The 72,089-nt window shown below is 43.3% G+C and overlaps 1 protein-coding gene and 1 pseudogene across 1 annotated transcript; both read right to left on the minus strand.

Annotated features, from left to right (window-relative positions):
• Window positions 1-32,770: 32,770 nt before the first annotated feature.
• On the minus strand, window positions 32,771-57,757 carry LOC135513996 (leucyl-cystinyl aminopeptidase-like). The gene is made up of 22 exons (XM_064937083.1): window positions 57,441-57,757; window positions 50,128-50,222; window positions 49,814-50,007; window positions 49,561-49,672; window positions 45,784-46,041; window positions 45,302-45,492; window positions 44,994-45,132; window positions 44,681-44,815; window positions 44,411-44,531; window positions 43,945-44,096; window positions 43,667-43,780; window positions 43,441-43,578; window positions 43,194-43,325; window positions 42,752-42,912; window positions 42,127-42,215; window positions 39,828-40,011; window positions 39,262-39,418; window positions 38,946-39,130; window positions 38,615-38,776; window positions 37,935-38,075; window positions 36,301-36,382; window positions 32,771-36,196 (listed from the first exon to the last, which is right to left on the minus strand). Exons 1-22 carry the CDS (start codon window positions 57,460-57,462, stop codon window positions 36,065-36,067), a joined length of 3,096 nt encoding a protein of 1,031 aa, XP_064793155.1. The 5' UTR covers window positions 57,463-57,757; the 3' UTR covers window positions 32,771-36,064.
• A 13,564-nt stretch (window positions 57,758-71,321) lies between these two features.
• Window positions 71,322-72,089, minus strand: part of LOC135513610 (endoplasmic reticulum aminopeptidase 2-like) — a 10,171-nt pseudogene continuing 9,403 nt past the window's right edge.

Consider the following 72,089-nt stretch of genomic DNA (forward strand, 5'->3'; position numbering starts at 1 on the left):
TTCGCTAGCAGGACGGAAGGCAAAGGCAGATTAGCGACTCGTCACCTGATCCTCACAAGGCCCCCTGATCTTTTTCCGTAAAATCTCTGTTTCCATCTCCAGCGAATGACGGGGATCTGGACCTGGTCGGGTGTCTGTAGTAGTATATCCCCCCCGTCCGACTCATTGAAGGAAATAACTTAGTCTAGTCTGAGGTGAGTAACCGTAGTTCTGATGTCCAGGAGCTCTTTTCAGTCATAAGAGACAGTAGCAGCAACATTATGTATAAAATAAGTTACAAACAAGGCAAAAAAATAACACGGTTGGTTAAGAGCCAATAAGACGGCAGGCATCACAAAAAATCTCTGCCAGGATGGACCGCTTGTGAAGTTGTAGTTCTGATGTGAGACTGTGAGGACTGGTTGCTCACACACTGACTGCTCATTACAAGCCCTGTGAGTGTGTGTGTGTGTGTGTGTGTGTGTGTGTGTGTGTGTGTGTGTGTGTGTGTGTGTGTGTGTGTGTGTGTGTGTGTGTGTGCGGAGAGAGAAATTCAAAGAAACGATTGCATAACATTGTTTTCCATCTCTCTGTTCGACAAGAGCAGAGTAGAAAAAATATTGTTCTTAACATGGCAATGTTAATGAAAAGAACCTCAAACTTTGCTCCATCTTTCATTTTTCTTTCTGCTTCACTAATGACATTTTTTTTTTACCCCTCTCTGAAAACTGCACCTCGGTGTATGTGCATTTGTGGATGTGTGCTTGCTTGCGTGTGTCCCTCGAAGTGTAGCAGTATTATTGTAAACATATAATTTGATGGGCAGAGAGAGAGAGAGGGAAAGAAAGAAGGAAAGAAAGAAAGAAAGAAAGAATGAAAGAAAGAAAGAAAGAAAGAAAGAAAGAGAGAAAGAGAGAAAGAAAGAAAGAGAGACAGAGAAAGAAAGAAAGAAAGAAAGAAAGAAAGAGAGAAAGAAAGAGAGGGACAGAGAAATATATATATATATATAGAGAGAGATAGAAAGAGAGAGAGAGAGGTTCAGGTTTTTGGCCGACTGCCCTGTCTTCATCTGGAGCAGAGGACTGCTGCCAACATCTGGACTATGTGAACGCACAGCACCAGTGTCTGTGTGTGTGTGTGTGTGTGTGTGTGTGTGTGTGTGTGTGTGTGTGTGTGTGTGTGTGTGCGTGTGCGTGTGTGTGTTTGCACATTGGGGTCCCTGGCTCCTTAACTGTCAGCCAGTGGAGGGGGAACAGATTGTCTTAGATGAATGTAAGGTGTAGCGTTAATGATGGACCCCCTACTCTGCAATGCCCCCAGGCAGCCAAGTCCTGGTGGGCGGGGTCAGAGAGCAACTCTGCATTCCTATTGGATGACCTGCTACAGTCACTCTCTCTTTCTCTTTCTCTCTTTCTCTTTCTCTCTTTCCCCCTTTCTCTTTCTCTCTTTCTCTCTTTCTCTCTTTCTCGCTCTGTGTATGTGACAGAGAAAGAGAGAGAGGAAGACAGGGGTTGTGTGTGCAGAGTTATACTATATATCAACCACAACTCCATCACTAGGAGCTTCCACTCTTATTGGTAAGACTATGATTTCTTTCTCTGGCCTGTGGTGAAATAACTACACACACATACATATACACATACACATACATATATATGTAAATATATCCAAGTAGTCATTTCAGTAGTAGTGAGGGCTTTTTTGGATTGCTGATGAGTGTTTAGGCTCACGGACGGGTGCTGGAGAGAGCGTGCGTGTGTTAGCTAGTTCTGTCGACTCCACAGGGGTGCTTGGTAATCTGCTACAGCCCCCTAACAGCCTTAATTAGTGTTTCAGGGGCGAATCTTGTTAAGCTCATTAGCTAACGAAGAGCCATTAGAAGGTTAAACACAGGTCTGATTAACGAGTAGCTCATTCATTACTATATATATGAGAACATGATCATAGTCTACAGCTACACATTGAATGTCATTACTGTGCTTAATAACATAATTATATTGTTGAACTCATACATTAGTGTACATAACTGCTGTGTGACTCTCATAACTGCTCACATTACTGTACCTGAGAATTTGAATTAATTTAGATTTCATCATCGGAGGAGATGCTACCTGAACTTGACGTTTTTGTTGGTAGTTTCCTACAGCTAAGGACAGGTCCCAGGTGTAGATACCTGACTCACAGTTGGATACATGGAGCACACTATGCTGACCCAGGGTGTTGTAAATGGTACATGGTGTTGTGAAGGTGCAGGGTGTTGTGAAAGGTACAAGGTGTTGTGAAGGTGCATGGTGTTGTGAAAGGTACAGGGTGTTGTGAAGGTGCAGGGTGTTGTGAAAGGTACAGGGTGTTGTGAAGGTGCAGGGTGTTGTGAAAGGTACAAGGTGTTGTGAAGGTGCACAGTGTTGTGAAAGGTACAGGGTGTTGTGAAAGGTACAGGGTGTTGTGAAAGGTACATGGTGTTGTGAAAGGTACAGGGTGTTGTGAAAGGTACAGGGTGTTGTAAGGGTGTTGTGAAAGGTACATGGTGTTGTGAAAGGTACAGGGTGTTGTGAAAGGTACAGGGTGTTGGGAAAGGTACATGGTGTTGTGAAAGGTACAGGGTGTTGTGAAAGGTACAGGGTGTTGTGAAAGGTACAGGGTGTTGTAAGGGTGTTGTGAAAGGTACAGGGTCTTCAAGGAATGTTGGATAAGATACAGGGTGTTGTGAAAGGTACACCCCCCTTAATGGTGTTTAGATGCATGGTGTTGTGAAAGTGGGTGTTCCACTGGATGTCAGAAGGGGTGAAGGGTGTTGTGAAAGGTACAGGGTGTTGTAAGGGTGTTGTGAAAGGTACAGGGTGTTGTGAAAGGTACATGGTGTTGTGAAAGGTACAGGGTGTTGTGAAAGGTACATGGTGTTGTGAAAGGTACAGGGTGTTGTAAGGGTGTTGTGAAAGGTACAGGGTGTTGTGAAAGGTACAGGGTGTTGTGAAAGGTACAGGGTGTTGTGAAAGGTACAGGGTGTTGTGAAAGGTACATGGTGTTGTGAAAGGTACAAGGTGTTGTGAAAGGTACATGGTGTTGTGAAAGGTACATGGTGTTGTGAAAGGTACAGGGTGTTGTGAAAGGTACATGGTGTTGTGAAAGGTACAGGGTGTTGTGAAAGGTGCACGGTGTTGTGAAAGGTACAGGATGTTGTGAAAGGTACAGGGTGTTGTGAAAGGTACATGGTGTTGTGAAAGGTACAAGGTGTTGTAAGGGTGTTGTGAAAGGTACATGGTGTTGTGAAAGGTACATGGTGTTGTGAAAGGTACAGGGTGTTGTGAAAGGTACATGGTGTTGTGAAAGGTACAGGGTGTTGTGAAAGGTACAGGGTGTTGTGAAAGGTACATGGTGTTGTGAAAGGTACATGGTGTTGTGAAAGTACATGGTGTTGTGAAAGGTACATGGTGTTGTGAAAGGTACATGGTGTTGTGAAAGGTACAGGGTGTTGTGAAAGGTGCACGGTGTTGTAAGGGTGTTGTGAAAGGTACAGGGTGTTGTGAAAGGTACAGGGTGTTGTGAAAGGTACATGGTGTTGTGAAAGGTACAGGATGTTGTGAAAGGTACGGTGTTGTAAGGGTGTTGTGAAAGGTACATGGTGTTGTGAAAGGTACAGGGTGTTGTGAAAGGTGCAGGGTGTTGTGAAAGGTACAGGGTGTTGTGAAAGGTACAGGGTGTTGTGAAAGGTACAGGGTGTTGTGAAAGGTACAGGATGTTGTGAAAGGTACAGGGTGTTGTGAAAGGTACAGGGTGTTGTGAAAGGTACATGGTGTGTGTACAAGGTGTGAAAGGTACAGGGTGTTGTGAAAGGTACATGGGGTGAACAGGGTGTTGTGAGCCGAGGGACATGGTGTTGTGAAAACTCGGTGTTGTGCGGACCTGGCATGTTTGAAAGGTACATGGTGTTGTGACATTTTCCTCCTCTGTCTCATGGTGTTGTGAAAGCCACGGTTTCTAAGGGTCTCTAAATTACATGGTGTTGTGAAAACCAGTGTTGAAGGTGTTTGAAAGGTACTGGTGTCCTGAATCCTACCCCCTCCCCCCTAAGGGTCTCTGCAGAAATGACAGGGTGTTGTCAAGGGTTTTGTGAAAGAAGGTGTTGACATCCGATCCACGTTTGCTAAGTCAAACGACACCGCTGGTTCTGCTCACACTGGCCTACCCTGTGCTCTGACCTTTTCTCCCTTCATCTCCAGATGAAATCTCGCTTCTTGTGACGATACACTTTCGCCCAAACCTCTGGGGATGAAGTGACCCTATCCTCCTATCCGATCTCCAGAATCTTCTCGGAGACCTTCTCCCTGACAGCATCCTTGTCCTCATCAACTCATCCCTGACCGCTCTAAATCTTTTCCGTCTTCCAGAAAGGGAAAAGCACTTTGAAAAAAACTTAAAAATGCGATCTGCCTCCGATGTCAACAAAACTCCAGACCAGGATCTTGTGTCAATTTTCTCTCCAAAACTAGAGTTGAACGAAATAGAGGGAGAGAGAAATCCTTGGCCAGCTCTCCCGCTATCTCTCTCAGAATGACCTTCTTGATCCAAATCAGTCAGGTTTCAAGACTAGTCATTCAAATAGCAGACAGATTAGTAATTCTTGTTTATCACGGAGTCCTCCGCACTGTTAGGCATCTTGAAATTATTATCATGATCTTTCAACTCTGCTTTCATCTTTTCTAGACCTTTATTATTCTGCTGCCTTCGATACTGTGAACCATCAGATACAATAATATTTTTATTTTTCCACCCTCTCCGAGTTGGGCACAACCCGGCCAAGCCCACGCTTGGATTGCGCATCCTACCTGACAGGCCGCTCCTACCATGTGGCGGGCGAGAATCTGTCTCCTCACCACGCGCTCTCACCACTGCGTGCCCCCACAGGGCTCTGTTCTAGGCCCTCTCCTATTCTCGCTATACACCAAGTCACTTGGCTCTGTCATAACCTCACATGGTCCTCCTATCATTGCTATGCAGACGACACAACCCAGGGTCTTCTCCTTTCCCCCTTCTGATGACCAGGTACCCTAAACCACTCTGCATGTCTGGCAGCCCCATACAATGTGGATGTCGGATCACCACCTCAAGCTGAACCTCGGCAAGACGGAGCTGCTCTTCCTCCCGGGGAAGGACTGCCTCTCCATGATCTCGCCATCACGGTTGACAACTCCATTGTGTCCTCCTCCCAGAGCGCTAAGAACCTTGGCGTGATGTTGGACAACACCCTGTCTGTTCTTAAACATCAGAGATTGATGGTGGTGTGTCGTGTAGGTTCATGCTCTACAACATGTGACAAAGTATGACCCTGCCTCACACAGGAAGCGGCGCAGGTCCTAATCCAGGCACTTGTCATCTCCCGTCTGATTACTGCAAGCGTTGGTGGGTCCCTGCCTGTGCCAAAACCCCTACAACTCATCCAGAACACACAGACAGCCCGTTTCTGGTGTTCAACCTTCCCAAGTTCTGTCACGTCACCCGCTCCTCCGCTCTCTCCACTGGCTTCCAGTTGAAGCTCGCATCCGCTACAAGACCATGGTGCTTGCGTGCGTGAGCTGTGCGTGGGAACGTGCGTGTGTGTACCTCCAGGCTCTGATCAGGCCCTACACCCAAACAAGGGCACTGCGTTCATCCACCTCTGGCCTTCATCATTCCCCCTCCCTTTCCCTACCACTGTATCTATCTCTTCTTCTCTCAGTACAGTTCCGCTTCCAATCAGCCCTTTCAAACTGTTCCTGCTCTCTTCCCCCCTATGGTGGAACAAACTCTTCCCTCACGACCTCAGGACAGCGGATGTCCTGTTGTCTCCACCTTCCGGAGACACCTGAAACCCCACCTCATATTAAGGAATACTTAGGATAGGTCTTATTTCAGTCCCCCTTAAATGATTTAGATGCACTATTGTAAAGTTGTTCCACTGGATGTCAGAAGGTATTCTCTAGTCTTGTTGTCTCTGGATAAGAGTTTTGTCTCTAATGACTTAAATGTAATGTAATGTAAATGTTGTGAAAGGTACAGGATGTTGTGAAAGGTGCAGGGTGTTGTGAAAGGTGCAGGGTGTTGTGAAAGGTACATGGTGTTGTGAAAGGAACCAGGTTGTAATCCAACCAGTTGAAAATATGCAGGGTGTTGTGAAAGGTACATGGTGTTGTGAAAGGTACAGGGTGTTGTGAAAGGTACAGGGTGTTGTGAAAGGTACAGGGTGTTGTAAGGGTGTTGTGAAAGGTACAGGGTGTTGTAAGGGTGTTGTGAAAGGTACAGGGTGTTGTAAGGGTGTTGTGAAAGGTACAGGGTGTTGTAAGGGTGTTGTGAAAGATACAGGGTGTTGTAAGGGTTTGTGAAAGGTACAGGGTGTTGTGAAAGGTACAGGGTGTTGTGAAAGGTACAGGGTGTTTGAAAGGTACATGGTGTTGTGAAAGGTACATGGTGTTGTGAAAGGTACATGGTGTTGTGAAAGGTACATGGTGTTGTGAAAGGTACACGGTGTTGTAAGGGTGTTGTGAAAGGTACATGGTGTTGTAAAAGGTACACGGTGTTGTAAGGGTGTTGTGAAAGGTACAGAGTTTGTCAGGGTGTTCCAGTGAAAGGTACAGGGTGTTGTGATCAAAGGTACAGGGTGTATTAAGGGTGTTGTGAAAGGTACACGGTGTTGTGAAAGGTACATGGTGTTGTGAAAGGTACATGGTGTTGTGAAAGGTACACGGTGTTGTAAGGGTGTTGTGAAAGGTACATGTGTTGTGAAAGGTACACGGTGTTGTAAGGGTGTTTTGAAAGGTACAGGGTGTTGTAAGGGTGTTTGAAAGGTAACACGGTGTTGTAAGGGTTTGTGAAAGGTACATGGGAGTACTTCAGTACTTCAATGGCCTCACAATCTCTTAATTAATACTTTCATACAACACAGAGAACCTTTGACTTTGTCTGTTAGATACACTTTCCCCAATGCTCTGGGGATCAAGTGGGAAGGAACCAAACATCATAAGTCGCACTGCATCCGATCTACAGAATCTTCTCGTCATTAGTGTGTTCTTCCACAGCATCCTTGTCCTGGTCAGGGACACATGAGTGATAGCTCTAAATCTTTTCACCACGAGCCAGAAAGGGAAAAGCACTTTGAAAGAGGAACTTAAAAATGCTATTCTGCCTGCCAATGTTTTCCTCTTATTAAACAAAACCTCCAGGCAACCAGGATCTTGTGTAAATGAGAGAGCCTCCTCAACCCTCTCTTCCCTCTTCCTTTGACCTCTTTCTGCATCCTTTCGGGAGAGAGCTAGAGTGAAAGCCTCCAAGAGAAATAGAGGGAGAGAGAAATAGCTCCGGGAGAGAGAAATATTGGGAGCTCACAGAAATAGAGGGAAAGAAAGAGAAAGAAAGTGGAAATGAAAGAAAGAGCAGGAGAGAGAGGGGGAGCGGACCTGGAGATATATAGAATGTCAAATAGCAGACAGATTAGTAATGTCTTGTTTATGCAGTCCTCAGCGACTTTTAGGCATCTTGAAATTATTATCATGATCTTTCAACTGTAGCTCTTTTTCTCCTTTCAGACCTTTATTATTCTGTGAAGTCGGGAATAATAGTGAAACATTATATGTTAATACAATAATATTTTATTTTTGAATACGACCCCTTTTCCTCCTGCACAACCCTGTGCCAAGCCGCACTCCCCTTCTCTAACACAGATGCATCCAACCCGGAAGCCAGCCGCACCAATGTGTCGGAGGAAACACTGTGCACCTGGCGACCATTTGAGACCTTCTCCCGCACTGCGCCCGGCCCGCCACAGGAGTCGCTGGTGCACAATGAGACAAGGATATCCCTACCGGCCAAGCCCTCCCTAACGATGCTCAATGTCAACAACTACAGACCGTATCCCCACGGACCTCCCAGTCACAGCCGGCTGCTGCAGAGCTCTCCCGCTATCGAACTCAGGGTCTCTGGTCCAAACAGCAGGTTTCAAGACTATGCATTCACCCTAGACCACTGCGCCACCTGGGAGGCCCCATTACAATAATTATTTTTCTCTCCTCTGCTCTCACTTCTAGACCTCTCCCCTTTCTTTTTCTCTGAACCATCTCCCCTCTCCCCCTCTCCCTGACAGTTGGAGACGTGTGACAGGGCCATCCTATCCATTTATGCCTGATTCATGCATGTGATTGTTGAGGAGGCTATGAAGCTTCTGTCTGTTGTTAAACACAGAGATTTATGTGTGTGTGTGTGCGTGTGTATGTGTTGACATTGTGACAAACATGGTTTTGCTATCATTGCTATGAGAAACACAATTTACTACACAGCACATCTGTCCCACTTGTGTGATCTCATGCATGTCTGGAGGTGTCAGTAAATCCATGACAAAGTCACACTCCAACACTGAGCTCACTCTGAACACACAGACAGACACTGTTTCAATGATCACGGTTGACAACTCCATTGTGTCCTCCTCCCAGAGCGCTAAGAACCTTGGCGTGATGTGGTGTGTTCTCAACCAACATGTGTGCGTGTGTGTGTGTAGGTTCATGCTGTGTGTATGTGTGTGTGACCCAGATTCCAATGGTCTATAGAGGCCTTTCCATCTTTTCACTTTTCATCATTCCCCTCCTATCTTTCACCCTCCACCATCTCCTCAAATGTATCTATCTCTTCTCATCTAATGTATCTATCTCTTCCTTTCTTCCAATCATCTCCTTTCTCTTCTTCCTTCTCTCTCTTCCTCCTCCATTATTTCCATTTCTCTTCCTCTCCTCTAAAAAGTGTATATACCTCTTAGTGCCCTCTGGATGTCCTGTTGTACTCTCTCTGTCTCTCTCTGATCAGGCCTCTCTCTCTCATATTCATTCATCTTATTTCAGTCTTATTTCAGTCTGGCCTGTTGGATCTTTATTTCAGACTAGTCTCTAGTCTGATATTGTCTCTAGTAGCAGCCTATTCTCTAGTCTAGTGTTGTCTCTAGTAGCAGTTTTGTCTCTAGTAACAACCTAGAGTCATGAAACGTTGGCCTGATGAGGAATTTATGATAGGATAAATAACCCCCCCCCCCCCCAAGATGATTTGAAAAGCCCTTTGTCAGCATAGAGATTCTGGGGACATCAAAAGGGAAACGGAACCATATTTCAGTAATCCAACCAGTTGAAAATATGCATTGGTACTTAATGACTATGATGTCAGATCAGTTTGCGTCTGAGACATGATGACTGATGATAGGACAATATAAACTGTGTCTTGGAAAATCTACACATTCTAGTTATCAGATGGAATTGTTGTGCAATTTTAAATGTTTAAATATGAAACTATTTGTGAAAAGATTAAATGTAATTTTTTGCTTCTTAATGAGACAACGGTTTGTCATAAGAACACCACTCTGTTTACTCAGAGGCCCCGCCCAAGTGAACAGACATGGGTTGTAAAACTATGAAACAAGCCCTTCTTTTCACCACTATATAAACCTGTTTACCAAAAATTCAACTTCCTGTTTCAAGGACTTGAGGACTTGCGGTCCCCACATTGAAAGGACAAAGACCACCTACAGAACTAACCTCAGCGTGATCTCTGGTTGAACGACAGGAACCTAACTAAGTTAGCATCGAATCTCAACGTGAAGGTGACGACCTACACGCCGGAAGGATGAATTTTGACTATACCAGCCAGAATATAGCATGAGCACATAGCAGAGCAACTTCGTATGAACTTTTAACTCTTATTCACTAAAGAAGTGAAACCGCACTAAACGTGGGCTAGGAGAGGACAGACAGAGTATCCATTCTACCACGCTCCAGTTCACCACTAGACATTCTTCAGAGGACCAGAGATCCATGCTGGACCACCCCGCCTTCTATCTACGACCAATCTACTGAAGCGCAGCTCAGAGTAAATATTTATTGCATTTTCCTTTTTCAAATGGGCGGTTATTGAGAATGCATAAGATACTGTATTTACGATAGCATAGCTACGTACGGCCCAATAGAGACACAACATATTTTTGTTCCTCAGTCTTCCCACTCTTTCATTCAAAACCCAACCCCCTTTCTTTGTGTTACCAGCCGTCATATCTGTTCCGTCCGCTAGGGACCTTTTCCTTTATGACATTTTTTGTAATCAATGTATGATCCATTCTGTGTAGATGTAATTCTGTGTGATTATTTAGGTATTTAGTAAATAAATAATTAAACCAAATTTTGTATTGCTGATTCAACTTGTAGGCCAGGGTTCGTGAAGATAACCAAGAATTTACAACTTTCAGATGAGACTGAATAAAGTGACGATTAAATATTGACTGCTACTGATGTAAAAGATTACTAGGTCTTTAAGAGTTTATTCGAAAGATAACAGCTCTATAAACGTTCTTTCGTGTTGCCCCGACTTTCTAGTTAATTACATTTACACGATTAGCTTAATCAGGTAATATTAATTACAGAGAAATTATTTTATAGAACAGCATAGCCAAAGACAGCATAGCCAAAGACACTAGTCTCCAGTCTAGTCTCTAGTAGCAGCCTAGTCTAGTCTCTAGTAGCAGCCGAGTATCTAGTGTAGTCTATTGTCTCTAGTAGCAGCTTAGTCTCTAGTCTGGTCTCTAGTAGCAGCCTAGTCTCCAGTGTAGTCTCGAGTAGCAGCCTAGTATCTAGTCTAGTATTGTCTCTAGTAGCAGCCTAGTATCTAGTCTAGTCTCTAGTAGCAGCCTAGTGTCTAGTCTCTAGTAGCAGCCTAGTGTCTAGTATCTAGTAGCAGCCTAGTATCGAGTCTAGTCTCTAGTAGCAGCCTAGTATCTTGTATAGTCTAGTCTCTAGTAGCAGCCTAGTCTCTAGTCTAGTATTGTCTCTAGTAGCAGCCTACTCTCTAGTCTAGTCTCTAGTAACAGCCTGGTTTCTAGTCTATTCTAGTCTCTAGTAGCAGCCTAGTATCTAGTCTAGTCTCTAGTAGCAGCCTAGTATCTAGTCTAGTCTCTAGCAGCAGCCTAGTCTCTCGTTTTGTCTAGTCTCAAGTAGAAGCCTAGTCTCTATCTTAGTCTCTAGTAGTAGCCTAGTCTCTAGTCTAGTCTCTAGTAGCAGCCTAGTCTCTAGTCTAGTCTCTAGTAGCAGCCTAATTTCTAGTCTAGTCTCTAGTAGCAGCCTAGCTTCTAGTCTAGTATTGTCTCTAGTAGCAGCCTAGTCTATATTCTAGTATTGTCTCTAGTAGCAGCCTAGTCTCTAGTCTTCAGTAGCAGCCTAGTCTCTAGTCTCTAGTAGCCGCCGAGTATCTATTCTCGTCTCGAGTAACAGCCTAGTCTCTCGTCTAGTCTTGAGAGGCAGCCTAGTCTCTCGTCTAGTATTGTCTCTAGTATTAGCCTAGTATCTAGTCTAGTCTCTAGTAGCAGCCTAGTCTCTAGTTTTGTCTAGTCTCAAGTAGAAGCCAAGTCTCTTGCTTCGTCTCTAGTAGTAGCCTAGTCTCTAGTCTAGTCTATAGTAGCAGCCTAGTCTCTAGTCTAGTCTCTAGTAGCAGCCTAGTTTCTAGTCTAGTCTCTAGTAGCATCCTTGTCTCTATTCTAGTATTGTCTCTACTAGCAGCCTAGTCTCCAGTCTTCAGTAGCAGCCTAGTCTCTAGTCTAGTCTCTAGTAGCAGCCTAGCATCTAGCCTAGTATTGTCTCTAGTAGCAACCTAGTCTCTAGTCTAGTCTCTAGTAGCATCCTTGTCTCTATTCTAGTATTGTCTCTACTAGCAGCCTAGTCTCTAGTCTTCAGTAGCAGCCTAGTCTCTAGTCTAGTCTCTAGTAGCAGCCTAGTATCTAGTCTAGTCTCGAGTAACAGCCTCGTCTCTCATCTAGTCTCGAGAGGCAGCCTAGTCTCTTGTCTAGTATTGTGTCAAGTAGCAGCCTAGTATCTAGTCTTGTCTCTAGTAGCAGCCTAGTCTCTAGTTTTGTCTTGTCTCAAGTAGAAACCTAGTCTCTAGCTTAGTCTCTAGTTGTAGCCTAGTCTCTAGTCTAGTCTCTCGTAGAAGCCTAGTCTCTAGTCTAGTCTCTAGTAGCAGCCTAATTTCTAGTCTAGTCTCTAGTAGCAGCCTAGTTTCTAGTCTAGTCTCTAGTAGCAGTCTAATTTCTAGTCTAGTCTCTAGACGCAGCCTAGTATCTAGTCAAGTCTCTAGTAGCAGCCTAGCATCTAGTCTAGTATTGTCTCTAGTAGCAACCTAGTCTCTAGTCTAGTATCTAGTAGCAGCCTAGTCTCTATTCTAGTATTGTCTCTAGTAGCAGCCTAGTCTCTAGTCTAGTCTCTAGTAGCAGCCCAGTACCTAGTCTAGTCTCGAGTAACAGCCTAGTCTCTAGTCTAGTATTGTCTCTAGTAGCAGCCTAGTATCTAGTTTTGTCTTGTCTCAATTAGAAGCCTAGTCTCTAGTCTAGTCTCTAGTAGCTGCCTAGTCTCTAGTTTTGTCTTGTCTCAATTAGAAGCCTAGTCTCTAGTCTAGTCTCTAGTAGCTGCCTAGTCTTGAGCCTAGTAAAATAATACATAATTAATGCAACTGATGACCAGGTTTGATAGGTGGTTGCATGAATCATAGATCAGTCTTGTCCCAAAAGTGTGGTGTCTTTATACTACAGTCTGAGAGCCAATTTTTCCAATCACAAAGACTATTTGTCATGCTGGACAGCATAATGTGTTATTATTGCCAACGTATGTTATTATTATCACTGCTATTGGTGTGTGTGTGTGTGTGTGTGTGTGTGTGTGTGTGTGTGTGTGTGTGTGTGTGTGTGTGTGTGTGTGTGTGTGTGTGTGTGTGTGTGTGTGTGTGTGTGTGTGTGTGTGTGTGTGTGTGTGTGTTATAGCACAAAGTGTTCTATGCCTAGGAGAGTTAGTCTGGCTGTAGTCCATGCAGCTGGAAGCCATCATAGAGCCAATTATTGTGTGTGTGAATTCTATGGACACATATATATCACACACACACAGATACATGTCCGTCTCCCCTCCACCCTAATTACCCTTATTCTGCACTTCTGCCCTTTATGTCTCTCCCCCTTCCATCCTCCCTGGATCCTTCCCACCTCAGTAGAAAGTAAGAGAGGAGAGGAGACTTACTCATCTCATTCTTAGCAAATAGCGACTCACATAGACAGATTGTAAACAGCACTAACACAAGCATACACACCAGGCTGGAGTTTCTGCGAAGTCCAGTGTATTACATCTCTGTGTGCGTGTGCGTGCATACACATTGACCTGAGGTTTACAGTGTAAACATGTGAAGGGTGTAATGATGACAAAGTAACACTGTGAACAAGTCAGCCATTGTGTTCCTTCCTACCCGAGGTTGAACACATACATATAGTATATACACATATTCACGCTCACACATATATGCACACACACACAGATCCAGACACGCACACAAACGCATACAAACACACATCCACACGCAAATGAACACAAGCTACCAGGCTGGAGTGTCTGCGAAGTCCAGTTTATTAAATGAAATCTTTTGCTCCTCGCTCTTTGCTCTCAGTTCAATTCAAAGGGCTTCATTGGCATGGGAAACATATTTACATTGCCAAAGCAAGGGAAATACATAATAAGCTAAAGTGAACAATAAAATATAAAATGAACAGTAAACATTACACTCACAAAAGTTACAAAGGACTAGACATTTCAGATGGCATATTATTGCTATATAGTGTTGTAACGATGTGCAAATAGTTCAAGTAGAAAAGGGAAAATTAATAAACATAAATATGGGTTGTATTTACAATGGTGTTTGTTCTAGTGGTTGCCATTTTCTTGTGGCAGCACATCACAAATCTTGCTGCTGTGATGGCACACTGTGGTATTTCACCTAGTAGATACATGTATGTGAGTTTATCAAAATGTAATTTGTTTTCTGTATATTTATGGGTCTGTGTAATCTGAGGAAAATGTGTGTCTCTTATATGGTCATACATTTGGCAGTAGGTTAGGAAGTAAAGCTCAGTTTGTGGGCAGTGAGCACATAACCTATCTTCTCTTGAGAGCCAGGTCTGCTAACGGTGGCCTTTCTCAATAACAAGGCTATATTCACTGAATCTGTACATAGTCAAAGCTTTCCTTAGTTTTGGGTCAGTCACAGTAGTTAGGTATTCTGCCACCATGTACACTCTGTTTTAAGGGCCAAATAGCATTCCAGTTTGCTCTGTTTTTTTTGTTAATTCTTTCCAACGTGTAAAGTAATAATCTTTTTGTTTTCTCATGGTTGGGTCTAACTGTGTTGCTATCCTGGGCCTTTGTTTGTGTGTGTGAACAGAGCCCCAGGACCAGCTTGCTTAGGGAACTCTTCTCCAGGTTCATCTCTCTGTAGGTAATGGCTTTGTTATGGAAGGTTTGGGAATCGCTTCTTTTTAGGTGATTGTAGAATTTAACGTCTCTTTTCCGGAATTTGATCGTTAGCGGGTATCGGCCTAATTCTGCTCTGTGTGTATTATTTGGTGTTTTCCGTTGTACACTGAGGATATTTTTTTTTGCAGAATTCTGCATTCAATATGGTGTTCTTTGCATTTTGGGAATTCTTGGTTTTTGATGGTGTAGAAGGCCCTTCTTGCCGTGTCTCACAGATTGTTCACAGCTTTGTGGAAGTTACCTGTAGCGCTGATGTTTAGGCCAAGGTACGTATAGTTTTTTGTGTGCTCTAGGGCAATGGTGTCTAGATGGAATTTGTATTTGTGGTCCTGGTAACTTGACCATTTTTGGAACACTATTGTTTTAACTGTCAGGGCCCAGGTCTGACAGAATCTGTGCAAAATATCTAGGTGCTGCTGTAGGCCCTGCTTGGTTGGGGACAGAAGCACCAGATCAACAGCAAACAGTGGACATTTGACTTCAGATTCTAGTAGGGTGAGGCCGGGTGCTGCAGACTGTTCCAGTGCCCTCACCAATTCATTGAAATAAGTCAGAAGTTTATATAAACCTTAGCCAAATACATTTAAACTCAGTTTTCACGATTCCTGACATTTAATCCGAGTAAGAATTCCTTGTGTTGGGTTAGTTAGGATCACCGCTTTATTTTAAGAATGTGAAATGTCAGAATAATAGTTGATAGAATTATTTATTTCAGCTTTTATTTCTTTCATCACATTCCCAGTGGGTCAGAAGTTTACATACACTCAATTAGCATTGCCTTAAACAATTTACACTTGGGTCAAATGTTTCGGGTAGCCTTCCGCAAGCTTCCCACAATAAGTTGGGTAATTGTTGGCCCATTCCTCCTGAACGAGCTTGAGTGTTACTGAGTCAGGTTTGTAGGCCTCCTTGCTCGCACACGGTTTTTCAGTTCTGCTCACAAATTCTCTATGGGATTGAGGTCAGGGCTTTGTGATGGCCACTCCAATACCTTGACTTTGTTGTCCATAATCCATTTTGCCACAACTTTGGAAGAATGCTTGGGGTCATTGTTCATTTGAAAGACCCATTTGTGACTAAGCTTTAACTTCCTGTCTGATGTCTTGAGATGTTGCTTCAATATATCCACATAATTTTCCTCCCTCATAATGCCATCTATTTTGTGAAGTGCACCTGTCCTTCCTGTAGCAAAGCACCCCTACAACATGATGCTGCCACCCCCATGCTTCACGGTTGGGATGATGTTCTTCAGCTTCAAGCCTCCCCCTTTTTCCTCCTAACATAACGATGTTCATTATGGCCAAACAGTTCTATTTCTGTTTCATCAGACCAGATGACATTTCTCCAAAAAGTATGATATTTGTCCCCATGTGCAGTTGCAAACCGTAGTCTGGCTTTTTATGGTGGTTTTGGAGCAATGGCTTCTTCCTTGCTGAGCGGCCTTTCAGGTTATGTCGATATAGGACTCGTTTTTACTGTGAATATAGATACTTTTGTACCTGTTTCCTCCAGCATCTTCACAAGGTCCTTTGCTGTTGTTCTGGGATTGATTTGCACCTTTCGCACCAAAGTACGTTCATCTCTAGGAGACAGAACGCGTCTCCTTCCTGAGCGGTATGACGGCTGCATGTTTCCATGGTGTTTATACTTGCGTAATATTGTTTGTACAGATGAACGTGGTATCTTCAGGCATTTGGAAATTGCTCCCAAGGATGAACCAGACTTGTCTCCAATTTTCTTCTGAGGTTTTGGTTGATTTCTTTTGATTTTCCCATGATGTCAAGCAAAGAGGCACTGAGTTTGAAGGTAGGCTTTGAAATACATCAACAGGTACACCTCAAATTGACTCAAATTATGTCAATTAGCCTATCAGAAGCTTCTAAAGCCATGACGTTATTTTCTGGAATTATACAAGCTGTTTAACGGCACAGTCAACTTAGTGTATGTAAACTTCTGACCCACAGGAATTGTGATACAGTGAATTATAAGTGAAATAATCTGTCTGTAAACAATTGTTGGAAAATTTGTTTCATGCACAAAGTAGATGTCCTAACCGATTTACCAAAACTATAGTTTTTTAACAAGAAATTTGTGTTGTGGTTGAAAAACGACTCCAACCTAAGTGTATGTAAACTTCAGACTTCAACTGTGTGTTGAACAGGGTGGGGCTCAATTTGCATCCCTGTCTCACCACACAGCCTTTCAGAAAGGAATGTGTGTTTTTCCACCCAATATTCTGCCAATGTTTGTGTACATATATTCCATAATGTTGTGTTTTTTCCCCAACTCCACTATTCATCAATTTGTATACCAGACCCTCTTGCCAAATTGAGTCAAAAGCTTTTTTGAAATCAATAAAGCATAAGAAGACTTTGCCTTTGTTTTGGTTTGGCTACTCGTCAATTAGGGTGAGCAGGGTGAATACATGGTCGGTCGTATGGTAATTTGGTAAAGAGCCAGTACATTGTTTTCACTGAAGAAATGTATGAGTCTGCTGCTAATGATAATACAGAGGTGTTTCCCATGGTTGCTGTTGACACATATCCCACGTTAGTTATTGGGATCAAATTTGTCCTTGGGGTCAAATCAGTCCTTGGTTTTTATTTTTTGTATTTAACCTTTATTTTTTGTATTTAACCTTTATTTAACTAGGCAAACCAGTTAAGAACAAATTCTTGGTTACAATGACGGAAGATGCCAGGGCTGAGGATAATGTTAAAACGTTTAAGTATAGCCAATTTGTGGTCTGTATATTTTATAATTTCATTTAGGATACCATTAACACCACAGGCCTTTTTGGGTTGGAGTGTTTGTGTTTTGTGCTGTATTTCATTCAATGTAATTGGAGAATCCAGTGCGTTCTGGTAGTCTTTAATAGTTGATTCTAAGATTTGGATTTGATCATGTTTAAGTTTTTGTTCTTTGTTATAGAGCCAAAAAGATTGAAGAGGTGGTTTATCCATACATCTTCATTTTGGATATATAACTCTTCGTGTTGTTGTTTGTTTAGTGTGTTCAAATCTAACCCAGAAGGGTTAGAATCTAACCCAGAAGTGGTTAGATTCTATGGTTAGAATCTAACCCAGAAGTGGTTAGATTCTATGGATTATTCAATTACATTGAGCTGATTTCTGACGTGCTGTTCCTTCTTTTTCCGTAGTGTATTTCTGTATTGTTTTAGTGATTCACCATAGTGAAGGCTCAGGTTCTCGCACTCTCTCTCTCTCTCTCTTTCTCTGGTCATTAGTTTATATCAATGCTCTGTCTGTAGTTGTGTTTGTGTGCATAAATGTTTTGCCCAAATGACAAAATACTACATTATACTATGGTATAAATACTATAGTATTCACAGTACTGTTTTTGTGGACTTTACTGTAGTATTCACTGTTTTGTTTTTTAGTGTGAGGACTAATGACTGCAAAAGCACTACAGTGAATACAGTAGTATTTACTATAGTGTTGCGGACATTACTATAGTATAGTATTTGCAGTTTACTATAGTATTAATTATGTTGTAAAGAAAACTGTAGTATATACTAGGTATTTATGTTTTATTACCTTTGACTTAGAAGTGGGAGCTTTTTCCTTGAGGAAACCTACTAGACATATACTAAAAGAGCAAATGTCCATAACCTGTAGGTAGGACGGCGGTCTAAACAGAAAGTTCAGAGCTTCTACTCTTTTCTAGAGAACACACTATGTGGTCTATACTTGGCTTGTAGATTTCTCACTTATGAGTGGCACAAAATGGGATATGGGTGAGGGGAATGGGCAGGGTATATGCAAATTAAATACTGCAGTATTACTATGGTAAAAAAACATTGTGTTTTTGCAGACATGTAGTGTTTTTGCAGTCTGTAGTATACTGTTGAATTTACCCTAGTATTCTAAGGTATACTACAAAATTTGATAGTAAGTTCTTCACATGATTGAGGGATACTACAGTGTGTATGTAGTATAGAATTATACAGTATACTACAGCTTACTACATAACTACATAGTAAGTACTGTAGTATTCTATAGTAAACTGTAGTATTCTATCAAGTGTTTCCAGTTAAAACAATTTTGACACACACACACACACACACACACACACACACACACACACACACACACAGGGATGTGATTGGGCGTCAGGAAAAGAGTCTCTCTCCAAGAGAAGGAAAGTCACATTCCTGTGATCGGAAGTCATGAAGTATCAGGTTCCATAGACTGTTGCGGAACTCCCAGATAAACACACACACACATTTTTGGGTGCTTTCTTCTGTGGTACCCATTGCTCTATATCTGTGTGTGTGTGTGTGTGTGTGAATCTGTGAATGGGCTTTTTTTTTAGTTTACAGGCTGCTCCTGTGTCAGTGCCTGCAATAGAGAGAGATGAGTTGTGGAGGATTGTACAACAGGACAGAGAGCACAGGAGAAGACAACTGGTAGTGTTGAGTAACACGCCAGTCACATGTCAGTACAGCAGAGGGCAGCATCACTCCTACCCAGACTACACTAGACTGTAGTGGACAAAACATGCATCTAACATTAACCCCAAATATTCCCACTCTCACCTGGATATCTCCACATTTGAATTCCATACTGTCACTGTCCCTTGTCCACTAAAGCTTAACATCGTTGTCATTCATCGCCCACCAGAGTACATCAATTGAGCTTGACACCTTGACACCACTCCTTGCCTCTTTTGAGCTCACCCTTTCCCAGTCCCCTCCCATTCACAAGGCAGGCAATACGCTTGACCTCATCTTTACTAGAGGCTGTTCGACTACTAATCTCACTGCAACCCCACTCCAGGTCTCTGATCACTACTTTGTTTCCTTTTCTGTCTCCATTTCCTCCAACCCTGGCCACTCAGCCCCTGCCCAGATGGTCATACAACCGTTGCAATCTTCGCTCTCTCTCTCCCACTACTCTCTTCTCTTCTATCTCATCATCTCTCCCTTCTGCTAAATCGTTCTCCTTCTTGTCTCCTGATTCTGCCTCTTCAACCCGAGTCTTCTCCCTTTCCGCATCCTATCACTCGCACTGTCCTCTTTTCTCCCAACCGGCTCGGCCCTCCCCTCCTGCTCCGTGGCTCTGACTCTTTGCGAGCTTACAGAGCGGGGCTGCGGGTAGCTGACTGAAAATGGAGGAAAACTAAACTTCCTGAGGACCGATCATCCTTCCGCTCCCTCCTCTCTACCTTCTGTTCCTCTTTATCTGCTGCTGAAGCCACTTTCTATCACTCTAAATTCCAAGCTTCTGCCTGTAACCCTGGGAAACTCTTTCCCATCTTCTCATCCCTCCTTTATCTTCCACCTCCTCCCACCTCCCTCTCTGCAGACCAATTTGTCAACAACTTTGAAAAGGAGACTGACAACATCCACGTCTGTCTGTCCGTCCGTCCGTGCGTTCGTTCGTTCCTGGGTATTTATTGAGCTTGGGAGGATGGTCAGTCTGAAAAATAGACAACGGAGAGAGCCATAACATACCGTACACACACTGCTCTAGCCACATTCCATTCAGGCCATTCCTTATAAATTAATACAATCAAACATTATACAGCTGTGCAGTTGAAGTATTTTATTCAAACAAAAGTAAAATCTAGAATAAAATACAATAGCAACAATAATTAAAAATGACTTAAAGAGATGTTAAAAACAACATAGACACTACTGAATTCTGGCTAAAATAAAATACTATAAAAGGAGCTGCTCACTGAATCTTCTTCAAATATTGTAGTTCAACAGCTGAAGTCAAATGGACGCTCTCAGCAGCCCTCAGTGTGTGTGTGAGAGATACATGGGCCAAGGTCAATCTCCGTGTAACACTGTGATAGGTGGAAGACAACGTCATAAGAAGAGAATTGCGTCAGAATAGAATCGAACAAAGACTATTTGGTGGGACAGCAGATGTATGACACTAGAACCTGCATCACAGATCATGACATCTCTATTCACCTCCTGTCATTGATACGGTGAACAGGAGATTATTTTCCCCTGTCATCCCATCATCTGTGAAAGTGGGGTAGAGAAGGTAGAAAGTGATGTCATTTGGACCAGATGATGATCTTAATGTGTAGATAGTGCCACCAGATACCCCGTCAGATGACCTGATATCCACCCTCTCATGTGGTTTTGGATGTAAATTCAAATCAAATTGTATTTGTCACATACACATGGTTAGCAGATGTTAATGCGAATATAGCAAAATGCTTGTGCTTCTAGTTCCGACAATGCAGTAATAACCAACAAGTAATCTAACTAACAATTCCTAAACTACTGTCTTATACACAGTGTAAGGGGATAAAGAATATGTACATAAGGATATATGAATGAGTGATGGTACAGAGCAGCATAGGCAAGATACAGTAGATGGTATCGAGTACAGTATATACATATGAGATGAGTATGTAAACAAAGTGGCATAGTTAAAGTGGCTAGTGATACATGTATTACATAAGGATGCAGTCGATGATATAGAGTACAGTATATACGTATGCATATGAGATGAATAATGTAGGGTAAGTAACATTATATAAGGTAGCATTGTTTAAAGTGGCTAGTGATATATTTACATCATTTCCCATCAATTCCCATTATTAAAGTGGCTGGAGTTGAGTCAGTGTCAGTGTGTTGGCAGCAGCCACTCAATGTTAGTGGTGGCTGTTTAACAGTCTGATGGCCTTGAGATAGAAGCTGTTTTTCAGTCTCTCGGTCCCAGCTTTGATGCACCTGTACTGACCTCGCCTTCTGGATGATAGCGGGGTGAACAGGCAGTGGCTCGGGTGGTTGATGTCCTTGATGATCTTTATGGCCTTCCTGTAACATCGGGTGGTGTAGGTGTCCTGGAGGGCAGGTAGTTTGCCCCCGGTGATGCGTTGTGCAGACCTCACTACTCTCTGGAGAGACTTACGGTTGAGGGCGGAGCAGTTGCCGTACCAGGCGGTGATGCAGCCCGCCAGGATGCTCTCGATTGTGCATCTGTAGAAGTTTGTGAGTGCTTTTGGTGACAAGCCGAATTTCTTCAGCCTCCTGAGGTTGAAGAGGCGCTGCTGCGCCTTCTTCACGATGCTGTCTGTGTGAGTGGACCAATTCAGTTTGTCTGTGATGTGTATGCCGAGGAACTTAAAACTTGCTACTCTCTCCACTACTGTTCCATCAATGTGGATAGGGGGGTGTTCCCTCTGCTGTTTCCTGAAGTCCACAATCATCTCTTAGTTCTGTTGACGTTGAGTGTGAGGTTATTTTCCTGACAACACACTCCGAGGGCCCTCACCTCCTCCCTGTAGGCCGTCTCGTCGTTGTTGGTAATCAAGCCTACCACTGTTGTGTCGTTTGCAAACTTGATGATTGAGTTGGAGGTGTGCGTGGCCACGCAGTCGTGGGTGAACAGGGAGTACAGGAGAGGGCTCAGAACGCACCCTTGTGGGGCCCCAGTGTTGAGGATCAGCGGGGAGGAGATGTTGTTACCTACCCTAACCACCTGGGGGCGGCCCGTCAGGAAGTCCAGTACCCAGTTGCACAGGGCGGGGTCGAGACCCAGGGTCTCGAGCTTGATGACGAGCTTGGAGGGTACTATGGTGTTTAATGCCGAGCTGTAGTCGATGAACAGCATTCTCACATAGGTATTCCTCTTGTCCAGATGGGTTAGGGCAGTGTGCAGTGTGGTTGAGATTGCATCGTCTGTGGACCTATTTGGGCGGTAAGCAAATTGGAGTGGGTCTAGGGTGTCAGGTAGGGTGGAGGTGATATGTTCCTTGACTAGTCTCTCAAAGCACTTCATGATGACGGAAGTGAGTGCTACGGGGCGGTAGTCGTTTAGCTCAGTTACCTTAGCTTTCTTGGGAACAGGAACAATGGTGGCCCTCTTGAAGCATGTGGGAACAGCAGACTGGTATAGGGATTGATTGAATATGTCCGTAAACACACCAGCCAGCTGATCTGCGCATGCTCTGAGGGCGCGGCTGGGGATGCCGTCTGGGCCTGCAGCCTTGCGAGGGTTAACACGTTTAAATGTTTTACTCACCTCGGCTGCAGTGAAGGAGAGACCGCATGTTTCCGTTGTAGGCCGTGTCAGTGGCACTGTATTGTCCTCAAAGCGGGCAAAAAAGTTATTTAGTCTGCCTGGGAGCAAGACATCCTGGTCCGTGACTGGGCTGGATTTCTTCCTGTAGTCCGTGATTGACTGTAGACCCTGCCACATGCCTCTTGTGTCTTGTGTCCGTTGAATTGAGATTCTACTTTGTCTCTGTACTGACGCTTAGCTTGTTTGATTGCCTTGCGGAGGGAATAGCTGCACTGTTTGTACTCGGTCATGTTACCAGACACCTTGCCCTGATTAAAAGCAGTGGTTCGCGCATTCAGTTTCACGCGAATGCTGCCATCAATCCACGGTTTCTGGTTAGGGAATGTTTTAATCGTTGCTATGGGAACGACATCTTCAACGCACGTTCTAATGAACTCGCACACCGAATCAGCGTATTCGTCAATGTTGTCATCTGACGCAATACGAAACATGTCCCAGTCCACGTGATGGAAGCAGTCTTGGAGTGTGGAGTCAGCTTGGTCGGACCAGCGTTGGACAGACCTCAGCGTGGGAGCTTCTTGTTTTAGTTTTTGTCTGTAGGCAGGTATCAGCAAAATGGAGTCGTGGTCAGCTTTTCCGAAAGGGGGCCGGGGCAGGGCCTTATATGCGTCGCGGAAGTTAGAGTAACAGTGATCCAAGGTTTTTCCACCCCTGGTTGCGCAATCGATATGCTGATAAAATTTAGGGAGTCTTGTTTTCAGATTAGCCTTGTTAAAATCCCCAGCAACAATGAATGCAGCCTCCGGATAAATGGTTTCCAGTTTGCAAAGAGTTAAATAAAGTTTGTTCAGAGCCATCGATGTGTCTGCTTGGGGGGGATATATACGGCTGTGATTATAATCGAAGAGAATTCTCTTGGTAGATAATGCGGTCTACATTTGATTGTGAGGAATTCTAAATCAGGTGAACAGAAGGATTTGAGTTCCTGTATGTTTCTTTCATCGCACCATGTCTCGTTAGCCATAAGGCATACGCCCCCACCCCTCTTCTTACCAGAAAGGTGTTTGTTTCTGTCGGCGCGATGCGTGGAGAAACCCGTTGGCTGCACCGCTTCGGATAGCGTCTCTCCAGTGAGCCATGTTTCCGTGAAGCACAGAACGTTACAGTCTCTGATGTCCCTCTGGAATGCTACCCTTGCTCGGATTTCATCAACCTTGTTGTCAAGAGACTGGACATTGGCAAGAAGAATGCTAGGGAGTGGTGCACGGTGTGCCCGTCTCCGGAGTCTGACCAGAAGACCGCCTCGTTTCCCTCTTTTTCGGGGTCGTTTTTTTGGGTCGCTGAATGCGATCCAGTCTGTTGTCCTGTTTGTAAGGCAGAACACAGGATCCGCGTCGCGAAAAACATATTCTTGGTCGTACTGATGGTGAGTTGACGCTGATCTTATATACAGTAGTTCTTCTCGACTGTATGTAATGAAACCTAAGATGACCTGGGGTACTAATGTAAGAAATAACACGTAAAAAAAAACAAAAAAACTGCATAGTTTCCTAGGAACGCGAAGCGAGGTGGCCATCTCTGTCGGCGCCGGAAGTTGTCCGAGAGCATTAGAAGAAGGCCCTCTTTTCATTATCAGGAAAAGGTGGCTCTTTGGCCCACTTGGATCGTTATCTGGTCAAAGGGACTTTTATCTCATCATTGTGTACAAATTACATACTATTATGCTTGTCTCTATTGTGTCTAGCTCTATTTACTGTCTGCCACTATCACATCATCGGGTCATAATTACATGAATTACTTTCTACCTTGTCACTTCCATAATAACAGGATGACAGGGCGAAAGGAGGAACATATCTGATCAGACAGACACAGATCTTGCATGAACGTCCCAGCTATGACAATGCTTACACTTGACATATGATTTGAGATAAGAATGAGAACATAATCAAATCAAATTGTAGTTGTCACATGCGCCGAATACAACAGGTGTAGTAGACCTTACAGTGAAATGCTTACTTATAAGCCCTTAAGCCATGGATCATAATGAGCAAAAAAGTAATTTCTGTCTCTGAAAACTCTCTCCCTTCTAAAAGCACAGTTTTCAATGTCTTCCAATAATGCAAGAACAGCCATGGTTCATTTTTTCAAATTTTACACACTATTTATAGAACATCGCATCCTGTTTTTAATTCAAAACACCTTGCGTCTGGCAATTAATTCCTCACACCTTTAATTGATCATTCCTAACCAATTGTTCATAAAGCTAATGCTAAATTCACCACAGGCTTGGATGCAAATGCTTCCCAAACTGCAATACCCCTACATAACCAGCAGGAAAGTCACTTACATCAAGTTAAGACTGCAAATAAGTTACGAATAAGCTTAAGATCAAAACTGATTGTAAGTATGTTTTATAAATGAGGCCCCTGGGGCAGCAGCAAGAACAACTCTCCCAAATATCAGAGACCCTCCCGGCACTTACCGACTCCCTCCAACCACAGTCCAACCTCAACCCAGGAGGAGCCGATGTCCAAGTCTCATCGCCCAGTTCTACAGGCGTCGTCGTAGTTCCTCCAGGGAACCTGCACCGGGAACCCAAGATTCCAGCCCCCGAGCGATATGACGGCCACCTGGGAGGATGCAAGGGGTTCCTCACTCAGTTGTCTCTGGTGTTCGAACTACAGTCCTCTTCGTTCCACATGGATCAGGCCATGATCGCCTACATCATCTCTCTCAGTAATAAATTCATGAACTTCTTTGAAGAAAAAATCATTAGAAAGCAAATTACGGACGCCTCTTTAAATCTGCGTATTCCTCCAAAGCTCAGTTGTCCTGAGTCTGCACAACTCTGCCAGGATCTAGGATCAAGGGAGACACTCAAGTGTTTTAGTGCAATATCTCTTGACACAATGATGAAAATAATCATGGCCTCTAAACCTTCAATCTGCATACTGGACCCTATTCCAACTAAACTACTGAAAGAGCTGCTTCCTGTGCTTGGCCCTCCTATGTTGAACATAATAAATGGCTCTCTATTCACCGGATGTGTACCAAACTCACTAAACGTGGCAGTAATAAAGCCTCCCTTGAAAAAGCCAAACCTTGACCCAGAAAATATAAAAAACAAATCAGCATATATCAAATCTTCCATTCCTTTCTAAAAATGTTGAAAAAGCTGTTGCGCAGCAACTTACTGCCTCCCTGAAGACAAACAATGTATACAAAATGCTTCAGTCTGGTTTTAGACCCCATCATAGCACTGAGACTGCACTTGTGAAGGTGGTAAATTACCTTTTAATGGCGTCAGACCGAGGCTCTGCATCCGTCCTCGTGCTCTTAGACCTTAGTGCTGCTTTTGTATTTATGTGTTTCAAGTATATTTTTTTACAGATAGACTTCTTCTCATTAACCACATTTGATATTAGCCATGTAAAGGATACCTTGATTGACCAAGGCATCTTCTCAGCCAATGTTAACATGCTATTTACCCAGCAGTTGTAGCGGCTATTTAAAAGTAAAATTTGTGAACGATTGGCATTTCACACTTTTGTTGTTCACAATAAATACAGTGATAAATTAACATGTAAATAAAAGCAGAACATAATTTGGTTTGAATAAGCTAAATATGAGGAACAATATTATAAATCAAAACTTCAGCTGCAGAAAAGGATGCATCTTCAAGCTCTATCAAGATGTTGGGGATCATGGCTAGACAGCCATTTTCAAGTCTTGCCAAAGATATTCATGCAGATTTCAGTCAAAACTGTAACTTGGCCACTCGGGAACATTCACTGTCTTCTTGGTAAGCAACCAGTGTAGATTTGGCCTTGTGTTGTAGGTTATTGTCCTGCTGAAAGGGGAATTCCTCTCCCAGTGTCTGGTGTAAAGCAGACTGAAGCAGGATCTCCTCTGGGATTTGGCCTTCCTCTGGGATTTGGCCTTAATGTTGTAGGTTATTGTCCTGCTGAAAGGGGAAAGTGTCTGGTGTAAAGTAGACTGAAGCAGGATCTCCTCTGGGATTTGGCCTTGTGTTGTAGGTTATTGTCCTGCTGAAAGGGGAATTCCTCTCCCAGTGTCTGGTGTAAAGCAGACTGAAGCAGGATCTCCTCTGGGATTTGGCCTTGTGTTGTAGGTTATTGTCCTGCTGAAAGGGGAATTCCTCTCCCAGTGTCTGGTGTAAAGTAGACTGAAGCAGGATCTCCTCTGGGATTTGGCCTTGTGTTGTAGGTTATTGTCCTGCTGAAAGGGGAATTCCTCTCCCAGTGTCTGGTGTAAAGCAGACTGAAGAGGATCTCCTCTGGGATTTGGCCTTGTGTTGTAGGTTATTGTCCTGCTGAAAGGGGAATTCCTCTCCCAGTGTCTGGTGTAAAGCAGACTGAAGCAGGATCTCCTCTGGGATTTGGCCTTGTGTTGTAGGTTATTGTCCTGCTGAAAGGGGAATTCCTCTCCCAGTGTCTGGTGTAAAGCAGACTGAAGCAGGATCTCCTCTGGGATTTGGCCTTGTGTTGTAGGTTATTGTCCTGCTGAAAGGGGAATTCCTCTCCCAGTGTCTGGTGTAAAGCAGACTGAAGCAGGATCTCCTCTGGGATTTGGCCTTGTGTTGTAGGTTATTGTCCTGCTGAAAAGGGAATTCCTCTCCCAGTGTCTGGTGGAAAGTAGACTGAAGCAGGTTTTTCTCTAGGATTTTGCCTGTGCTTACAGTAGCTCCATCTCATTTCTTTATACGGTTTGGCCTACAAACTATTACGACCCCTCTATGGAAATATGAGAGTCATGAACACGATGGTGTTCTCCGTTTTGCTCTACAACTGGATCTGCCAACTTGTGTCTGTGCTGTCTGAACTGTTTGGGCTACATACTAATATGACCTCTGGAGAGGTGAGACGCTAACGAAACACATACATGTTTTGCTCACAGGCCTCACAAGACTCCTCTGAAGGTCTTCCGGTACCAGGTGAGAAAATGTATGGAAGTATACAGTGGGGCAAAAAAGTATTTAGTTAGCCACCAATTGTGCAAGTTCTCCCACTTAAAAAGATGAGAGGCCTGTAATTTTCACCATAGGTACACTTCAACTATGACAGACAAAATGAGGGGAAAAAATCCGGAAAATCACATTGTACGATGTTTTTTATGAATTTATTTGCAAATTATGGGGGTAAATAAGTATTTTGTCACCTACACACAAGCAAGATTTCTGGCTCTCACAGACCTGTAACTTCTTCTTTAAGAGGCTCCTCTGTCCTCCACTCGTTACCTGTATTAATGGCACCTGTTTGAACTCGTTATCAGTATAAAAGACACCTGTCCACAACGTCAAACAGTCACACTCCAAACTCCACTATGGCCAAGACCAAAGAGCTGTCAAAGGACACCAGAAACAAAATTGTAGACCTGCACCAGGCTGGGAAGACTGAATCTGCAATAGGTAAGCAGCTTGGTTTGAAGAAATCAACTGTGGGAGCAATTATTAGGAAATGGAAGACATACAAGACCACATGACAGCCCGCTTGGAGGCACCAAAGGACTCAGACCACGAGAAACAAGATGTTCTGGTCTGATAAAGTATACAAAGGAATATATTAAAATATATCATTTTTTAACTTGGGCTGCTATACAGAGGATATTACCACAGTTGTGTACTTTTGTATTAGCTTGGTTTATATTCTGCTAAAATTATATATTTTTAAAAAAAGCTCAGAGTTGTTGCTCTTTGAAAAATCCACCATCATGTCTCCACCAAACTAGTCCTCATACACATTTACATTACATTTAAGTCATTTAGCAGACGCTCTTATCCAGAGCGACTTACAAATACACCATTGTCCCTGTTCCTAAGAACTCAAAGGTAACCTGCCTAAACAACATGGTTATGGCACACACAAACACCATCAACCTAGACACCCTGGACCCAAACAGATTTGCATACCGCCCCAATAGATTTACATACCGCCTCAACAGATCCACAGATGCTGAAATCTCTATTTCACTACATACTGCTCTCTCCCACCTGGACAAGAGGAATACCCACCATATGTGAGAATGCTGTTGTTGCTGACTACAGCTCAGTATTCAACACCATAGTCCTCGCCAAGCGCGGGACCCTGGGCCTGAACTCCTATTATTCACATGGAAAAGTCCACAGACCCACTCAAAAAGGCTTTCGGAGCCATCATCGACTCAGTGGGTTTTGTCCAACATGTCTCTGGACCCACTCACTGTCACAGTCATACTCTGGACCTAGTTTTGTCCCATGGAATAAATGGTGTGGATCTTAATGTTCTTAATCAGTTAACCACCTAACTGAGGGACTCAATTTAACCTTGCGCAATACCCTAGATGCAGTTGCACCCCTAAACACTAAAAACATTTCTCATAAGAAACTAGCTCCCTGGTACACAGAAAATACCCGAGCTCTGAAGCAAGCTTCCAGAAAATTGGAACGGAAATGGCGCCACACCAAACTGGAAGTCTTCCGACTAGCTTCTAAAGTGTAACGACGTTCTTCGTTTGCCGAAAGAGAGTCGGACCGAAATGCAGCGTGTTGGTTACTCACGTTTATTAATAGAACAAACGACGATACATGAAAAAAACAAAAAAACAACAAACGGAACGTGAAAAACCTATACAGCCTGTCTGGTGAACACTAACACAGAGACAGGAACAATCACCCACGAAATACAAAGTGAAACCCAGGCTACCTAAATACGGTTCCCAATCAGAGACAACGAGAATCACCTGACTCTGATTGAGAACCGCCTCAGGCAGCCAAACCTATATAACACACACCCCTAATCAGCTACAATCCGAATAACTAAAAAACCCCACTAAGAATTACAACAAACAATAAACCCATGTCACACCCTGGCCTGACCAACTAATAAACTAAAACACAAAATACTAAGACCAAGGCGTGACAGAAAGACAGTACCGTGCAGTACCGAAGAGCCCTTACTGCTGCTCGATCATCCTATTTTTCTAACTTAATTCAGGAAAATAAGAACAATCCAAAATTCCTTTTTGATACTGTCGCAAAGCTAACTAAAAAGCAGCATTCCCCAAGAGAGGATGACTTTCACTTCAGCAGTGATAAATTCATGAACTTCTTTGAGGAAAAGATTATGATTATTAGAAAGCAAATTACAGACTCCTCTTTTAAATCTGCGTATTCCTTCAAAGCTCAGTTGTCCTGAGTCTGCACAATTCTGCCAGGACCTAGGATCGAGAGAGACGCTCAAGTGTTTTAGTACTACAGCGCCTTGCAAAAGTATTCGGCCCCCTTGAACTTTGCGACCTTTTGCCACATTTCAGGCTTCAAACATAAAGATATAAAACTGTATTTTTTTGTGAAGAATCAACAACAAGTGGGACACAATCATGAAGTGGAACGACATTTATTGGATATTTCAAACGGTTCCCCTCTTTCCACTGGGATTCTCTGCCTCTAACCCTATTACAGGGGCTGAGTCACTGGCTTACTGGGGCTCTCTCATGCCGTCCCTGGAAGGGGTGCGTCACCTGAGTGGGTTGATTCACTGATGTGGTCATCCTGTCTGGGTTGGCGCCCCCCCTTGGGTTGTGCCATGGCGGAGATCTTTGTGGGCTATACTCAGCCTTGTCTCAGGATGGTAAGTTGGTGGTTGAAGATATCCCTCCAGTGGTGTGGGGGCTGTGCTTTGGCAAAGTGGGTGGGGTTATATCCTTCCTGTTTGGCCCTGTCCGGGGGTGTCCTTGGATGGGTCCACAGTGTCTCCTGACCCCTCCTGTCTCAGTCTCCAGTATTTATGCTGCAGTAGTTTATGTGTAGGGGGGCTAGGGTCAGTTTGTTATATCTGGAGTACTTCTCCTGTCCTATTCGGTGTCCTGTGTGAATCTAAGTGTGCGTTCTCTAATTCTCTCCTTCTCTCTTTCTTTCTCTCTCTCGGAGGACCTGAGCCCTAGGACCATGCCCCAGGACTACTTGACATGATGACTCCTTGCTGTCCCCAGTCCACCTGGCCGTGCTGCTGCTCCAGTTTCAACTGTTCTGCCTTATTATTATTCGACCATGCTGGTCATTTATGAAAATTTGAACATCTTGGCCATGTTCTGTTATAATCTCCACCCGGCACAGCCAGAAGAGGACTGGCCACCCCACATAGCCTGGTTCCTCTCTAGGTTTCTTCCTAGGTTTTGGCCTTTCAAGGGAGTTTTTCCTTGCCACCGTGCTTCTACACCTGCATTGCTTGCTGTTTGGGGTTTTAGGCTGGGTTTCTGTGCAGCACTTTGAGATATCAGCTGATGTACGAAGGGCTATATAAATAAATTTGATTATTTGAACTCCTCCCTCTGCAACTGGATCCTGGACTGTCTGGCGGGCCGCCACCAAGTGGTGAGGGTAGATAACACATCTGCCACACTGACCTTCAACACAGTGGGCCCTCAGGGGTGCGTGCTTAGTCCCCTCCTATACCTGTTCACCAGCAACTGCATGGCCATGCACGACACCAACACCATCATCAAGTTTGCTGACGACACGATGGCGATAGGCCTGATCATTGACGAAGATGAGACAGCTTACAGGGAGGTCGTCAGAGACCAACAAAACAAAGGAGCTGATTGTGGACTACAGGAAAAGGAGGGGCAGGCACATCCCCATCCACATGGACAGGGCTGTAGTGGAGAGTCAAGAGCTTCAAGTTCCTCGTTGCCCACATCACCAGGGACTTAACATGGTCCTCTTACACTAGCACAGTTGTGAAGAAAGCGCTAGAGCGCCTCTTTCCCCTCAGGAGGTTGAAAAGATTTGGCATGGTAGGGGTATGGATCAGAAAACCAGTCAGTATCTGGTGTGACCATCATTTACATAATGCAGCGTGACATTTCCTTTGCAAAGAGTTGATCAGGCCATGCATTATCATGCTGAAACATGAGGTGATGGCGGTGGATGAATGGCACTACAATGGGCCTCAGGATCGCGTTACGGTATCTCTGTGCATTCAAATTGCCATAGATAAAATACAATTGTGTTCATTGTCCGTAACTTATGCCTACCCATATTATAACCCCACCGTCGCCACAGGGCACTCTGTTCACAACGTTGACATCAGCGAACCACTCGCCCACACAACGCCATACACCTGGTCTGCAGTTGTGAGATCAGTTGGACGTACTACAAAATTTTCTGGCAACAGCTCTGGTGGACATTCCTGCAGTCAGAATGCCAATTGCACGCTTCCTCAAAACTTGAGACATCTGTGGCATTGTGTTGTGTGACAAATCTGCATATTTGAAGAGTGGCCTTTTATTGTCCCCAGCACAAGGGGCACCTGTGTAATGATCATGCTTTTTAATCAGCTGTTTGATATGCCATACCTGTCAGGTGGATGGATTATCATGACAAATAAATGCTCACTATAAGGAATGTAAACATATGTGCACAACATTTGAGAGAAATTAGCTTTTTGTGCATACTGATAATATCTGGGATCTTTTATTTCAGCTCATGAAACACGGGACCAACACTTTACATGTTGCGTTTATTGTTTTGGTTCAGTGTATACAGTCCCATAGCCAGTGTACGACAGGAGTTGATTGGTGCAAAAACATGAAAGAAATAGTTTAAGGTTGTGTTTTTATTCAATATATCTATGTTGTATTAAAATGTGCCCTCATTCATAGATATGAGGAACAAGGCTGAGGACAGCAAGGCCTCACTGGGAGAGGGAAAGAGCATCCTCTGGTGGTCTAGTTGTGCAATTAACCATACACAATCCAATAACAGAACACCAGCTCCAAAAAATTATGTATAACTAAGATAGACCACAGCCTGTCATTACCAATGGGACAAATGAGTCATAGTGGGCAGAACAAGCAAGATGGTTATAGCCAAGCATGAGCTAGCGAGATCATTTTGGCGCATTCTAGCATATATTTGCATTTTTCCGTTAGGGAACGCCTACTCTGTGATGTGCGAGTGTGCAATAACTAAATTCGTATTTGCACTCCTAAACAACACATTTTTTAATCAACTTTGGCAAAGGGTAAAGTCTACAAATCTTTATCCACTCTGTTCTGCACAGATGTTAGTTTTGGGAGCAGAAAACCATATTGAGATAATGTTTCATTGATGACAAAATTTGGTAGTGAGTGGGAAACCCCGCACGGACGCTTCTGTTAAACGTCCAGTGAAATATCTGTCTCATTGTCATATCTGTGCTCTGTATATTCTACATTACCTTGATATCAATCAAATGTATTTATAAAGCCCTTCTTACATCAGCTGATGTCAGTGCTGTTCAGAAACCCAGCCTAAAACCCCAAACAGCAAGCAATGCAGGTGTAGAAGCACGGTGGCTAGGAAAAACTCCCTAGAAAGGCAGTACATTTGGGTAAGCCTCAAGCAAACACTAACTGCTGAACACAGACCACGCTTAGCACACAAAGAGAAAACAGCGAAAGTCCAGAAAACATTTTATTCGTCTTTTTTTCATGACATGAAGAGCCTGACAATATTCAGCATCATTCAACCCCAGTGCAAAACAGTTTAAAATGATGAGCAACAATCGAGGTGGACTTGGCATAGGAATACACTGACAATTCTGCACCCAAGATAGATTTCATAATAGACATATAACGGCCAATACGACCTAGCTGTTCCAATGTTTTCAACATGACATCACAGCACTGAGTGAGAAGTAAACCCTCATTCAGACTGAGACAGTACCAAACAGGAGACATAGCTACAGACCTCTGAGGCTTTAGATTAGAAGAGAAGCTACATTAGAAGCTCAGATATTCATTTGTCATGTTGTTATGTAATAGAAGAGCTCCTTGAGGACATTCAGTGGTTGCCAACATCTGAGCCAATGCTGCTGCAGCAGAGAGGAGGTAGTTACCTCTAGACCAGTGGAGGCTGCTGAGGAGAGGACGGCTCAAAATAATGGTTGGTACGGAGGAATTGGAATGGCATCAAAACACATGGAAGCGGTGTTCGATACATTTGATACCATTATTCTGGTCCAGCCATTACCAGAAGCCCGTCCTCCTCATTTAACTGTGCCCTAGACACTGATCCAAGGTCAGTTTTATATTTGATTAAGGTCTGAATTGTTGTGTAACTGATCATAGATCTGTTCCTACAGGGAACTTCTACCCAGAGTCAGATGGGAGGCTGATACAATCATCTTCCACACAGAGTCGAAAACAACAGGGCTACAATAGACAACGGAGTACCATAGAGCTCGCACATAGTGAGATAACGTAACCTAGCCCATTATGCCAGGCTAACCAATGACAGAAGACTGTTGGACTACAGACACAGCTAAAACTGCACTACCCAGGTCTACAGACGCAACACTGTTAGGTCACTCACTAAACTCCTTAAATGGAAAAGACAGAAACAATCAGGCAACCCTGTACTTTAAAAACTTACATTATTATTTAAAGTTGTTGATTTCATTATTACCACCACTTAAATTGAAAAGAACCATGGTGCAGCCACCCAACCCTAATATGGATCTAGTTAGCTGTGTTTCATACAAGATCCTGAGCCCTTGAAGTGACCTCACATTCATCAGTACACTTTGTTCTTTAGTAAAAACAAAACCATTAAAAGCATTTGACCAGGACTCATACGTCCGAGGCATCACACTACATACCATATATACAACCAAAACCAAACATCAAAAACTAAAGAAAAAATCTGCACGCATAGAAAACATGATCAAAAAACATCATAAGGATAGTAGTAGCATTACATCTTCACAAGCATTGTGAGAGTGAAATATTCTGGACACAGATTGCCTCGTACGCAAAGGAAAAGCGGAAAGCGGTCTTAACTATACTCCTTCAATCTGAATAAAGCTAGACAGCAGGCCAGTTACTGAAACCATTGTTAGATAAACATGAATGTATGACATTAACTGTCAAAATATAACAATGAAAATTACGTCAACAGAAGTGCCGGGGTGTTTAGTTCACCCAACGTTTACACCAGGGGGGCTCAAACTCTTGGGCTTGGTGTACCAAAATATAATCTGAGTGATGAGCTGCAGCCCATTAAAAGAAATCATTTATTTAGAAATATAAAAAAAAGGTAAACAATAGCTTTCTAGGGTCTTGAAACATGAATCAAATCGTAGCCGTATAACTTGACACCTAACAACACATTCAGATTTTCAGCAATTCAACATGACTAATTTCATGTGATGGATACATTTTTCCATGGGATGGTGAGACATTTTGCCACATTTAATGCTAATTCCCTGCAGTTCTACACAGTTTGCTATGGCTTATGCCATGTTCCTATGATATCAGTGAGAGTGAATAACAAAATGAAATGAGGGGCCCCCTGGAGGTCAGGGCCCCTGGGCATGTGCCTTGGATGCCTAGTCAGTAATACGGCTATGATTATTACAAGGTTTAGATAGCTGGCTAGACTAACTTACCTAGCAATCGATGTTAGCTGACATGGGCTAGTTGATTGACTGTCAGTGACTGACATAACAAGAGGAAAACTGCTGAGGCAATACCAAATTTTGAAATGACACGTTATGTATTCTACTATGGTATCTCGTAACAGTAAGTTGTGAACCTGACTGACTTCCTAAAAAAGGAAGTCAGTCAGGGGCCCCCTAGTGGTCCTTGCGGGCCAAACCAAACGTTGTCCCCTGGTTTATACCAACAGACCAAAACACTTCTTGAGGTCTAACTAACAGACCGACAGTGGTAGAATTGTGGTAGAGTTTCACTTTGGGAGCATTTAAACCAGGTGTCTCAAACTCATTTTACCCTGAGGGCCGCATTCGCTCTTTAAAAACAAATATTTAAAAAGTGCCAGAATCTGCAAAAAAAAAATTGTCCTCTATCCATCATTTTGAGAATTTTCGATGCTCCCCGACTGTCTACTTTTCATTTCAGTTATTATTAGTGAGCTGGACAGTCAATAAACACTATAAAAATAGCGCCATTAGCATTTTTACAGTTTCAATTTGGTTTTAGTCATTTTTAGTCCCACATTTTTGGGGACCACTGATCTAAACAGTAAGGTATTTTCCTTCAACATATACACGTTCTGGCTGTAGCCTGCTGAGCGTGTCTACTGTACACGGTCACCTAACCCCTTTGTATTGTGTGCCAGCTCTGTAGCCTTACTCTGGCCTTCAACAGACATTCTCCCCCTCCTCCCCCAGACAGTAGGACAGTCATGTGGAGGCTGGAGTCAGGGCCAGGGCCTGAGAGAGCACAATTAGTCACTGAGCCATGAGAGTTTCACCGGTAACACATACTGATGACATGTTGCCAGCACTGATTACACAGCATGTTCTCTTCCTGTATTCCTTGTCCTTCTTTCTCAGGTGGATGCTGGAATGGGTGAGTTTCCTCCATACAATGTGAAGCACGTTGAGTTTGAAAGATAGACACTCTGTTGTGTGTCCAGGCATGCTGTTGTGATGAAAGCGGTGTGAAGGTTTGGTCGACAGCATAGAGAGAGAGGAGTTCGAGTCTGATTGATACGGGGTCAGATACACAATCTCTAGAGCAACCCTGAGCTGGCTACTACAACTCATAGGACACCCTGTTCCCTATATAGTGAACTAGTCTTGATCATAGTGAAAAAATAAAGTAGCCACTATATGGGGAATATGATGTCATTTGAGACACAAGCCCTACTATAGTGCAAACACTGCTGTTGCCATGGCAATATGGCCCTCGGAGCAGGTTGCCGGGAGCGACAGTTGCCAAGCAGCCATGTTAGAGCCATATTCTGAGTGTTGGGAGGTTCCTGTCCATCCAGAGCTGGTTCAGTCTGATGGTCTCTAAAGCCTCCTGGACGCTACGCATCTGAGACCCCCGCTCCTTCAGACTGGAGAAGAAACCCTGGACCTACACACACACACAGTTGACATGAGAGAAGACCAACATGCACTAGGCATCTGATACACAGACACATGATATAGAGTCGGCATGGTTCTGAGGTGTAAGCTCACCTCCTCCAGGTGTGTCTGAGTGGAGAACTGGGAGGTGGTGGACCTGATTATGCTTTGGATGGGATAGGACCCCACTGGGAACCTACACACACAGCCAATCAAAAACAGGCCATTACTTCACAACAGCCAATAGAAACTAACCACTTCTCCACAAGAGCCAATTGAAACAGGTCCACTGATATCGATTGGGAAACTATTGTTTTTGGGCCCATTGTTCTGTCGGTTGATGCTGTAAGTATATAAATGTGCACTGACTATACCAAACATTAGGAACACCTTCCTAATATTGAGTTACCCCCCCCCCCCTTTTGCCCCCAGAACAGCCTCCATACATCAGGGCATGGACTCTACAAGGTGGCGAAAGCGTTCCACAGGGATGCTGGCCAATGTTGACTCCAATGCTTCCCATAGTTGTGTCAACTTGGCTGGATGTCCTTGGGGTGGTGGACCATTCTTGATACACACAGGAAGCTGTTGAGCATACTCTGTCCCAGATGCATATTATTATTAGTATTGGATAGAAAACACTCTGAAGTTTCTAAAACTGGCAGGCAAAAACCTGAGAAAAATCCAACCAGGAAGTGGGAAATCTAAGGTTTGTAGTTTTTCAACTCATTCCCCATTGAAGATACAGGGTGATATTAGTTATGTTTCACTTCCCAAGGCTTCCACTAGATGTCAACAGTATTTACAAACTGTTTTGAGGATTCTACTCTAAAGGAGGGGCTCATAAGAGCTCTTTGAGTGAGTGGTCTGTCAGAGTGTCACAACCTCGGTCTGGAGCGCTCACGTGAAAGGTAGCTACGTTCCACTTAATTTGTACAAACATTAATGAAGTTTTATGTTAAAAACATCCTAAAGATTAATTCCACACTTAGGTTGGCATGTTTCTACGGGCTGTAACGGAACTTTTTAAACTTTTCGTCCGATGTTTGGCGCGACCTGAATGTGCTTTTGGATTTGTTTACAAAGCGCCCGAACAAAAGAAGATATTTTGACATAACTGATGGACATTATCGAACAAATAAAACATTTATGGTGTAACTGGGATTCCTGGGAGTGCATTCTGATGAAGATCAAAGGTAAGTGTATATTTAAAATGCTATTTCTGAGTAATGTTGACTAGCCAATATGGCGGGTATCTTTTTGGCTGCTTTGTTGTCTAAAGGCTGTACTCAGATTATTGCATGGTTTGCTTTCTCCGTAAAGTTTTTTTGAAATCTGACACAGCGATTGCATTAAGGAGAAGTTTATCTAAAGTTCCATGTATAGTCGTATCTTTATCAATGTTTATTATGAGTATTTCTGTAAATTGTATTCTATCTTTAAAATGGTGTAAAATACTTGTATGCTTGAGGAATTTTAATTAAGAGATTGTCATTTTGAATTTGGCGCCCTGCACTTTCACTGGCTGTTGCGGGGGAGGGGTGGGGTGGGGTGGTGGTGTTCCGCTAGTCCTAGACAGGTTAACCGGTCTCCTCCCCTTCATCAACACGTATTGAAGTGGATTTAACAAGTGACATTAAAAAGGGATCATAGCTTTCACCTGGTCAGTCTGTCATGGAACGAGCAGGTGTTCTTAATGTTTTGTACACTCAGTGTATAATTGATCTTATGAATAAGGTGGCACTCACTTCTCTATGATCCTGTCCCAGTTCTCTTTGACAAAGTCCCAGACGAGCAAGTGGCCAGCGAAGCTGTCACTCATGGTGCTGATGACCAATGGCAGCTCCTGGGTCTGGATAATCCCTCCCTCGAGCCCCGTGCTCAGAATCCTGAAGGATGAGGTGTTTAGAGTGATGCAGAGACACACACCATAGGCCGCTACAAACATATCTGGGCACAGCTTAGGCACATTTTACATTTTAGTTATTTAGCAGACACTCTTATCCAGATCGACATAGTTAGTCCATTCATCCTAAGATATGTGGTTGTCCCACCTACCTATCTCAGTCATAGTAAGTGCACTTTTTCCCCAATAAAGTAGCTTTCAATAAAGTCAGATCTAGTAAGGGAGCAAAAAGTGAAGTGCGAATGTTAGTTCACGAAAGCCTCGGGCATGAGGAGGGAATGCGAGGAGGGGCTGCGAGAAGAGGGGAGAGGGTATTTAAAATACTCCTTGAAGAGGTAGGGTTTCAGATGTTTTCAGAAAGATGGGAAGGGACTCTTCTGTCCTAGCTTCAGGGGGAAGATCAGCTTGAGTACAGCTGTATGTCTCTCTGCACAAACTCTGGGTAGAGAATTTAGTTGGCCAGTTAATGTCTGTAAATTGATTCATTAAGTACCGTGGACCCACACTCACTCTCCCCCTTACCATACAATGCTTTGTGGGTCCTGTGTGGAGGCCAGGGCCTGCAGTATCTTGCGTTTCTCAGAGTCATATGTGGTGGAACCGTATGCCTCCATGAGAGAAAGCCATCTGAGGTCAGACTGGGCCGCTGTAGAGAACACCACTCGCTGCAAATCACCTGGGATCCTGGAGGAGACAACAGAGCACCACAACATCACTATAGAATAGATATCTAGCTTTACTACGGATGAAGACCATGGCGGCCAAAAAATCTAAAAGTATATATATTTTTTAAACCAGCAAAAGTATATATTCTTATATATAAACTCTAAAGTCAATTGGTGTGTGTACCTACTGTTTGGTTTGGTTGGAGTTGGTCCACTGGTCGTAGAGGGCCGTGGCCTGGTCAGTACAGTTCTGCCGTCCCAGACTACAGGCCATCTCTAGCAGGACTGACCTCAGCTCCTGTCTGGACACACTCTCCTCCTCTCCCCAGTCCTGACTGTCCATCAGCTGGCCAAAATGACCCCAAATGTACACCTGAAACACACATTACAAAGTGAAAGCACAGTCAGTGTGTCCCAAATGGTGAGACTAAAAAACAAGGTACCTGACAATCTAGTGTGTGTGTGTGTGTGTGTGTGTGTGTGTGTGTGTGTGTGTGTATTTACCTTCATGCGGGCCACCAGTCTTTGCTCCTGTCTCTTGTCCAGTAGTCTGTAGACAGAGCTGAGCTGTGAAAGGGCCTCTGTCAGAGGAGCAGTCTCAGTCTCATTGGTGGCATAGTCCAACAGATTTAAAACTTGACGGAAGGACACACGACCCAGTCTGATGAAGGGAAGAGAAAAAATAGACAATAGATCTGAATGAATTCTGTCTATTTGTGTCTGTTGTCTGTGGAACTAAAATGCAGACATTCACGCAATCGTACAAGTCCAGGCAGAGTATTAAGACAGGCCTCCAATTATGACTTTTTTTTTTTAAAGTAGTCATTGCTGTTAAAATAATGTGTTTTCATTCATCCTTCCTGGTAAAATGAGGTTAAAAATAGATGAATCTATGTATAATCTATTTATGACCTTATTTTACCAGGTAGGTTGACTGAGAAGATAATATTTTACAGCATTGACCACATAAAGAAAAATGAATCGAGTCTTTCTGAGAGACAGACATCCATCTCCCAGCTACTATGATCATTGAGCGTACCATGTCACAGTACAAACACACACACACTGACCTGGACAGGGCAAAGATGTTGTGTATGAGTGAAGCGCGGTCGTGGGGTGTGAGTGTGTTGATATCAGTCTTAAGAGCATCTATGAGAGTGGCCCAGCCCTCGTCTCCATAGTGAACTATATAGAAGCCCGTGTTCATGTAGTTGAACTTCAGCCACTTCACACTGTCCGACACATTCAGAGTCGCTAATTGGAAACACATAATAATGCACTTAGACACATGGTCATGCTTTTACCTAGAACCTCAGCGCATACAACCAGCAGGCTACTGTATACAGTGCATTTGGAAAGTATTCAGACCCCTTGACTTTTTACACATTTTCTTACTTTACAGCCTTATTCTAAAATGGATTATTACATGTTTTATTAAATCCTCAGCAATCTACACACAATACCCCATAATGAGAAAGTGAAAACAGGATCAAGACATTTTAGCAAATGTATTAAAAATAAAAAAAACAGTAATACCTTATTTACATAAGTATTCAGACCCTTTGCTATGAGACTTGAAATTGAGCTCAGGTGCATCCTGTTTCCATTGATCATCCTTGAGATGTTTCTACAACTTGATTGGAGTCCACCTGTGGTAAATTCAATTGATTGGACATGATTTGGAAAGGCACACACCTGTCTATATAAGGTCCCACAGTTGACAGTGCATGTCAGAACAAAAACCAAGCCATGAGGTCGAAGGAATTGTCCATACAGATCTGAGACAGGATTGTGTCAAGGCACAGATCTGGGAAAGGTTACCAAAAAATGTCTGCAGCATTGAAGATTCCGAAGAACACAGTGGCCTCCATCATTCTTAAATTGAAGATGTTTGGAACCACCAAGAATCTTCCTAGAGTTAGCCGTTAGGCCAAACTGAGCAATTGGGGGAGAAGGGCCTCGGTCAAGGAGGTGACCAAGAACCTGATAGAGCTCCATGGTTTTTCTGTGGAGATGGGAGAACCTTCCAGAAGGACAACCATCTCTGCAGCACTCCAACAATTTTGGATGCAGTCTATCACAGTGCCATCTGTTTTGTCACCAAAGCCCCATATACTACCCACCATTGCGACCTGTAAGCTCTCGTTGGTTGGCCCTTGCTTCATACTCGTCGCCAAACCCACTGGCTCCATGTCATCTACAAGACCCTGCTAGGTAAAGTCCCCCTTATCTCAGCTCGCTGGTCACCATAGCATCACCCACCTGTAGCACGCGCTCCAGCAGGTTTATCATCTCTCTGGTCACCCCCAAAACCAATTCTTTCTTTGGCCGCCTCTCCTTCCAGTTCTTTGCTGCCAATGACTGGAACGAACTACAAAAATCTCTGAAACTGGGAACACTTATCTCCCTCACTAGCTTTAAGTACCAGCTGTCAGAGCAGCTCACAGATTACTGCAACTGTACAAAGCCCACCTATAATTTAGCCCAAATAACTACCTCTTTCCCTACTGTATTTATTTTATTTTATTTATTTATTTATTTTGCTCCTTTGCACCCCATTATTTGTATTTCTACTTTGCACAATCTTCCACTGCAAATCTACCATTCCAGTGTTTTACTTGCTATATTGTATTTACTTTGCCACCATGGCCTTTTTTTTGCCTTTACCTCCCTTATCTCACCTCATTTGCTCACATCATATATAGACTTGTTTCTACTGTATGTTTGTTTTACTCCATGTGTAACTCTGTCGCAATTGTAAATGAGAACTTGTTCTCAACTTGCCTACCTGGTTAAATAAAGGTAAAATTAAAAAAAAATATATTTTATATATATATAAAAAAATAAAAATAAAATTAAAAAAACAATTATGGTGGAATGGCCAGATGGAAGCCACTCCTCAGTAAAAGGCACATGACAGCCCACCTGGAGTTTGCCATGAGGCACCTAAAGACGCTCAGACAATGAGGAACAAAATTCGATGCTGTGATCGCTGCCAAAGGTGCTTCAACAAAGTACTGAGTAAAGGGTCTGAATACTTATGCAAATGTGATATTTCGGGGGGGGGGGGGTTTAATAAATTGGCAACAATTTTGTTTTTGCTTTGTCATTATGGTGTATTGTGTGTAGATTGACGAGGGGACAAAAACAATTAATTCCATTTTAGAATGAGGCTGAAATGTAACAAAATGTGGAAAAAGTCAAGGGGTCTGAATACTTTCTGAATGCACTGTATAAATATGTATCACAAGCAATTCAAACCATAAAGGCTTGCTTGAATTAGACAATTCATGAAGTTAGTCAAGCTCACTGACAACTACAGAGCTGAATGTACAGAGTTTTACCGGTCTTTCCTGTCTTATTATTTACCTGTCTTATTTCTCAGCGTGAAGATCTGTATGCAGGAAGGGGCAGAGCTACAGCTGTCATTCACATACGTCACGGGGATATGCCACAGGCTGAGGAGAACACAAAGAAAGGTTGGTCTGAATGTGTGTGTGAGAGTGTATGAGAGTGTGTGAGAGTGAGAGAGAGAGAGAGCGTGCGTGTGAGAGAGCGTGCGTGTGAGAGAGGGTGCGTGTGAGAGAGGGTGCGCGTGAGAGAGGGTGCGCGTGAGAGAGGGTGCGCGTGAGAGAGGGTGCGCGTGAGAGAGGGTGCGCGTGAGAGAGGGTGCGCGTGAGAGAGGGTGCGCGTGAGAGAGGGTGCGCGTGAGAGAGGGTGCGCGTGAGAGAGGGTGCGCGTGAGAGGGTGCGTGCGTGTGAGAGAGGGTGCGTGCGTGTGAGAGAGGGTGCGTGCGTGTGAGAGAGGGTGCGTGCGTGTGAGAGAGGGTGCGTGCGTGTGAGAGAGGGTGCGTGCGTGTGAGAGAGGGTGCGTGCGTGTGAGAGAGGGTGCGTGCGAGAGAGGGTGCGTGCGTGTGAGAGAGGGTGCGTGTGAGAGAGGGTGCGTGTGAGAGAGGGTGCGTGTGAGAGAGGGTGCGTGTGCGTGCATGTCTCACTTAGAGGTGTGTGTGGCGTTGTCTGCGGAGAGCAGGAAGTGTTCCTGCGTGAGCGTCACGTGACCACCCTTGCGGCTGACGGTGACTAATGGGAAGCCGTTTTGCAGCGTCCATGTTCTCATCATGTCTGACACACTCTCCTGCTGGGGAAGCACCTGGGCCTGGAGCATCCAGAACCAACAATCAATAAGAAATATAAAGAATCTACTAATTTGACTACTCATCACCATGGGAGAGAGATGGAGTATCAGCATCAGTAGTACTAATACAACAGACCCCCACTTAATACAACACAAGACACACACACTTAATACACAGACAGGGTGACCATTGTGAAAAGAGGAAGGATATGGCGCCAGATTTTACAGCCGCAAAATAAGGAACCTGTGAAAATAACTAATCAGGAAACGGAGATAGAGTGTCTCAGACAGACCACACCTACCTGGGTGAGACTGTTCCAGAGATCTTCAGTAACAGTGTTAGATCCTCTGTAGTTATCCAGGTATTTTATGAGTCCTTTCCTGAACTGACCGTCTGGCAGAGTGGTTTTCAACATCAGCAGGAGGGAAGCACCCTAGAGACAGACACATGGACAGACACATTACTGATGTGACTACAGCACCAATATCCTTCGCTCTACTAATCAATAAAATGTTAAGCACATTTGTGAGTAAAGCTCAAGACTGTACCTTCTCATAGGTGACAGAGTCAAACATCTCAGACACCTGCTCAGGTGTGGTCACCTGGGACGACACTGACACTGGGTGGGAGGAGTTTAAAGAATCTTTGGCCATGGCCTTAAAGCGCACCCCCAGGAACACATTGCCCTGGAGACAGAGAAGAAGGATCATCAATCCACGGTTATCTAAACCTACACTGACACAGCACCTGCATGTGTGACGTGGTGCTGCTTACTAGGTCCAGCTGTGGGAACTCTGTCATTAGGGACGTGTACTGCCAGTAGGTGGCGAAGCCTTCGTTCAGCCACAGGTCATTCCACCAACGCATCGTCACCAGGTTCCCAAACCACTGACACACAACATTACAACGGAATTAGAACAGTTTTATGACCAAACATCAAAACAGCATTAAGACTGCTGAGATACATACACATATGTTCCATCACCTTGTAGTAGCCTACACACACACACACACACACACACATCAGACAAACACATCAGACAAACACACACCTGGTGAGCGAGCTCGTGGGCTACAACGTTAGCGATGAGTTGTTTGTCGAGAGGAGAGGACTCGTTTCCCACCAGCAGGCTGGTCTCTCTAAAGGTGATCAGACCCCAGTTCTCCATCGCCCCCGCCAGAAAGTCTGGGATAGCAACCAGGTCTGGAGGAGGTGGAGAGAAGGAAGGAAGAGTAGAGAGAGGGACGGAAAGGTGGAGGGGTAAATACCAAGGCATATTTTGTGTCTCATTATCGAAAATATGACACTTTTCTCACACATTTTCAAATGAATCTACAATACAAGTCAAGGGTTCTGAATACATTCAGAAAGTATTCAGAACCCTTGACTTTTTCCAAATTTTGTTACATTAAAACCTTAATCCAAAATGGATTTATTTGTATTTTTTATCCCTCATCGATGAGTTTATTGTGTGAAGGCTGAGTGTCTGTGTGTTGTGTCTTTGTGTCACCTCTCACCTAGTTTCCTCAGAGGGTAGTCGATGTGAAAGAAGGTGTTGTAGAAGTGCAGCAGCGTGGAGGCTGTGTCCAGAGCATAGTGTGTGTGCTCCTTCTTCTCTGGCACAGAGTACACTGACACCTAGAACACACACACACACCATAGAAATGGAATAAATAGAATAGATCCCAAAATAGGGGGATAGGCACAGAGTAGACAGTTGCATTCCAGCATTTTGCAGGTCATATAAATAGTGTGAATAGATTGTGAGGCAGGGATTCTGTACGTACCAGTGTATTAGACACGTTTCTAGTAATGCTGGTGAAGTTGGCTACGATGAAGGCCACCAGGTAGGTGCTCATATTAACGCCAGTCTGCTCAAACTCATCCTCCAATAGGCCGCTGGGTAATGTAGTCGTCTTAGCCTGGGGAACACAAAAACAGTTCTATTAACAGATGATTTAATCACTGGCATTCTTCATGTCAAGTGTCTCTAGTAATCACTTGATATCACGTATTTGATTTTGTAATGTATTGATGCATGTTTACCACTTACCAAAATACACTGGTGCAGGCAAACTCTCAAGCACACACACACAGTACCTGGGGCATGTTGGACAGAGTGATGTATCCAGGCTCCCTTGTGATCCTGACCAGGAAAGTGGCTTTAAAAGCCGGCTCGTCAAAACAGGGGAAGGCCTTCCTGGCTGCCTGGGGCTCAAACTGGGTGGCAGCTAGGACCCTGAGGAGAGGGTGGCCAGAGTCACACACAGAGAGCAAGGACTAGGCTCAAACTGGAGTTGTCAAGTTTACACACTATTACAGAATGCATCTCGCTGCATTCATCTGGAGTTAAGAGGTTATTTTTAGAGCAAACTTTAGTACATAGTTTTTAAAATAATTTTGCTTACCTCTTGGCTCCAGTCTTGTCGTTGTAGGAGCTGTTGTAGAAGCCGTCATAGGTGTGTGAGAGGTTGGCTGCATAGTCCAACGTTAACATACACACCTGGCCTACCTTCAGATCCTCTGGGAAGCTAACAGCTATCTGCTGCCATGGTTTATACTCCAACACCTTCACCTCAACACTCTTATCATCTCCAACCTGGAAGGGTTATAGTAAAAACAGCATTTAATAAGGTAAAACATCATCTAATAAAACATTACTGAGCAAGGGAAAACATCACCATCTAGGGAAAACCTCATTATCGAGGTAAAACAATTTATCTTCACAGGGGAAGCAAATCTTACTCTCTCTCTATACTGCTAGTGAGACAGTTACACACTGTGCATTAATATCAGAATAATTACAGTTAAAAATCAAAACCTATAAAGATGTATTTCTCTTCACATTATTTTTGAGTAAATAGCAATGGCACAGCTGATCATAGACTACCTGGAAGGTTGCCTTGGTGATAATGAGTTCAGAGCTGTGCAGAACTATGCGCTTGGTGTCGTGTAGTATTGTCATGTTGATGACAGTGCGGCCAGTGAAGGTCATGGAAGTCAGGTTAGGGGTCAAGGATAGGTCATAGTTCACAGGCCGTACACTGGCTGGGAGTCGGAGCTCATTCCAGGGAAACAGCTCCCCATTGGTGCTGTTAGGATAGGATGGCTCCATAGGAGTGGAGGAGTTAGCCTTACCACAGCCAGCCTGGGGAGAAAGAGGATAAACACAGTGTATATACACAGTTACTTCAGAAAGTATTCACACACCTTGATTTTGTGGTGTTACAGCCTGAATTTTAAATTGATTCAATTGACAATGTGTGTCACTGCACTACACACACACACAAACACACACACACAAAATACCCCAGAATGTCAAAGTGGAATTATGTTTTTCAAATTTTTACAAATTAATTCAAAATGAAAGCTGAAATGTTTTGAGTCAGTAAGTATTCAGCCCCTTCGTTATGGCAAGTCTAAATAAGTTCAGGAGTAAACGTGCTTAACAAGTCACATTTTTAAGATGGTTTTTGAATGACTACCTCAACTCTGTACCCCACACATGCAGATAATTGTAAGGTCCCTCAGTCAAACAGTGAATTTCAAGAACAGATTCAACTACAAAGACCTGGGAGGATTTCCAATGCCTCGCAAAGAAGGGCACCTTCTAGATGGGTAAAATAAAAAGAAGCAGACATGGAATATTCCTTTGATCATGGTGAAGTTAATAATTACACTTTGGATGGTGTATCATTACACCCAGCCACTATATAGATACAGGAGTCCTTCCTAACTCAGTTACCAGAGAGGAAGGAAACCGCTCAGGGTGTTCACCATGAGACCAATGGTGACTTTATAAACAGGTACAGTGTTTAATGGCTGTGATAGGTGAAAACTTAGGATGGATCATTAACATTGTAGTTACTCTAAAATACTAACCTAAGTTACAGAGTGAAAAGAAGGAAGCCTGAACAGAATACAAATATTCTAAAACATGCATCCTAAGGCACTAAAGTAAAAGTGCAAAAACTTGGCAAAGAAATTAACTTTATGTCCAGAATACAAAGCATTATGTTTGGGGCAAATCCTACACATCACTGAGTACCACTCTTCATATTTTCATACATGTTGGTGGCTGCATCTTGTTATGGGTATGCTTGTCATCGGCAAGGACTAGGAAGTTTTGGGGGGATAAAAATAAACGGAATAGAGCACAGGCACAATCTTAAAGAAAAACTTGGTTCAGTCTGCTTTCCAACAGACACTGGGAGACACATTCTCCTTTCAGCAGGACAATAACCTAAAACAGGGTTTGGAATACCTAGGATAAGTAATCCTTCTCACCCCCCCCCCCCCCCTTAATGATTTAGATGCACTATTGTAAAGTGGCTGTTCCACTGGATGTCAGAAGGTGAATTCACCAATTTGTAAGTCGCTCTGGATAAGAGCGTCTGCTAAATGACTTAAATGTAAATGTAAATGAATAATTTGCAAATAATTTGCAAATAATGTACAATCCAGGTGTGCAAAGCTCTTAGAGACTCTTAGAGACAGAAAGACTCACAGCTGTAATCACTGCCAAAGGTGATTCTAACATCTATTAATTCAGTGGAGTAAATACTTAGGGAAATGTGATGTCTGTATTTCATTTTTTGATGAATTTGCTAAGATTTCTAAAAACGTGTTTTCCCTTGTCATTCTGGGGTATTGTGTGTAGATGCGCGAAAAAAAATATATGTTTGAAATCAAATTATATTTATCACATGCGCCAAATACAACTGGTATAGACTTGACAATGAAATGCTTGCTTACAAACCTTCCCCAACAATGCAAAAATAATCCAAAATAAAATAGTAACGAACACGAGAGTAATAAAATAAAATACACAAGAATGGAGCTATATACAGGCAGTACCAGTACCAGATCAATGTGCAGAGGTACGAGGCAATTTAATGCAGTTTGAATTCAGGCTGTAACACAACAAAATGTGGAATAAGTCCAGATGTATGAATACTTTCTGAAGGCACCGTGTACGTTAAGTGTATACAGTTGAAGTCTGAAGTTTAAATACACTTAGGATGGAGTCATTAACACTCATTTTTCAACCACTCCACACATTTCTTGTTAACAAACTATAGTTTTGGCAAGTCGGTTAAGACATCTACTTTGTGCATGACACAATTGTTTACAGACAGATTATTTCACTTATTATTCACTGTATCACAATTCCAGTGGGTCAGAAGTTTACATACACTAAATTCACTTCGCATTGAAACAGCTTGGAAAATTCCAGAAAATAACATCATGGCTTTAGAAGCTTCTGATAGGCTAATTGACATCATTTGAGTCAATTGTAGGTGTACCTGTGGATGTATTTCAAGGCCTACCTTCAAACTCAGTGCCTCTTTGCTTGACATAATGGGAAAATCAAAAGAAATTAGCCAAGACCTCAGAAAAAAAATTGGAGACCTCCCCAAGTCTGGTTCATCCTTGGGAGCAATTTCCAAATGCCTGAAGGTTCCACGTTCATCTGTACAAACAATAGTACACAAGTATAAACACCATGGGACCACATAGCCGTCATACCTCTCAGGAAGGAGACGCGTTCCGTCTCCTAGAGATGAACGTACTTTAGTGCAAATCAATCCCAGAACAGCAGATGATGCTGGAGGAAACAAGTACAAAAGCATCTATATCCACAGTAAAACGAGTCCTATATCGACATAACCTGAAAGGCCGCTCAGCAAGGAAGAAGCCACAGCTTCAAAACCGCCATAAAAAGACAGACGGTTTGCAACTGCACATGGGGACAAAGATCACTCTTTTTGGAGAAATGTCCTCTGGTCTGATGAAACAAAAATAGAACTGTTTGGCCATAATGACCATCGTTATGTTTGGAGGAAAAAGGGGGAGGCTTGCAAGCTGAAAAACACCATCCCAACCGTGAAGCACAGGGGTGGCAGCATCATGGGTGCTTTGCTGCAGGAGGGACTGGTGCACGTCACAAAATAGATGGCATCATGAGGCAGGAAAAGTATGTGGATATATTGAAACATCTCAAGACATCAGTCAGGAAGTTAAAGGTTGGTCGCAAATGGGTCTTCCAAATGGACATTAACCACAAACAAGGACAACAAAGTCAAGTTATTTGAGTGGCCATCACAAAGCCCTGACCTCAATCCTATAGAAAATGTGTGGGCAGACCTGAAAAAGCGTGAGTGAGCAAGGAGGCCTACAAACCTGACTCAGTAACATCAGCTCTGTCAGGTGGAATGGGCCAAAATTCATCCAACTTATTGTGGGAAGCTTGTGGAAGGCTACCCGAAACGTTTGAACCAAGTTTAAATTGTTTAAGGCAATGCTACCAAATACTAATTCAGTGTATGTTAACTTATGACCCACTGGGAATGTGATGAAAGAAATAAAAGCTGAAATAAATAATTCTCTCTACTATTATTCTGACATTTCACATTCTTAAAATAAAGTGGTGATCCTAACTGACCCAAGACAGGGTATTTTTCCTAGGATTAAATGTCAGGAGTTGTGAAAATGTATTTGGCTAAATGTATTTGGCTAAGGTGTATGTAAACTTCCGACTTCAACTGTATACACCATCTTGCCCTTTTGGCACTGGTACCACTTCCCGTACCTGCGGAGGCCAATGCAGGAGCCACACACTTTTCACATACACAAACCCCCGACACTCCAACACACACACCCCTACCTTAGTGAAGGTACAGCCAGGCAGGAAGTAGAGAGCCATCGCCATGGATGCGAACAGTACCAAGATGAACACGCCCACCACCAGCATACGAGCCGAGGGGCAGGAACATAACCTGGCCAAAAAACAAACACTATTTACAAATCTATAAATATAATATTACTGTTTATGTTTGTTTTTAATTTACTGTAAAGTGACTGGCATGTTTAAATTCACTTTAAATAAAGTTTGATTGGGTTTGAAAAGTAAAAAGGACCTGGGTGGAGCCTGTCTGTTGTAAGGGGAAGAGCTAGGATTGTGGGTGGAGCTTCTGTTCATGAAGGACATGCCCAGTAGGCGGGCTGACGACTCATAGTCCTCCTCCTCATCGTCCAGGTCGTTCTCTCCCAGACCCCGCACCAGCAGACGGGAGCTACGGGGCTCATACACCACCTCATCAGGTTCCAACGCCTGGAGGGAGGTGGAAGAGGGGGGACAATGTGAAAATCTGGAAAAAGTCAAACAGTTAGAAGAGACGATACAACTGATGGGTGGATGGGTTAATGTCAGTGCTGTATAGTATGTAATTACCGCGAAGGCTGTAGAGTCTTTAGCCAGGTCCACCACGTCAGGTTCCTCCTCAAACATACTGTTCTCTATCATGTTCCTGGGCAGGGACACTCGCTCTGGTTACACAAACAAATAAAACAGGTTAACACACACACACACACACACACACACACACACACACACACACACACACACACACACACACACACACACACACACACACACACACACAGGCTTTCAATAAAGTGTGTGTGTGGCTCCATTTCTATTGATTATCCCCTGTGTCTACAGACAAAACACTCAACTCTCTAATTCAATAATAACAACAGTTGTCAAACTGTATAAAATGTCCCATTCTCTCCTGTAATAAGAGCAAGTATTCTGAAGTCCCAGTGTGTCTGAATAGTGGATGTACCGTGTAGGCTAAGTGAAGAGCTAGAACAAATCTCATACATCTAGTACGTTCGTTCCATTGTGTGTGTTCCATTGTGAGAAAGCGTGCGTGTTGGTAGGGCCGAGCTGCCTACACTAAGTTAACAAGAGAATGAAGCCATCAGTTTCCCCTATCCCTTCCTGCAACAGACATAGTTCTGATTCAGAGGTCAACTGGTCTGCAGCACTGCAGACAGTCTTGCTCCTAATAATATGGAGCTGAATATCAGGCCTATGTAAATAATACCCAGATCAAAAGAAGAACCACAACAACCTTAGATTTTTCTGACTCACACCAACCCGACAGACCTAATGCCATGTTAGAACAACTAGTATTATAGTGTCAAATGAGGTGTTCTATAAATGTGGTATCTGTTATTCAGACCAAAATGACGGCACCTCAAACTGAAACAGCAAGGGCTGTAACGGAAGCAGCAGTGAAATGGAAAGTGTCAGCAGCAGCTCACCACACGTTTCCTGTTTTCACCAAACATACACAGACATATGTTTATCCTATAGCCTACACCACTTAGCAAGAGCCACGCAGACCTGAAGTTTGAGGCCAGTGCAGGCTATATAAGGCCAAGTAGGTGAAGCTGTGTTTGAGTGAAAACAACCTGACTGTCTGTCAGCTGAACAAGGCATAACCTCTGGACATTTCAGCTCCATACATAGGCCTACTAGTGCACTCAATGTCCAGGACAGGATTCCCCCCATCAGTTAGGCTTTTCACAAAGGCCTTGTGCATTCTGAATTGCGGCAGGCTAGGCTAATGAAATAACATACTTGGAATATTTTTCAAATAGTCAATTAAGCTTTAATGAAAAAAGCCCCCACAGAGAAAGACAGCTGTGTCTATTGACTAGTAGTGTTTGTGTCTGTGTTCTAATCCGAAAAGACAGAAGTCCTTTATTTGCTGTAATAAAGCTGTTGAGCCATAAAGCAGACAGCACAGAGCTAGAGCAGGAGAGTACAGTCAGTGCTACTGAGCCGACAGAAAGAACCTTCTGGTCCTTATCAGGTTAGGCACACACACACACCTGTCGTGTCTTTGGCTATGCCAGATTAAGTGATATGACATGCTATTCTATAAAATAATTTCTCTGATTGAGCTAATCATGTAAAGGTAATTAACTTGAGAGTTGGGGCACCACAAAATAATATTTATAGAGCTGTTATCTTCCGAATAAACTCTTAAAGACCTAGTAATATTTTACATTAATAGCAGTCAATATTAATCATCATCTTAATTCAGTCTCATCTGAAAGTTGTAAATTCGTGGTTATCTCCACGAACCCTGGCTAACAATTTGAATCAGCAATACAAAATTGGTTTAATTATTAATTTACTAAATACCTAACTAATCACATAGAATTACACATACACATAATTAAATCATAACTTGATTACCAATTACGTCATAAAGGAAAACGTCCTTAGCGGGCGGAACAGATATGACAGCTGGTTACACAAAAGAAAAGGGCTGGGTTTGAGTGAAAGAGCGGGAAGACTGAGGAACAAAGGGCGAAGCTGTGCTATCGTAAATACAGTATCTTATGCATTCTAAATTACCGCCCATTTGGAAAAGGAAAATGCAATAAATATTTACACTGAGCTGCGCTTCGGTAGGTTGGTGGTAGATGGAAGGCCGTGATGCCCAACCGGGTCCTTTGAAGAATGTCTCTGCTGGTAAATTGAATACGTTGTAGTAACGTCGTTGTGTGATAGACGGGATACTCTGTCTGTTCCTTCCTAACCCTCATTTGCAGCGGCTGTTGCTAACTCAACGGCTAGGAGGTATCACTTTTGTAGTGAGTAAGAGTTCAAAGTTCATACCATTCGCAACCAAAGCTCACGCTGATGTTAGCTTCGTTCTGTAGTTATTATCTGAACCATTCTGACATCGGACCGTCGTCCTCATATCCTCGGAAGAGGAGGTTATATTGTCGTCAAGGCTTTATATAGGAAGAAAGAGGACGGCGTGTTTGATTTTTTTATAGCCCATGTCCCTTCACAGGGTTGAACAGAGCCCTACCTTATGAAAACCCAAATCTCACATTTTAGAAGCTAAAATCACATTTCATACCATCACAAATAATTTAATATTCAAACATTTAAATTGAATAACAATTCCATGTGAATCCGATAACTCTGATGGGTAGACTTTCCACTGTAGAGTTTGTCATCTTATCATTGATGAGAATGTCTCGGATGACAACCGAACTGACATCATATTCATTAAGTACCACCGCATATGTTGAATTGGTCGGATTACCAGAATATAGTTAAATCCCCCCCCACCTTCTGATGTTCCCAGAATCTCAAAGTTAATCAAGGGTTTTGCAAATGTAACATCAGTAGGGTAGAGGAGGAGAAAAAGGGGGGAAAAGAGGTATTTATAACTGTCATAAAACTACCCCCAGGCCAATGTCATGACACACCACAGAGATGGGATAAGGAGCCCAATCAAATGTACAGGCCTGAACAAATAACCAGTTGACTGAATTAAGAGGAAAATAAAATATGATTGATTTGTGTAGGATAAACTCAACTGTGACATAATGGAGCCTGCCTTCTCGGGTATGTCACTTGCAGTTGCTAGTGCGTATGTTGAACAGGGCTCGGCGTGTCTCCAACAGCTCAATGTGCTTTTAGAACAGATAAACAAATGCACTAAGCTAAAGCAGTCACAGACTGTCAATAACACTACACACTGCTTGGCCTAGGCTGGCCTGAGTAACCAAAACAAGAGGAGATAGCATCTTTGAGTAGCAGAAAATTGTGGACTACATATCCAATTCTGACTAATTTGATCAATGATTGTTGTTATTTACAGGAGATAACATGTAACATCTCAACCTGCAACTAACACAAAATGTCTATTACATTTCACACGGACAGACATTAAGGTCTGAGAAAGGCACTTGTCCATGAGGCGAGTCAGAAGTATTTTTGGGACAAAGATTAAGATTGCATGCCCAAAAATGCTATTTTCACCTACACACAGGAGAGGAACCAGAAAGACCAAACTACTGGAATTATTTGCATTTTGTTGTTATCAGTGAGCGATAGCAGTAGTAGCAAAGGAATAGAAATCCACAAGAGTAAAACATATTTTAGAATGCTGGCTAATACATGCACACATACAACGGTCCTCTGATGACGACTGGAAGAAAAAAACATCCAGCTTGCATCACATTAGACTAAACTCAGACAGGCTTTACCTTGGCATATAACCCAGTGGGCTAAACCAATCTGAGTTGTGTTTCCTCACTTTCCTGAGTAGTAGGGTTTAATATTTTCCTGGTATTTTACAAATGTTCCATCCATCCCGAGAATAAATCCCCTTTCACCCGGGATAAACCGGTAATTCCGGTCAAAATTGTTAGTGTCATTCTAAAGCATATAAATATGTCTGGATTTCATTAGAGCTTTGATCGGCATGAAAATTAAAGTCTGACGCTACCTGAGCCATTCATTAAAGACGTTTTATGACCCCTACATTAAATACATGAACAGTCGTTCAGACCATGAAGCTGGGAGAGAACATGCGATGCTGGTACAGGATATGCAGCCTACAAAGTTAGCATTATAGGCTAGCGAATTTGATTAGAATTTTGAAATATAATAGGGCCCATTAAAAAAAATATATAATAATTAAGTATTAGTAGGCTGACACGTACACTACAGTTCAAAAGTTTGGGGTCACTTAGAGATGTCCTTGTTTTAGAAAGAAAAGCTCATTTTTTTGTCAATTAAAATAACATCAAATTGATCAGAAATACAATGTAGCCATTGTTAATGTTGTAAATGACTATTGTAGCTGGAAACAGCAGATTTTTTAAATGGAATATAGGCCCATTATCAGCAACTATCACTCCTGTGTTCCAATGGCACGTTGTGTTAGCTAATCCAAGTTTATCATTTTAAAAGGCTAATTGATCATTAGAAAACCATTTTGCAATTACCTTAGCACAGCTGAAAACTGTTGTGCTGATTAAAGTCTTCTTTAGACTAGTTGAGTATCTGGAGCATCAGCATTTGTGGGTTCGATTACAGGCTCAAAATGGCCAGAAACAAAGAGCTTTCTTCTGAAACTCGTCAGTCTATTTTTTTTCTGAGAAATGAAGGCTTTTTCATGCGAGAAATTGCCAAGAAACTAAAGATCTCGCACAACGTTGTGTACTACTCCCTTCACAGAACAGCGCAAACTGGCTCTAACCAGAATAGAAAGCGGAGTGGGAGGCCCGGTGCACAACTGAGCAAGAGGACAAGTAGATTAGAGTGTCTAGTTTGAGAAACAGACGCCTCACAAGTCCTCAACTGGCAGCTTCATTAAATAGTACCCGCAAAACACCAGTCTCAACAGTAAAGAGGCAACTCCGGAATGCTGGCCTTCTAGGCAGAGTTGCAAAGAAAAAGCCATATCTCAGACTGTCCAATAAAAAAAAAGATTAAGATGGACAAAAGAACACAGACACTGGACAGAGGAACTCTGCCTAGAAGGCCAGCATCCCGGTATCGCCTCTTCACTGTTGAGACGGGTTCTATTTAATGCAGGACTGAATCACTTCATTGAATATATCTATTGTTCCCTGGACAGCAAATAGATGGCATTATAGCGCAGCTGTTTAACAGAAAGGCCGGAATGGAACGCAACTGCTCAGCTACGGCGACTGACACATATCAGTTTGCTACTAGCTAATTTTGCAGTCTGGTCGACATGGATCATTGTAAAAAAATAAACCTAAATCTATTGACAATGAAAATGAGGGGGAAGACCTGGAGAACAACGTGACAGCTATGGTAAAACAACCACCAGAAAAATCAGGAAGATAACGGCGGGGAAATGCAGCTAGCTAATGTGGCTCCGGTGGCTAAAAGAAGGATACGGTCGATTCAAGAACACAGAAAGTTCCAAGAGAAATGGACAGAAGATTTTTGTTGTACTGCATGGTGGGACTAGCTCACTTTGTCTTATTTGCCAGAAGGCAGTCAATTGTTTTAAACAAGCAAATTTATAGCAACATTTCCAGTCACACCATGACAAAAAATATCTGCCACAAAGCAACCTCCGAAACAACAAGTGTTACTAAAAGGACAAAAACAAATAAACAGATTAACGCTGTTGCATAGAAAACGACAGAGGCAACACATGAGATTGCTAGGATACTCGCAAGAAACAAGGCGGCCTTCGCAGACACAACAATGTCAAATATTTTATTTTTTTGGCCTCAGCCTAAATATTGTATGCTGATTTCACAAACAGGGAAGCTATTTTAAAGCAAATTAAGGGACTGCAACTCTGCAAGAGAGAGGATATTCCTGCTTCATTGAATCATTCATCAGGAAGCACTTGTGGCTAAACTCAAAGTGTGACGTGATGTACAGAATTTGATGCAGCAAGTCGTGCGCGTGGTGAACATTATTATTGCGAGGGCACTGAATCACCGGCAATTCTGCCAGTTGCTGGAGGAAACCCAGACAGAATACAGCGACATGATATTTTATGATGCGGTGATATGGCTGTCTGGTGGCAGAGTTTTGGAAAGATTTTTCCTAAAATCCGTGAATTTGTTGCAAGCAATGCCAGAGGAGCCTGAGCTGGATGATCCACAGTGGATATTAAAGCTGGCTTTTTGAACTGACTTCACCTGAACAATGAATCCCCAACTCCAAGGGAAAGCTAAAACTCTATGCAAAATGCTGCGTGTGGTCATAGCATTTCAAAATAAAATCACCACACAGTTCATACCTAACAAGACTATTTCTTAATTTCCCATTACTCAGAGCAGTCACCACATCCGACCCAGACATACTGCAACATTTTAGCGTTGATGCATTTGTGCATGTGTTGGAAGAGTTGGAGTTTGAGTCTAGATTCAAAGATAACGTCATTAAGAACCTCTTTCATGTGCCAGTGTCATCTCTGGCCCCAGTCATTACAGCCCTCTGTCCTGACCGTGCTGGACTAGAGAGTGAGATAGTGGAGGCCAATGACACATTGCAAGGTGAACTAAGATCAGATGTTTCTGGGGCCTTGTGTCAGACTCATAGTATCCACATCTGAAGCAGTGTGTGCAAAGGGTGACAATTTTTGTCAGCACTTATTCATGTGAAACAACATTTTCAACAATGAACATTGTGAAATAAAAACATAAAAACAGACTGGCCAATGCATACCTGGTTTGCCTCGCAAGGATAGCAACAACAGACTATACATTTAGAATGAATTCAGTCAAGGAGCAGAAGGGACATTTTCACTCATCCAACTTACGGGTCTTATACATGTGATGTAGCCTATTTGGTGTGTGTATGTTTATATTTATATGTGCTCAATTTCTCTTAATTTGCTCTGAATTGATCATTGTTAATATTGGAAATAGAAGTACAACAAACGAAAGATGTGTGCAGCCCTCTGAATGATTGTCTCAACCACAAGTAGCCCCCTTACAAAAAAAAAGTGAGGAACACTGCTTTTATGGGTTAAATATAGAGGCCCTCGGCTGAAAAGAGTCAAAAGTTAACCCTAAGCTCAGCCTGACTGGAGAATGTGCCCCCAAGTGAATGTCACACTGAGAATTAAAGCTACAGATCAGTCTACTCAGCAAACTATGTCAGAGATACACTGGCTATTTTAATTTAGCTGTACTCCAAGGCCAGGCGTAGCTAGTCATGTTTCTATCAGCTACCCATCATTACAAGGTTATGAATGCTGATTAGTTCGTACCAAAACTGCTGCCCGACTATCAACAGCCTGACACTTGTTGACTTGGAACGTTATGTAGGTAACCGTCCGCAAGCTAAAATACTAGTTAGCTAACTAACTAACGTTACTACAGAAATTGTGGCTGGCTGGAAATTATGGGGAGCAGCTAGGAAGCGTCATCATTATTCCTTACCACTGTCAAATGGGTCCTCCATGACAATATATCTGAAAGAGCCGAGCTGTCCTCACTTCTGGCTGGCTGGCTGAGCTATCAGCCCCGATCAGTTCACTGTGTTGCTGCAGTCTGTGGGCTAACTTGGCTGGTAGCTACTTATGACACACTAGCTAGCTGCCACAAACACGGTTGGTAAAGTTATTAGCGTGTGCGATCAAATTAATTAAATATGATCAACAATCCAAACGACATTATGTCACCAAACTATTCGCCATGCATTTAAATTACTGCTTCCTTCCTTCGTCTCCGCGCGGCAATGACTGTAGGGAAGAGGCCCAACTCGGCGGAAAATCTGTCTCCCTCCAGCAGGTGGCGTTGTTTTGCCCACCAAGCAAGGGAGTTTTTGTATGGAGACCAATGAGAGTGTCGACTGGTCAAAACAAAACATTGTGGCTTATTTCATACGTGAGGTTTAGTTGATCGAATATACGTTTCGTAATGCTTAAATTCGTACGAGTGTACTGACAATTTTAAGCAAAAACACTATATCGGAGTTGTTTGGAGATGGCTAGGCATATTCTAGGGCTCAGTGGTCGAAGGCACTGCATCTCAGTGCACGAGGTGTCACTACAGTCCCTGGTTCAGATTCAGGCTGTAGTATATCTGGCCGTTATTGGGAGTCCCATAGGGCGGTGCATTATAGGCCCAGGTTTGGGCCGGGGTAGGCCGTCATTGTAAATAATTATTTGTTTCCTAACTGACTTGCCTAGTTAAATAAAAAATTATAATAATTCATGGCATGAGGAAAGTAGCATCGCATCTCTCTCCATTGAATACATGCGATTGACGTCAACAACCCTGATTGAATATTCAATAAATATTACAATAATATGCTGCTTTGTGGACAACACCTGTTGTTTGGGCAGAGAGACATGTAGTATCTTGTCAGTTTATCCATACTCTCTATCTTTCTCAATTTCAATATAAGGGGCTTTATTGGCATGGGGAACATATGTTAACATTGCCAAAGCAAGTGAAACAAAAGTAAAAACTAAATGTAAAAAAAATTACAGTAAACATTACACTCAGAAAAGTTCCAAACAAATAAAGACATTTCAAATGTCATATTAAGTCTATATACAGTGTTGCAACGATGTGCAAATAGTTAAAGTACAAAAGGGAAACTAAATAAACGTAAATATGGGTTGTATTTACAATGGTGTCTGTTCTTCAGTGGTTGACCTTTTCTTGTGGCAACAGGTCACAAATCTTGCTGCTAAAAATGGCACAGTGTCGTATTTCACCCAAAAGAAATGGGAGTTTATCAACATTTGATTTGTTTTCGAATTCTTTGTGGGAAATATTTGTCTCTATTATGGTCATACATTTGACAGGAGGGTAGGAAGTGCAGCTCAGTTTCCACCTCATTTTGTGGGCAATGTATTTGTATTTTGTTATGGATCCCCATTACTCTTCCTGGGGTCCGGCAAAATGTACGCAGTTATACAATTTTAATGCATGTGTCTGTGCCTATGTTTGCGTTGCTTCACAGTCCCCGCTGTTCCATAAGGTGTTTTTAAATCTGTTTTTTAAATCTGATTTCTACTGCATCAGTTACCTGTAGTTACCTGTAGTAGTCATTACTCTATGTAGTACTGTGTGCCTCCCATAGTCTGTTCTGGACTTGGGGACTGTGAAGAGACCTCTGGTGGTATGTCTTGTGGGGTATGCATGGGTGTCTGAGCTGTGTGGTAGTCATTTAAACAGACAGCTCGGTACTTTAAACATATCAATATCTCTCGTAAATACAAGTAGTGATGAAGTCAATCTCTCCTCCACTTTGAGCCAGGAGAGATTGACATGCATATAATTAATGTTTGTGCTATGTGTACATTCAAGGGCCAGCTGTGCTGCCCTGTTCTGAGCCCAAAACCTTGTGGCACCTGACCACACGACTGAATAGTGGTCCAGATGTGACAGAATTAGAGCCTGTAGAACCTGCTTTGTTGATAGTGCTGTTAAGAAGGTAGAGCAGGGCTTTATTATGGACAGACTTCTGGTAATCTGCCACTGTGTACTCTCTGTTTAGGGCCAAATAGCATTCTAGTTTGCTTTTTTTTTTTTTTTTTTCCAATGTGTCAAGTAGTTATCTTATTGTTTTCTCATGATTTGGTTGGGTCTAATTGTGTTGCTGTCCTGGGGCTCTGTGGGGACTGACGAGCGGCTCTGGAGCGTCCGGACTGGAGGGAGACTCTGGAGTGTCCGGACTGGAGGGACACACAGGAGACTTGGTTCTTAGAACAGGCACAGTGCTCACTAGGCTGGAGAGATCTACTGGAGGCTTGGTCCATGGAGGAGGCACAGGATAGACCAGTCCGTGGAGGCGCACTGGAGGTCTCGAACTAAGGGCCTGAACAGCCTGTCCTGGCTGGATGTTGATTTTAGCCCGGCACTTGCAGGGCGCAGGCACAGGACGCACTGGGCTGTGCAGACCCACGGGAGACACAGTGCTTAGGGCTGGTGCCATATAACACGGACCGAGGAGACGCATGGAAGACCAGATGCTCTGAGCCGGCTTCATCCCTCCTGGCTCGATGCCCACTCTAGCCCGGCCGATACGAGGAGCTGCGATGTAGCGCACTGGGCTATGTATGCGCACTGGGGACAATCTCCCCGTGACCACCCCCAATACATTTTTGGGGCTGCCTCTCGGGCTTCCTTGCCAGCCATGTTCCCTCGTACCGCTGGTTCACCTCTCCTGCTGCCTCCGCTCTCCTGGCTGCCTCCACCTGTTCCCATGGGAGGCAATCCCTTCTGGCCAGGATCTCCTCCCATGTGTAGGATCCCTTCCCGTCCAGAATGTCCTCCCATGTCCATTCCTCCTTCTTACCACGCTGCTTGGTCCTTTTGTGGTTGGTAGTTCTGTAATGATTATCGTTGGTGGAAGAAGGAGAGGACCAAGGTGCAGCGTGGTACGTGTTCATGATCTTTTAATTACACTGACCACTAGAACAAAACGGAACAAACGAAACAGTTCTGTCTGATACAGAGACAGAAAACAACGACCCACAACTTAAGGGCGAAACCAGGCTGCCTAAGTATGGTTTTCAATCAGAGACAACGATTGACAGCTGCCTCTGATTGGGAACCATACCATGCCAAACACATAGAAATACAAACATGGAATAACAACATAGAATGCCCACCCCAACTCACGCCCTGACCAACTAAAATAAAGACATAAAAAAGGAACTAAGGTCAGAATGTGACAGGGGTCTGTTTGTGTTTGTGAACAGAGCCCCAGGACCAGCTTGCTTAGGGGACTCTTCTCCAGGCTCATCTCTCTGTAGGTGATGGCTTTGTTATGGAAAGTTTGGGAATCACTTCCCTTTAGGTGGTTGTAGAATTTAACTGTTTTACATTCTACACAGAGGATATTTTTGCAGAATTCTGCATATAGTCTCAATTTGGTGTTTGTATGATTTTGTGAATTCTTCGTTGGTGAGCGGACCCCAGACCTCACAAGCATAAAGGGAAATGGGTTCTATAACTGACTCAAGTATTTTTTATCAAGATCCAAATTGATATTTAGAATTTTATGTTCCTTTCGATGGCATAGAACGCCCTTCTTGCCTTTTCTCTCAGATTGTTAACAGCTTTGTGGAAATTACCTCTGGTGTTGATGTTTAGGATGAGGTATGTATAGTTTCTTGTGTGCTCTAGGGCAACGGTGTTTAGATGGAATTTGTATTTGTGGTCGTGGAAACTGAACCTTTTTTGGAACACCATTATTTTAGTCTTACTGAGATTTACTGCCAGGGCCCAGGTCTGGCAGAATCTGTGCAGAAGGTCTAGGTGCTGCTGTAGGCACTCCTTGGTTGGGGACAGAAGCACCAGATCATCAGCAAACAGTAGACATTTGACTTCAGATTATAGTAGGGTGAGGCCGGGTGCTGCAGACTGTTCTAGTGCCCTCCCCAATTTGTTGACATGTACAGTGGGGCTAAAAAAGTATTTAGCCAGCCACCAATTGTACAAGTTCTTCCACTTAAAAAGATGAGAGAGGCCTGTGTGAGGCCTGTGTGACGACCCTCCCACTCTGTCTGCCGTATTCTGTCTTTGTTCTTGTTTCCTTATTAGGATGCCGGTGGGCGGAGATGGGGAGGGTCGTCAGCTACATGGGAAACACCTGGGCCAGGTGTGTCCCAGGATAAATAGACCTCTTCCACATTCATGGAAGAGACTCTCTCCATGCAGACACCTTTGTAGATTGTGTTGTGGTTCTTGGTGGCCTTTTGTTTGTTTGCATTGGCACCTTTCAACACTCTGCATTATCACATTCATGCATGCAAAACACTCACTTACACTACTGATTACTGATTACACACACCATTGTATATTTTCCTTAGTTGCTTTGATTAATAAATATATATTTTGTTACTCCTTATCTCCACGTTGTCTCCCTTTGTTACGGACGAGCCCCCACTTGTCACGAACCAGCTCAAAGCCCGTAACAAAGGGAGACAACGTGGAGATAAGGAGGAGTAACAAAATATATATTTATTAATCAAAGCAACTAAGGAAAATATACAATGGTGTGTGTAATCAGTAATCAGTAGTGTAAGTGAGTGTTTTGCATGCATGAATGTGATAATGCAGAGTGTTGAAAGGTGCCAATGCAAACAAACAAAAGGCCACCAAGAACCACAACACAATCTACAAAGGTGTCTGCATGGAGAGAGTCTCTTCCATGAATGTGGAAGAGGTCTATTTATCCTGGGACACACCTGGCCCAGGTGTTTCCCATGTAGCTGACGACCCTCCCCATCTCCGCCCACCGGCATCCTAATAAGGAAACAAGAACAAAGACAGAATACGGCAGACAGAGTGGGAGGGTCGTCACACCTGTAATTTTCATCATAGGTACACTTCAACTATGACAGACAAAATGAGAAAAAAAAATCCAGAAAATCACATTGTAGGATTTTTTATGAATTTATTTGCAAATTATGGTGGAAAATAAGTATTTGGTCAATAACAAAAGTTTATCTCAATACTTTGTTATATACCCTTTGTTGGCAATGACAGAGGTCAAATGTTTTCTGTAAGTCTTCACAAGGTTTTCACACACTGTTGCTGGTATTTTGGCCCATTCCTCCATGCAGATCTCCTCTAGAGCAGTGATGTTTTGGGGCTTTTGCTGGGCAACACGGACTTTCAACTCCCTCCAAAGATTTTCTATGGGTTGAGATCTGGAAACTGGCTAGGCCACTCCAGAACCTTGAAATGCGTCTTACGAAGCCACTCCTTCGTTGCCCGGGCGGTGTGTTTGGGATCATTGTCATGCTGAAAGACCCAGCCACGTTTCATCTTCAATGCCCTTGCTGATGGAAGGAGGTTTTCACTAAAAATCTCGCGATACATGGCCCCATTCATTCTTTCCTTTGCACGGATCAGTCGTCCTGGTCCCTTTACAGAAAAACAGCCCCAAAGCATGATGTTTCCACCCCCATGCTTCACAGTAGGTATGGTGTTCTTTGGATACAACTCAGCATTATTTTTCCTCCAAACATGACGAGTTGAGTTTTTACCAAAAAGTTCTATTTTGGTTTCATCTGACCATATGACATTCTCCCAATCTTCTTCTGGATCATCCAAATGCTCTCTAGCAAACTTCAGACGGGCCTAGACATGTACTGGCTTAAGCAGGGGGACACGTCTGGCACTGCAGGATTTGAGTCACTGGCGGCGTAGTGTGTAACTGATGGTAGGCTTTGTTACTTTGGTCCCAGCTCTCTACAGGTCATTCACTAGGTCCCCCCGTGTGGTTCTGGGATTTTTGCTCACCGTTCTTGTGATCATTTGAACCCACGGGGTGAGATCTTGCGTGGAGCCCCAGATCGAGGGAGATCAGATCAGTGTTCTTGTATGTCTTCCATTTCCTAAATTTTATTTATTTATTTTATTTCACCTTTATTTGACCAGGTAGGAAAGTTGAGAACAAGTTCTCATTTACTATTGCGACCTGGCCAAGATAAAGCAAAGCAGTTCGACACATACAACGACACAGAGTTACACATGGAGTAAAACAGACATACAATCAATAATACAGTATAAACAAGTCAATATACGATGTGAGCAAATGAGGTGAGATAAGGGAGGTAAAGGCAATAAAAGGCCATGGTGGCAAAGTAAATACAATATTGCAAGTAAAACACTGGAATGGTAGATTTGCAATGGAAGAATGTGCAAAGTAGAAATAAAAATAATGGGGTGCAAAGGAGCTAAATAAATTAATTAATTAAATACAGTAGGGAAAGAGGTAGTTGTTTGGGCTAAGTTATAGGTGGGTAGGTAGATTGGAGAAGTGGTATTCTGGTGTCCTTTGACAGTTCTTTGGTCTTGGCCATAGTGGAGTTTGGAGTGTGACTGTTTGAGTTTGTGGACAGGTGTCTTTTATACTGATAACAAGTTCAAACAGGGGCCATTAATACAGGTAACGAGTGGAGGACAGAGGAGCCTGTTAAAGAAGTTACAGGTAGGTAGAGAGCCAGAAATCTTGCTTGTTTGTAGGTGACCAAATACTTTTTTTCCACCATAATTTGCAAATAAATTCATTAAAAATCCTACAATGTGATTTTCTGGATTTATTTTCTCATTTTGTCTGTCATAGTTGAAGTGTACCTATGATGAAAATTACAGGCCTCTCTCATCTTTTTAAGTGGGAGAACTTGCACAATTGGTGACTGACTAAATACTTTTTTGCCCCACTGTATGTAGAAGAGGATGGGGCTCAAGCTGCATCCCTGTCTCACCCCACGGCTGTCACGCCCTGATCTGTTTCACCTGTCCTTGTACTTGTCTCCACCCCCTCCAGGTGTTACTCCAGAACCCACTGGATTCTCCAATTACAGTGAATGAACTGCAGGACAACCGAAAAAGGCCTGTGGTGTTAATGGTATCCTAAATAAAATAAAATATACAGACCACAATTTCCAATTGGCTATACTTAAACTCTTTAACATCATCCTTAGCTCTGGAATCTTCCCCAATATATGTAACCAAGGACTGATCATTTCAATCCACAAAAGTGGATACATTTTTGACCAATAACTACCGTGTGATATGGTCAACAGCAACCTTGGGAAAATCTTCTGCATTATCATTCACAGCAGACACGTACATTTCTTCAGTGAAAACAATGTACTGAGCAAATGTGAAATTGGCTTTTTACCAAATTACTGTACGACAGTCCACATATTCACCCTGCACACCCTAATTGACAAACAAACAAATCAAAACAAAAGCAAATTCTTCTCATGCTTTATAGATTCCAAAAAAGCCTTCGACTCAATTTGGCATGAGGGTCTGCTATACACATTGGTGGAAAGTGACGTTGGCGGAAAAACAAATGACATAAAATCCATGTACACAAACAACATGTGTGCGGTTAAAATTGGCAAAAACACACACACATTTCTTTCCACAGGGCCGTTATCAGGAATCAAGGTAAGACCCAAGTGCCGACTGTGTGAAGCAACAATGTTTATTGTAACAACAGGGGCAGGCAAACGACAGGTCAAGGAAGGCAGAGGTCGATAATCCAGAGTAGGAGCAAAGATACAGGACGGCAGGCAGTGTCAGGGTCAGGCAGAGTTCATTAATCCAGAGGTGGAGCAAAGGTACAGGACGGCAGGCAGGGTCAGGACAGGCAAGGGTCAAAAACCAGGAGGGCGAGGAAAAGAGGCTGGTAAAAAACAGGAACTGACAGGACAAATGCTGGTAAACCTGACAAACAAGGAGAACTGAACCAGACAGACAGAAGACACAGGTATAAATACACAGAGGATTCAATCCAGTGGGTTATGGTAGTCTTTCAGAGTTGATTCTAAGATTTGTATTTGATCATTAATATGTTTTTGCTGTTTGTTCTTTGATATAGGGCCAAAAAGATTGGAGAAGTGGTTTATCCATACATCTCCGTTTTGGATAGATAAGTCTTTGTGTTGGTCACGCCCTGACTTTAGAGAACCGTTTTATTTCTCTATTTGGTTAGGTCAGGGTGTGATGTGGGATGGGCATTCTATGTTTTGTGTTCTATGTTTCTTATTTCTATGTTTGGCCGGGTATGGTTCTCAATCAGGGACAGCTGTCTATCGTTGTCTCTGATTGGAAATCATACTTAGGTAGCCCTTTTTTCCTCCTTCAGTGTGGGTAGTTAACTTTGTTAGTGGCACTTAGCACTGTAAGCTTATCTTTTGTTGGTGACATTTTTAAAATAAAATAAAAGGAAAATGTATGCTCACCATGCTGCACTTTGGTCCACTTTTTTTTGACGGCTGTGAAAGTGTTTAGTGTTTGCCAAATTTCCTAGAAGTGGTTTGAGTCTATAGATTCTTCAATTACATTGAGCTGATTCCTGACATGCTGTTACTTATTTTTCCATAGTGTATTTCTGTATTGTTTTTGTGATTCACCATAGTGAAGGTGTAGGCTCAAGTTTCTGGGTCTCTATCTTTTTGGTTGGGTAGGTTTCTCAATTTCTTTCTTAGGTTTTTACATTCTTCATCAAACCATTTGTCATTATTTTTCTCTCTCTGTTTGTGTGTGTGTATGTATATATATATAAAGGTCTCGGGCAGTAAATAGAAAAGAGTTTTTTATCACGTATTTACCAGCATTCTATTGGTCGCTGCTGTGACAGGGCAGGGCTAGGAGGCTCGTAAGGAAAAGTCAGAACCCTTGCTGTACTTTATGAAAAACAAAAACGTGTACGTGTCAAATGGGAAGATTCTTTCACAAATCTCTGGGGAAAAAACTTGATTGTGGTGTTTCAAACTAATAGTGATACAGACAGACGGGTCAGTAATCTATTCATATATGCATTGAAAGACAGTTCGACCTCTGTGTTGGACCCTGACCGTCTCTGTGGCTACTAGTCCATTAGGAGAGGAATCCATACACTCAGCATTCTGAGTTGCATGGGCGGGGGGGGGGCTGTTTGTCTCACACTGGCCTGTCTCTCTCTCACACACACACACACACACACACACACACACACACACACACACACACACACACACACACACTGTACAGGAGGTCAGGAGTCACATGCTGTAAGATGATGTCCCCATAGCCCAAAGCCAGCATGTGACTGAGCTTTGGCTACTTCCCTGTCATTAACAATGAAAATAATGTGTGAGTTGAGATAAATAAAAGAGAGGATTTGGACAGCAAAATGTACATGATATTGTTATGAGACGCAGTGATAATTTAGGAGATGGAACTGTTAAGCAGGCATAGTGTGCCTATAAAGGCCAATACAGCACGGCTAAGGACGCTGCCTGTCCAATCAGCATCGAGGATCCTAACAATCAGTTTTATAACAAGCGATTGCTAACAGTCAGTCACCACACACAGTTCAGCGTGTCACAGCACTTCAGAAACATTACATGTGTATGCATCTGCAAATGTGCATTTGCTTGGAAGTTCATTATTGGTCAATGTAGCCAAGATATTTGAATTGCTAGAACACTGGAGGTAGTGCTCCTGCCCTGCAACTGTGTGTCTGATTTCAGGAAGTAGTTGTTTTTGTGACCAGAGACGGAAGAGGAAGCGAGACATTCACTCAGCAGACCAGACCCAGTTGCCATTGCATTGGTGCCTATGGGAGAGCCACCCCATTAAGCAGACCGGAACTGCTTTTTATTCAATAGTAAACGGTCTGAGTGGGACATCTTAATTTATCCACAATCTTTGGCTGTACTGCTCCAACAGCTTTTTCATATTGTTCAGGCCCATCCACTGGTTTCCTGGCTATTGCCACGACAACAGAGAAGAGATTGAGGTTCTCATCACCTGTTCCTCCATCCTTCATCCCTGATCTCTGATGACTGTGTCATCACGCTCTCTGTAGCCGATGTGAGTAAGACCTTTAAACAGGTTAACATTCACAAGGCCGCAGGGCCAGATGGATTACCAGGATGTGTACTCAAAGCATGCGCTGAACAGCTGGCAAGTGTCTTCACTGACATTTTCAACCTCTCCCTGACCCAGTCTGCCCAATAAAACAAAGATAACCTGTCTAAATGACTATCGCTCTGTAGCACTCACATCTTTAACCTTAAAATGCTTGTAAAGGCTGGTAATGGCTCACATCAGCACCATCATCCCAGACACACTGTACCCACTCCAATTCATATACCGCCCCAACAGATCCACAGATGATGCAATCTTTATTGCATTCTACACTACCCTCTCCCACCTGGACAAGCGTTTGAGTTATTTTATTTTTACAGGGACAGTGCACATTAATCAACGTTTCAGTAAAAGTGCCGGTTTTAGCCAGCCGGCTAATTTTCATCCGCAGTCCCTGGGCAGGTTATTAAAAACAATTACAATATAGACAATCATTGAGCAGTGAGCACACGCAGAGCAACATAGGACAAGCAAGACATAGCATACAGACAGAGCAACATAGAACAAAAAGCAACAAGACAAGGGGAAGACCTATGTGAGAATGCTGTTCATTGACTTCAGCTCAGCGTTCAACACCATAGTGCCCTCCAAGCTCATCACTAAGCTAAGGACACTGGAACTGAACACCTCCCTCTGCAACAAGATCGTGGACTTCCTGACGGGCCACCCCCAGATGGTGAGGGAAGGCAACAACAGATTCCGCAGGCTGACCCTCAACACGGGGGCCCCTCAAGGGTGTGTGCTTAGTCCCATACTGTACACTCTGATCACACACGACTGCGTGGCCATGCACGACTCCAACACTAATATTAAGTTTGCTGACGTCACAATGGTGGTAGGCCTGATCAGAGACAACGATGATACAGCCTACAGGGAGGAGGTCAGAGACCTGGCAGTGTGGTGCCAGAACAACAACCTCTCTCTCAACGTCAGCACGACAAAGGAGCTGATCGTGGACTACAGGAAACAGAGTGCCAGGCACGCATCCATTCACATCAATGGGACTGTAGTGGAGCAGGTCGAGAGCGTCAAATTCCTCAGTGTCTACATCACTAAGGATCTATCATGGTCCACACACACCAACACAGTCATGAAGATGGCACAACAATACCTCTTCCCCCTCAGGAGACTGAAAAGATTTGGCATGGTCCCTCAAATCCTCAAATGGTTCTACAGATGCATCATTGAGAGCATTTTGACTAGCTGCATCACAACTTGGCATGGGAACTGCTCATCATCCGACTGCAAGGCGCTGCAGGGGGTAGTGTGTATGGCCAAGTACATCACTGGGGTCGAGCTCTCTGTCAACCTGGACCTCTATACCAGGCGGTGTCAGTGGAACGCCCTAAAAATGGTCAAAGACTCCAGCCACCCAAGTCATTAGACTGTTCTCTGTGCTACCTCACGACAAGCAGTACAGATGCACGTCTGGAACCAACAGGACCCTGAACATATTCTACACCCAAGCCATAAGACTGTTAAATAGTTAGTTAAATAATTAACCAAATAACTGCCTGGACAATCTGCATTGACCCTCATTGCAACTTTCTTGACTCATCACATATGCTGCTGCTACTGTTTATCATCTATCCTGTTTTCTAATCATTTTATTCCTAGTTATAAGTACAGCCGTGGCCAAAAGTTTTGAGAATGACACAAATATTAATTTTCACAAAGTTTGTTGCTTCAATGTCTTCAGATATTTTTGTCAGATGTTACTATGGAATACTGAAGTATAATTACAAGCACTTCATAAGTGTCAAAGGCTTTTATTGACAATTACATGAAGTTGATGCAAAGGGTCAATATTTGTAGTGTTGACCCTTCTTTTTCAAGACCTTTGCAATCTGCCCTGGCATGAAATCAATTAACTTCTGGGCCACATCCTGACTGATGGCAGCACATTCTTGCATAATCAACGCTTGGAGTTTGTCAGAATTTGTGGGTTTTTGTTTGTCCACCCGCCTCTTGAGGATTGACCACAAATTTTCAATGGGATTAAGGTCCGGGGAGTTTCCTGGTCATGGACCCAAAATATTGATGTTTTGTTCCCCGACCCACTTAGTTATCACTTTTGTCATATGGCAAGGTGCTCCATCATGCTGGAAAAGGCATTGTTTGTCACCAAACTGTTCCTGGATGGTTGGGAGAAGTTGGTCACGCAGGACGTGTTGGTACCATTCTTTATTCATGGTTCTTAGGCAAAATTGTGAGTGAGCCCACTCCCTTGGCTGAGAAGCAACCCCACATATGAATGGTCTCAGGATGCTTTACTGTTGGCATGAAACAGGACTGATGGTAGCGCTCACCTTGTCTTCTCCGGACAAGCATTTATCCGGATGCCCCAAACAATCGGAAAGGGGATTCATCAGAGAAAATTACTTTACCCCAGTCCTCAGCAGTCCAATCCCTGTACCTTTGCAGAATATCAGTCTGTCCCTGATGTCTTTCCTGGAGAGAAGTGGCTTCTTTGCTGCCCTTCTTGACACCAGGCCATCCTCCAAAGGTCTTCACCTCACTGTGCATGCAGATGCACTCACACCTGCCTGCTGCCATTCCTGAGCAAGCTCTGTACTGGTGATGTCCCGATCCCGCAGCTGAATCAACTTTAGGAGATGGTCCTGGAGCTTGCTGGACTTTCTTGGGCACCCTGAAGCCTTCTTCACAACAATTGAACCTCTCTCCTTGAAGTTCTTGATGATCCGATAAATGGTTGATTTAGGTGCAATCTTACTGGCAGCAATATCCTTGCCTGTGAAGCCCTTTTTGTGCAAAGCAATGATGACGGCACGTGTTTCCTTGCAGGTAACCATGTTTGTCAGAGGAAGAACAATGATTCCAAGCTCCACCCTCCTTTTGAAGCTTCCAGTCTGTTATTTGAACTCAATCAGCATGGCAGAGTGATCTCCAGCCTTGTCCTCGTCAACACTCACACCTGTGTTAACGAGAGAATCACTGACATGATGTCAGCTGGTCCTTTTGTGGCAGGGCTGAAATGCAGTGGAAATGTTTTTTGGGGGATTCAGTTCATTTGCATGGCAAATAGGGACTTTGCAATTAATTGCAATTCATCTGATCTCTTTTCATAACATTCTGGAGTATATGCAAATTGCCATCATTCAAACTGAGGCAGCAGACTTTGTGAAAATTCATATTTGTGTCATTCTCAAAACTTTTGGCCACGACTGTACATATCTACCTCAATTACCTTGTACCCCTGCACATACACTCAGTACTGGTACCCCATGTATATAGCCATGTTACCATTACTAATTGTGTATTTATTGTAACTTTTATTATTACGTTTTATAACTTTTCTAATATTTCAATATTTTCTCTCTATCTGCATTGTTGGGAAAGGCAAGTGCTGAGTCAGGTAAGTCCATTCTCTCCACCATCCTGTAGAAGGCTTCCAGGTAGGCCAACCCTTGGAGGAGGGGCACAGTGTGACTCTCTGATCGCAGGTAACCAATGAGGTCCAAGGCTTTATCGAGTGACAGCAGACCTGCTCTAATATTATAGAGAGATGATGTCAGAAACAAAAGTGTGTTTGTGTTGTCTATTCACATAATCGCATGGACACACACACACACACACGCACACGCACACGCACACACACATACACATACACACACACACACACACACACACACATACACACACACACGCACGCACACACAGGTTTCTTACGTGGTGAGTTGGAAGGCGTTGGGTATGAGGTGTGTTCTGTCTATGAAGCTGAGAGCTGTGGTAGTAGTTGTAGTAGTTGTATCAAGCCGTCCCAGCCTGGACCATCATAGTGGACCAGGTAATAACCAGCCATGTCCACATTCACCTTCACCCACCCCCCCCACCCCACCTCCACACTGTCTGAGGAGAGGAGAGACACAGCAATCAATCATTTAGTGAAACAACCAGTCAATCAGTCAATCAACTCCACAGCAAGCTCCACACTGAGGAGAGAAAAAGCTATTATATTCCCTGTGAGTGTGGTCAGTAGGTGTCCTACCTGTGAGTGTGGCCAGTAGGTGTCCTACCTGTGAGTGTGGTCAGTAGGTGTCCTACCTGTGAGTGTGGTCAGTAGGTGTCCTACCTGTGAGCGTGGACAGTAGGTGTCCTACCTGTGAGAGTGGTCATGAGGCGTCTTACCTGTGAGTGTAGTCATGAGGTGTCTGTGAATGCTAGTTGAGGTGTCAGTCCTGTATGTCAGAGGGATGTGCCACAGGTACCTAACACACAGAGATCAGAGAGGGGAGGGATGAGGTGCAGGAATATGACCCAGCCGCTCCCTCAGAACATGCGCAGACCAGCTGGCTGGTGTGTTTACGGACATATTCAATCAATCCCTATCCCAGTCTGCTGTTCCCACATGCTTCAAGAGGGCCACCATTGTTCCTATTCCCAAGAAAGCTAAGATAACTGAGCTAAACGACTACCGCCCCGTAGTCACTTCCGTCATCATGAAGTGCTTTGAGAGACTAGTCAAGGACCATATCACCTCCACCCTACCTGACACCCTAGACCCACTCCAATTTGCTTACCGCCCAAATAGGTCCACAGACGATGCAATCTCATCCACACTGCACACTGCCCTAACCCATCTGGACAAGAGGAATACCTATGTGAGAATGCTGTTTATCGACTACAGCTCGGCATTTAACACCATAGTACTCTTCAAGCTCGTCATCA

Source organism: Oncorhynchus masou, chromosome 25, assembly GCF_036934945.1.
Source record: "Oncorhynchus masou masou isolate Uvic2021 chromosome 25, UVic_Omas_1.1, whole genome shotgun sequence".
In the NCBI taxonomy this organism is placed as follows: Eukaryota; Metazoa; Chordata; class Actinopteri; order Salmoniformes; family Salmonidae; genus Oncorhynchus; species Oncorhynchus masou.

Bases quoted from the DNA above. Each gene is read 5' to 3' on its own strand.
- LOC135513996 (XM_064937083.1), bottom strand. From the start codon at position 57,462: ATGGAGGACCCATTTGACAGTG. The intron at 42,913-43,193 runs GTAGGTGTGGTC...TGGATGCTCCAG, and splicing joins TCTGGAACAGTCTCACCCAG to GCCCAGGTGCTTCCCCAGCA. The intron at 36,197-36,300 runs GTGAGCTTACAC...GTGTGTGTGTAG, and splicing joins CTCAGACACACCTGGAGGAG to GTCCAGGGTTTCTTCTCCAG.